General features: G+C 45.0%; 1 long non-coding RNA gene across 1 annotated transcript; it reads left to right on the top strand.

Moving 5' to 3' along the window:
- Positions 1-7,814: 7,814 nt before the first annotated feature.
- Positions 7,815-31,628, top strand: LOC137432127 (uncharacterized). Its single transcript, XR_010985425.2, has 3 exons — positions 7,815-7,845; positions 8,061-8,270; positions 31,589-31,628. It is a non-coding gene; the product is annotated as an uncharacterized LOC137432127 (long non-coding RNA).
- The last annotated feature ends 40,461 nt before the right edge of the window (positions 31,629-72,089 follow it).

Genomic DNA, 72,089 nt, shown 5'->3' on the forward strand with positions numbered 1-72,089 from the left:
TGTTCTCCTACCTCCCTCCTCCACCACGTTGGGACCAGATCAGATAAGAGGTCGAACACAGCACTCACCCTCGTGGGCTTTTCTAAAAGCTGGTTTTAAAAACAAACCTGGAATAGATTCAGAAAGTCCTCCCACGTTCAACTCGTTTCCCATTCCTGGACCCAATCTAACCTTGGCAACATTTATTGGTGATTATTTTGCCACTAGAAACATACATCACAACTATGGGGGGAAACTAGTTAAATTTTAGATTAAGAATTCATCTATCCATCACATCTGGTCCTTACATAACTGGCTTAACATCGCATTTGAAACCAGGGGCTATGGTCTGAGAGTAAATAAGAGAGTTATGGCAGCAGTAAGGCAAGGGTCTGACGGTTCACTAAGACAGCGGTAAACACATGGAATAGTCTCCCTATAAAGGTAGTTATAGCAGAGTGCCAGGAGAAACAGTAGATAGGTATAAATTTGAATTAGATAGGTGCCTCGAAGCTTTAGGGATAAAAAGGTTCATGGACATTGACAGAATTGGTATCAGGTAGCCTGGGTAGTGGGTAGGGATGGGTGATTGTATATACAATATGCCTCAATAAAAAGTATAGATTTTATCTGTCGAAAACTATGTTATTTTCATGTCGGTTACTTTATGCTCTAAGGAGTTCAACACTAGACAATGTCAAAGCAAAAGTGCTGCTTCTGAGCTGTATTCTTAACTTCGGATTTGCAAAAGAGTTTATTTTGACAAACATGTTATTACGTGCAGGCCTAAGATGATGTCCATCAATTTCTAGAGTGTCTTGACTCATAATTGAGCTTCACAATGAGTATGCCACACTACTGGCCTTCCACTTGTTTAGTGTCTCCACCAGACGGCCCAGAACCTTTCAGTGCTTTAACTAATCCGAGGCAGAGCCAAGTTCCACATAGCATAGTCAGGATTAAGGTGAAGGTTGATATCATTATCTTATTTACTCATGATGCATTTTGATAAGCTGACGTCATCACAAGGTACATTTGCTCTTGTGAAAAAGAAAAAGATATTGAGCTTTACAGGAGGTCTTGGTGATGATGGTGGAGATACATACTCTTGACATGTCCGTGGCAAAGAACCAGCACTCTGTTGTAGGGTGTGGAAACAACCTTAACCCCAACCCTAACAGCAGCCATTGGAACACACACCAGAGAGGGCAATACAACAAGGCCTTACACAATCTTGAGGAGTCCTCGATATTAATAACAGATCTGCAGAAACAAAATAACAGCTGCATTTATGCTGAAATCTACCCTCATGAACATGAAAAAGCTTATTGAAGACAAGTCAGCAGAAGATGTATTTGCTGGAGAGGAAGAGATGCAAACCTCATATTGCCAAGATTGTTAATTCCTGGCAGCTGAACGGCAATGCGTGACGCCTCCAAAATATCCTTAGTTGAAAAGGATTGTGGTTTTTTGAAATAAACCATGAGGTTTCACTGGTGGTGCCGATGTAGGCATAGCTGTGGCCTCAGTCGGAAAAATATATTTTGGGTGCCATGCATTTTTTGGGAAAATCATGGGAAAATAACAAAGTGACTGGCATGTGGTCGTCATGAGAACATAATAGATGCTTGCAGAGTGCTTTTTCTGATGCCAATGCAGCCAACAAAGCCGCAATCATGACGAAACTCAGTGAGACTTCCACGTAAGATGACATTTAAATGTAAGTATAACGACGATTCAGAAATGATGTCACATCACACATCTTTCCAACATGGACTCAACTGCACTCGACTGCCAGATTTGCAGAGATCATCGTTTTCATGGCCCTAACCTGGTGTGCTCACTATCCGGGAGGGTAGAGATGTCGACGGTCATTTTCTTCTTCTTCTTCTTCTTCTTCTTCTTCTATGATCATATAGACTATGACTGTAGATTGAGCGATGAGTCACTTGATTGCAAAGTCAGTGGCCTCATGTAGTCTTCCAAAAGTCCTTAATTAATATCCTATCTGTACAGTCTTGTATTATGTGTGCGACCGCCTGATCTTGTTGACCAAAAGAACAGATGGTGCCATGTGCATGTGATTGGTACAAACAAGTCATTGGAGATAATGCCATATATCCTTCTTCTTCTTCTTTTTCAAAAAGAAACTGTGATTGAAGGCTCACGGAGGAGCTCGTACATGAATCACAGGCTGAACCATGAATCACAGGCTGAACAAAGACGTTAGTAGACATAGACGTACATATATACAATCATTTAGCACAAATTACACAAAACATGCAGCGCATTATATTTGAACCTAAGGTCACTGCATTGTGAGTCAGGGGTTGATAACGATGTCTGAGATATCATTTTTCTTGAAAAACACATATTTCAACCAGTTATCTTCTCCAACAGTGCGAGTCTATCACCCATTTCTTACTCTGCTCTTTATCAGATGGCCCTGTTTCTGCATGCTATCACAAACACTTGCTGCACCGTATCAAATGACCTTTGCCTTTTCATAGCTGATAAGTTCAGAATGAAGGCGAAAAAACAACTGCTCTTGGATTGTAAGTCACATGATTCAATAAAGCTTCAGATGCCCTCTCACAGTTGTATGATGGCTGATATTGGTGTATGACAAAGTTGATATTGGTTGTATGATGGTTGTATGACACCCGTACAGTAGTAGCAGTTGCTGATATTTGTGGTTTTAATCATGTCTGTGTCGCCTTTTTTAAATCTTGGGAATATGTATTTGCAAGTTGTGGAAAACAATTGTTTGCATGATATAAGCAGTGTAAACCTTGACACTTTTTTCAGGATAAGACATCCCAGGTAATCATTTCACACTGTGGTCCGCACAGTTGTTAAATATCTGTTGTTGCATCATAACAGAAGATCTGCTCCATTTTATTACCTCCGCCAGGTGGATGGACGTTATGTTTTCAACACTTTGTCTTTTTGTCTGTCTGTGACCAACATATCTCAAAAGGTTATAGATGGATTGGGGCGAAACCTGGTGGACGGGTGTGTGAAAAGGATGAATTGATTACTTTTTGGTGAAGATTACATTTTGGATCTGGATACTAGATATTTTAAGTGATTCTTCAACATTAAAAGATAATGCTGAAAACGATATATAACATATCTCAAAAGTTTATGGACCGATTCAGCCGAAACTTAGTGGACAGGTTGCGTGTGTGACAAAGATGAATTGATTCAGTTTTGGTGAAGATCTGGATCCAGCCACAATAATAATAATAAATGTTCATGATTTTTTTTTTTTTGTGATTCTTCTCCATTGAGATAAGCCTGGTGTTCGCTTAACGGTTAAGGTGGCTGGCTTCAAATCTTAGGGTCCTGAGTTTAAGCCTCTGTCGTGCCGTTGAATCGACACCAGGTGGGAGTACCAGCTTACTGGTAATAGGGGCACTACATCAGCGGCACAGCTGCGTCCCCAGAAAATGATGCAGCCAAGCAGCCACAGGCTGCATACAAAACGAACCACCCATTGAGATAAGGGGCCAAAATGATATACAGCACGATTTTTCTAAAAGTTGTGGAGGATTCATGACTAAATTTGGTGGACGAGTTGGTTCGGTGACAAGAACAAGCTGATTCGATTTTGGTTCAGGTCTTAATCCAGATCCGGCCTATCGGTGGATACAAAACATAAACTGTTCAGCCTGGCGGAGGTATGCACTCTACCGAGTGCTGTTCTAGTTATGCAATTGTTTAGACAATAAAGTACCGTACTTACAAATTGATATGCCTGGTTTTTATTTTCTTTGTTAATTTTTTTGATACCATTTTGAGATATCCTACGTTAAGGATATAACAAATACTCGGCATCCAAAGCTCTCTTCCCTCACCATATGAACCATTAATTTTGGATTATTTCTGAGAATACGATTTGAAGATAAATAACGACATGTTGGCTGCTGTACAAACAAAATAAGTTTTCTTCATAAGAATGTGTTCTTCATTTATCAAACTTTATTTTGCCTGTTATTGGCCAGGAAAGGGTTACATTCCTCCACCTTAATTACTTTTGCCACCAAAGGTGGATGGAGGTTATGTTTTCACCCCTCGTCTGTCCATTTGTGAACAAAATATCTCAAAAAGTTGCGAACAAATTCGGACGAAATTTGGCAGAGATGTAGCGTATGTGATAAGGACGAAATATTTAGATTTTGGTGAAGATCCGGATTCGGATCCGGCTACTAGAATTTTAAAAGTAATTCTTCACCTTTGGGAGATAGGGCCAAACACGATACATAGCAGGATATCTCAAAAAGTTGTGGACGGATTTGGATGAAAATTGGGGGGAGATGTTGGGTGTGTGACAAGGACAAATAGATTCGATTTTGGTGAAGATCTGAATATGCATTCGGATATAAGAATTATTTAATTTTAAGTGATTCACCATAGTTAGATAGGGCCAAAAACGATACATAGCAGAATATCTCAAAAAGTTGTGGACGGATTTGGATGAAACTTGGGGGGAGATGTTGGGTGTGACAAGGACAAATAGATTCGATTTTGGTGAAGATCTGAATATGGATTCGGATAAAAGAGTTGTTTAATTTTTTTTAATGATTCTTCACCATTGGGAGATAGGGCCAAAAACGATACATAGCAGGATATCTCAAAAAGTTGTGGATAGATTTGGACGAAACTTGTTGGACAGGTTGTGTGTGACAAGGAGGAATCGATTCAATTTTGGTGAATATCTGGATCCGGATACAGGTAGTAGAATTTTTTTAATGATTCTTCACCATTGAGTGATATGGCCAAAAAGGATGGGTACATCAGGGTATGAAAGACTGGACCTATGGTGACTCCTGTGATTGATTTTGACTAAATGTGATTCTGTATTGTGATTTTCTTGTCTACTCTGAGATACAAATCGTAAACTGTTCACCAGGCGGAGGTATGCTCTTTACTGAGTGCCGTTCTATATTACATTTGTAATGTTACAAAGAATCATTATTTGTGATTAATGTTGTTAATCAAATGGTGTTCACCTGATCATAGGAAAAGAGATTTCGCCAGATAGGGTCGATTCAGATTTTCCCCTTGATATACTACAATGTTAACATATTGTTATGTCGGTAGGGTAGTGATATGTAGAGCCAGATATATCTGTGTAGGTAACGTGCTTCGTCTGTCGTGGTAAGGAATCTACCTTGTAATAAGTTTCATGTGTAGGCGTTTTGTCGGTTAAGAGTATACCTGAGAGCATACCAGGATGTTCGAGTGATAAGTAGCGTAGGGATTAAAGAGTAGCGCCCCTGTGTGTCACACCTGGTAGCTAAACCTTTGTCCCTTATGGCAATGCACACCTGTAGACACCATAGATAGGTCCCTAGTGCAACACTAAATGATTCCCTTCCCTGACATGACTTTGAAAGAGGAACAGGCAAGGAAACCAGGCCGGGGCACCGCCGATGATGGCCGCCACCACCTACACCTCCGGCAGGCCTATCCACCTCGAGTGCCACGCGCTATGACCACAGAACAGGGAAGGAGTGAAGGGGCAGCGCGGTAGGCGCGGACCTCCAGCCGGCGAGTCAGTGGAGGGCACTGATTGGGTGGCGCGCCAGGGCTGATGTCACCACCGCGGGAAGGTTATTTAAGGGACGCCGAACGCCATTTTCTCTCTTGCGTCTGGCAGTGCTCTCTTGCGGCTCTTGCGGTTCGTGCTCTTGTTTGCGCAGCTAGCCATTTTTGGACATCCGGCGCTTTGTCTTGCACAGCCCGAGTTGAGTTGAGTCATAGCCCGAGTGGAGTTCGCTTGCTTCTTGCACGTTTGCTTCGGGAGAGCTGACTGGGAAGTGGCAGGCCGATCGTGTGTGAAGATCGACCTCGCTTGGAGCCGCTAGCCTGCGTTGGACGCGCGGTGCTTTTCCTGTTGTGGGACCACGTGGGTGCTTTGGAATTTGGAGCAAGGCCTGGTGGCGCGCGAGCACGAGCGGAGCTTGGAGCCGCATGGTGGACGATACCCTGAAAGACGACAAGACAGATAAGCTCGCACACCACAGACGCACATAACGAACGTGTTGTTTTCATTAATTCGCATTCCCTCGTCTGTATCTGAAGTGTGTGTGGGGACGTCCCGATTAGGACATTTTATTATCGGCGCGTGCTTTTCCTGTCCTTGCCTTTTACTCTAATAAACCCTTGTATTATTTTCCAATTCCCTGTTAAACCTGTGCCTGGTTGAATTAATTTCCCTGCAGGATCGAAGCTGCAGTCGGCGCTCCAGGTAAGCTTTTGCCGCAGCCTTCCATTTTCCTTCCTCCTCCCGCGTTTTATAGCCGAATCCGTGTTTGGTTATCGCCTCCATTAAAAGCGTTTAGGCCTATCCGCGGTCTCTGGTGTTAACCGGAGTCACACGACAATATCACAAATTATGACCAATACTGAGATGGTGATCGATTGGTGTGGCATTATTTAAAAATAATTTAGTAGGATGCGAGTGGTCTTAAGAAGTAGCACTTTGATGTCCCAATTTGAAGTTGCTCTCACCACATTGGGGTCTCAAGCAAGGTATGTGCACTGCCATTGAGTTTGGGCGAGATCAGATATTCTTGAAAGTCATGATTGAATTATCTGGGTTTTTTTTTTTTTTTCTTTTTTGTATGTAGAGTCGATCGGCTCGCGAAAGAGCTACAACACAGAATGGATTATGATTCAACAGAAGAAAAAGAACAGCAGAAAGAAAGGGCCAGGGGAAGATATAAACAGCAGGGTTGAGGTACAAAACAAAGGGAAACTTGGAGGGATAAGGGACGTGAGAAAGCAAGGGGAGGAAAAAAGGGGTTAACAAGATGGATACATCAGCAAAATCTCAATCGCAGAAGTGGAAATAATAACGGCAAACTCAGAAAGGGTGGGCTAGGGGAGTGTTAATGTGAGGAGGAAAGATCATGGATGTTGATGAGGGTGTTACCTGAGATGTTGGTGAACAGCCATCATGAAGCCCTGGAGGGAAGAGCAAGATTGAAGAGATTGAGGAAGTTGGTTCTACAGGTGGGAAAAGAGGAACAAATAGATTTTATGACACTCTTCGATGAACATGGTACATCTCATGACATTAGTTCCCAATAACATCTCCACGACGACTCCGCCCCCACTTCCTCCAAAGCTTACAATTCAAACCCCTAACACTGCTGACTTTAAATGCATTTTTACTCACAACCTTTGTGATGTTATCCAATGTTCTTCCTACTTGGACATCGAAAATACGTCAAAATAGCATACAACACAACTGTTGGGATGCCTCTTCGCGGTGGTTGTACCCTACCCCCCCCCCCCCCACCCTGTAGATGGCCTGCAGTCCTGCCGAATACCCCTCCCCTTCACCCTATGTTGGGGTGGTACTATAAACAGCCTGTGCCGAAACGTGTTGGGGATCTTCAATGGAGAATTGCTCATTGGCTCCTACCCACAAATTCCCTAATTCACCGCTTCTCGCAAGCGATAAGTGAGCAATGTCCATTTTGTGGACAAACTGAAACCTTGCCCCAACATATGTACGGTGTGACCAGTTAACTCCTTTATTTGTTTTCTTTAAAATTTTACTTGCACGGCTTTCCTTTGTTTTCGATTTTCCTGCCTTTATTTTTGGCCCGAGTGGGCGGTTCAATTCCCCAACAACAATTTTAATTCATTTCTTCCATGCGCAAGCCAAGTTGGTGATATATAAGACCAGGAAATCAAAGATACGTAATCATTCATATCGTACAGATGTGTTGGAAATGTTTAAAGCTCTCTGTGTTTCAAGAGTTAAGCTGGAAGTTTGTTGTTGTTCTGAGCTACAACTCTTTCAGAAGCAGTGGTGTGTGAGAGATGCATTTTGCAAAATAGCTGAGGGTCAGTTAGTATTTACTATGTAGTTGATTTCCTTAATACTTGCTTGTTTATTTGCTTATATTTTGTTTATTTATCATGTATAGGTTTGTGCAACTATTGTGATTGTTTTCTTTGAATCATCATTTATTGTTTTTTAAAATACTTTTGTAATAAAAGTCAAGTGTGTCTCTGTGTCTCTCTGTCTCTAACTTTGTCGTGGACCTGACTTTGTGAAGGCAGGGATACACCATCCTGGATGTGGGGAATCTCTGGGTCGCACCTGGGAGATCGATCAGCTGTCTCCATGCCATGGGCTTGTTCGAGAGAACCGTCTTGGGCTATACAACAACAACAACAACAACAACAAATAACTCTCTCTGGTTCTTGCCCATAACATCTTGGAAGTACTTGAAAGCCACTTATCATTTGTGAGATAAAACTACGAGGTAACTCTGCTCTATTAATTAACACAAGGCTGGTTTAAATAAGTGCAGGATATACTTGCTTTGTCCACATTTTGACCCAAAATATCCCACCAACTCCGAGGCTTGTCATAATATTCCAACTGAGTAATGTGGAAAGCACATGGAATTCATCTCAATTTAGTAACTCGACTTTCCAGAAACCCCATACATGTTTATCCTCTCAACTGTTTAAAAGCCCAAATGAAATGCCTTTGTTTTCACTTACTCACCCAAAATCTCATTTCCATCTTTTAATTTGCCCAAATCACAAATGCAAACAAATGTTCTGCTTTTTGTGAATTGTTTTATATGCTTTAATCATTTCATATGATGCCATGCTTGCTCTTACAATGCAGAGGCCCTTTTACAAGATGTGCTCCTTGTATTAGGGTGGAACTTATAAAAAAAGTAGTACGCACTCATGAGAGCGCATACCTCCACCAGGCTGAACAGTTTATGTTTTGTGTCCACTGATAGGTCGGATCTGGATCCGGCCCTTAGCTACTTAAAGTGATTCCTTAGAAATCGAGATTTCAAAAACAAAGGAAAAAACTAAGTTTGGCACAATTGACAGTTTTTCATGCTCTTTCCAATGGTGAAAATCTCATCACCCACTAATTTCAATCCAATTAGGCACCCAAAGTTTGGTTCATGAAAAAAAAAAAAAAAAAAATTGGTCAAACTTCAAAAAGAGAAATCTTTGAATTCTCTTCTCTCTTCTCTTCATTCTCTCTTCTCTCTTCTCTCTGAATTGTAAATTCTCTCTTCAAAGAGAGAATCCCTCCTTCTCTCTGTCTTTTATTTATATATATTGTTACGGATCTCTACGTCGGCCTTTTTCGCCTTAAGAAGGGGGGATTAATCCCCCTTTTGTTTTTGACTGACCGACGTGAGTCCTGAAGTTGCACAAGCTCCCTCAGGAGAGGCAGGTGCGCAACCTCGTTCGCGACCGTGGACAGATGTTAATTGCCGAGCGGTTTAGCAACCGCAGCACGAACCATTAACAAGAACTAGACCCGATTCTCATTCGTTGGCCAAATCGTGCCACAGGTATTCAATTGGGAAATCACAAAGACGACCGGACGAGCATGAAGAAGAAGAACGAAGGTAGGAAATACAAATGTAATTTATTACTAATATTATGTCCACAATTAAAAGAAACCAAGGAGAAGGAAGGATAAGAAAATAAAGACAGAAAGGATGGAAGGACCAGAAGACACAGTGCAAATACTAACTTATCTAAACAGGCTTAACTTATACCCAGGGACAAGACACACAAAACAAACTCACGTACACAAAAGGATGGAATGGCAGGAAGGAGAGGAAGGTTCAGCTGGAGGTGGATGGCTGGACTGACGAGGAGGTGGTATCACAAGGCGGGAAGGATGCGGGTGGTTGGGATGATCGCGGCTCGAGTTGAGCAGCCGCCGACTCTCCTCAACCGTCTCTCGTATGGCGACGTTGCTTCGGGGCTGCAACTGCCGTCACCGCTCAAAGCTGCCATGGTCAAAACTGCGGTGGTCTCAAAGCTGCGGTGGTTTCAAAGCTGCAGTGGTTTCAAAGCTGCAGTGGTCCAAAGTTCATCTCCCGTCTCTGCCGCATCTGACGCATCTCTCTGGTGGGGGCGTCCCACCGCGGGTTATATCCCACGCCCTACCAAGCCATACCCACCGAGCCTGTGGTTGCTCGTTCGGGGCACCACCCTTGATGACGAGGTGCAGGCTACGCCCGTAAGGTGGCTCCTCCCCCCTTTTCTCCGAGATTACCTCGTGGCTAATGGAGTCTTGCGGCGAAGAACACAACCCCAAAGCAGCAGCGGCGAAGGCCACCTTGCTGGCAGGTTTCGGAGTCCATGGGGATATTTCAGGGGAGTCTATCTTATTTGAATTCGGTGCAATGGAGTGTCAACTAATGGGCAACAGCGCCTTAAATTCACATAGAATAAAGAAATAACTATTTAAAAGGGTATATGGTGGCCTGCATGTATGTATATGGTGAGGACGACCTTTGACCTTTACACACAAAACGGAGATATTTACAAGAATTCATTACACTTACAGAGGGTGATATTTACAACAATTCTCAAATCCACAACACTGCACTCTCTTCCTCCAGGCATGTCCCCGGGCCTATAAAACTTTACTTAGTGTGACACATAGGTGTAATTCCCTCTACAATTAACCTGACCCTGAGTGCGACAGTTTTAAAACACAAATAAGTATGTCCCCCTGCTGCATCGCACCATATAGTCTAGTAGGAAGACTAGGTCCCCCTGCACCCCCCGGAGATATACTTCTAATCAGTGTTTCTAGATTGGAAAAAATGTGTAGAAAATGACTAGCTATGGCCCCAAGCTGAAAAAATGTCCCACATACCATTTTTATGCAAATTACTGCTGCAAATTTTATGCAAAATTATGCAAATTTTATGCAAATTTTTGATGAGGAGTAGAGTTGAGGGGTCTTTGAGGGCTTCATCGAGGTGCTCTCGGTTGCAAGACTGGGTCATTCTGAGAAGCACAGCAGGGTCAGAGATCATGATGTTCTCCTCCTCAGTGAATCTCTCCATCAACAGCCTCTCCATTGCCTCACACACTGTTTTGAGGCAAAAGAGGGACTTTGCGTAGGCCTTTCCACTGAGAACACCTTTGAGAGATCCACTTGTTACTAGTTGTGCCTCAAAGAGAATCTCTGCATATCCAGAACCACGCATCTTGTGTCCAGTGAGCATCCCGATGTAGTTCATGGATGTGTGGAAGGGTCCAATCGTTACTACATGACTAGCAAATTCATTTGGCCAGCGCCAGATGATGGGAAGGGCTTTCATGCAGACACCCAGATCAAATGTATTCAGGACCCATCTCTGACCCACCTCAGCAGTTGCTGCCTCGGAACGCTTCAGTAGCTCACGAACAACTGCGTTGTCTGTGATCGGTTGGTGGATAGGCGTGCAGTAGTCGACTGTTGATTTGCTGGGTGGGGGAGAACCAGTTGCAGAGGTGAAACCCCCTAGCCCAGGCACAGGCTGCAGGCCATTGCCATGCCATGCAGGCACCAGGCACAGACCGATCACAGACAACGCAGTTGTTCGTGAGCTACTGAAGCGTTCCGAGGCAGCAACTGCTGAGGTGGGTCAGAGATGGGTCCTGAATACATTTGATCTGGGTGTCTGCATGAAAGCCCTTCCCATCATCTGGCGCTGGCCAAATGAATTTGCTAGTCATGTAGTAACGATTGGACCCTTCCACACATCCATGAACTACATCGGGATGCTCACTGGACACAAGATGCGTGGTTCTGGATATGCAGAGATTCTCTTTGAGGCACAACTAGTAACAAGTGGATCTCTCAAAGGTGTTCTCAGTGGAAAGGCCTACGCAAAGTCCCTCTTTTGCCTCAAAACAGTGTGTGAGGCAATGGAGAGGCTGTTGATGGAGAGATTCACTGAGGAGGAGAACATCATGATCTCTGACCCTGCTGTGCTTCTCAGAATGACCCAGTCTTGCAACCGAGAGCACCTCGATGAAGCCCTCAAAGACCCCTCAACTCTACTCCTCATCAAAAATTTGCATAAAATTTGCATAATTTTGCATAAAATTTGCAGCAGTAATTTGCATAAAAATGGTATGTGGGACATTTTTTCAGCTTGGGGCCATAGCTAGTCATTTTCTACACATTTTTTCCAATCTAGAAACTGATTAGAAGTATATCTCCGGGGGGTGCAGGGGGACCTAGTCTTCCTACTAGACTAATACCTAACAGATTTACGCCCACAGCTAACCGAATTGCGGAATTGTTCTCAAACTAAACATCAACGGTGGGGAGCATTATTTACAATTAACGCTAATGGTATTTACAAAGCTAACCCAGGACCTGTGATTGTTCTTTTTGGGGGGGGGGGGGGGAAAAGCCTGCACTGCATCGATGCACCAGCACCAAAAATCAGCACCATAAAGCACCAAAAAAAACGCACCGGAGTGCACAGTCACCAGTTCATAATAAAAATAAACAAACCCCTGGTGCTCTTTCTCTTCGGCTCCCTCTGCTAGCCATTGTTCTTCCTGATGTTGTCTTTCTTTTCTTGGTGATCTTCTTGCTGGCGGCCTATTTAGACATAATAAAAAGCACAAAGTGTGTCCACTTTTTATTTATGGCCCACAGGGGCCGACTCGGGGTGGTTCACCTGTGTGCTACGTTACTGGTGTCTGCCAGCAAGATCTCGGGCCATCATGGCCGGTTCCAGCAGAGGGGCCATGCCCCAACCCGTGGGGTCCATAAGTGGTGCTCAGCCACAGATATGTGGTCCATAAGTGGTGCATCGATGCAGGCAGCTGTGGTTGCGAGAGTTCGGGCACACAATGGCGGACTCCCGCACGCTCCCCTCAGTGCCCAGAGAGCACGATCCATGGGTCGGGGAAGGAAGACAGGGAGGGCAGGTTAGCGAGGGGTAAGGTCACAAGGGTACACATCAATAAAGGCAATGCAAGGTGAGGTGCGTCTGGAGACTGAGCGGAGAAAAGCTCGTCCCTACCGTACGTCACCCCCCATGTTACCCACTATACCCTTGCCCTTACCCCGTATTTACAACAATTTATAATTCGTCTCTACCGTCACGTCTTCCCCATATTTCCCCTATACCAAATTCATCCAACAATCCCTCTAATCCAAAATTTGCCATCACCAATTCATCATCAATCCTCATAAGGAGGGAGAGATGGAACATCAAAGCACAATGTCTCACCCACGTCATGATGCGTCTCACATTCCAAACACTTGCACAAAAAAAAAAAACAACAACAAACCATGGCATGGTGTGGAGCACCGTCGTTGCCTCAGGTGAGTGGATGGAGATGGTGCAAGGAGATTTCAATCCTAACTATCCTCTAAATGACTTTAATACACTTTACACTACCAGGGGTCTTTCCCTGCCAATCCATTGGCAATCTTACTCTATGCGGTTTTAAGAACCAAATTCCCATTGCCCAAACTGTGGTGCTTCATCAATTTGGGGTCTCACTCCCCCGATTCAACTCCCTGTGCGTTTGCACAATTTCAGGACTGGGTCATGTGGCTCTCCCAGCAGGTCTACCCACCTGCACACCTCCACCACTGCAGTTGCCTCCGAGCTTACCTGCTCCTTACCCTAACCTATCTAACTGGGGAAGGCCCTCTGGCGCTCTCCCCACTCAGTGCCCTCTCTGGCACTGGGCTACCCGGGTCCGTCCTCCGGATCCTCGGGCCCCATCCACAACTCTAACGGCTCCCAGAGCCCACCTGCGGCCTCACCTGGCCGACATCCTCACAGTGGTGGTGTGCACATTTAACTACACACACTAACAGGCCACACGCCCAGCCATTTCCACGTCACTAATGCACCCATCCAAACACCATTCTTCCACCACGCACCACAGATGCCAATATCCAACCACAATTTACCTACTCCCTCGACCTAACTCTTAAACTACCCTCCCCGGGTATTCGTGATGGGGTCCAACCTCCCCATACACACCTTCGCACCATCCACTCCACTCCACAGTTTTCACCATACTCACTCCACACCATCCATTCCATACTCCATATATTCCATACTCCATGTATTCCACACACCTGTATTTGCACACCTGTGCCATCACTCCTGGTGCTTCCTGCACCCTCCTTCCTCCAGGACCATTTGCTCAACACAACACACAATCACCATTACTCACTCATACACTGCTCCATACACCTGTTCACTTGCACACCTGTGCAATCACACCTGGTGCCACCTACACCCTCCTTCCTCCCAGGTTTCTTCAATCATTCCATACAATGCACAACCACAATTATTCCTCATGCACTGCCCCATGCACTTCCACGCTCAATACAACTCACAATCACCTCACTCTTTTCACAATACACTTCTGAATACACTTTTACACACACACACGGCATCATCTGATCTACCTGGTTTCCTGCTAACTTGGTGCTCCCCGTCTTCCCTTTAAACTAAGCACATCCCACATCATTAACAACCATTCTAACCTCTCTATGTCCCCAACTACCTGTCCAATGTTGCTACTTACCTCTACCCTTACCTATGGTCATCTCTAGGTCCCGATACATTATCCAAACCCTCCCTCGGCGAGCTTACACTGCCATAAACCCCATAGCTATTGCTCATGTGCCCCGTTGTGAGGGATGGCAGAGTTGCCATCCCATCACATCGGGTACCTCCCACTATCAATTTGGCTCCTCCAATTCCGACCAATCAAAAATTTTCCAATCACAAATTCCCTATCCCGACCAAATGTCCTTTAACTCGAGCCTCAGTGCGTCGTTACCTTCGCAAAACTCTGCTTCGCAAAGCCGAGCAATGCATGCGGGTGGTTCGTTGCCGGCGGTTGGGTCCGTCCGGCATTCGGTGCAGGGAAGGAGGTTTACTCGGGCCGAGATTCCACGCACCATCTCGGCACGGAGCCATCCGATGGCCCGATCTCGCCCTGCCGGAACGCCTCAACCACAAGGGGTCGCCGTGACGACCCTTCCGACCGGGCCGCCCGCTCCGCCTAGCGGAGCACGGACGCGACAGTTCGGAGCGAGGCCCGGCGTAGATCCCGCACGGCGGTTCTTTCGAAACCGCCGTGGTTACGATCCCCGCTGGTTCCCGCTGCACACAAAGCCCGGCACGAACCGAGGGCTCGCTTCGGCTACAAGTCGATCTAACCGCTGCTCCGTTTAACGTCGATGCTCCACTTGCATGCTCACACCCCGCGTTCCGTTCCCTGCTCACACATCCAGCTGTCTCCATACTCTCCATCATTGCACCTTCTCTTACACACCCCCCAGGTACACTCATAGACTTCGTCACACACCTGACCACCGCACACCTTGGCACACCCTCGTCGGTCGTACACCTCACCAACACACCTCTTCGCGCCCCCTCCTCGGTCACATCCTCTGTGACAACCACAGGTGTGCTCTCCTCCGCACACCCAATCAGGTGCCTCACTACTAACTCCAGTGTGCATTCCCACACGCGCTCGACCATTCCAGGTGTGCATCCTTCCATTCCAGGTGTGCATCCTCTCTCACCTGCTACAACCGACTCGTGCTTCGTGTCACTCTCACTACTCTCACCACCACACTCGGTCGCGCATTCACCCTTACTCTTGACAGCGCACTCTGTAATCATGCACTCCTCTGTTACACACCTTTTTCGCGCATCCTCTGGCGCACACTCTCCCGTTACGCCCTCCGTAACACTCACCACAGGTGTGCATTCTTCCGTTACATCCCCTGTAACACTCCCCATCACGCGCTTCCATGTGCACCCCCGCACACGCGCCACGACCAACTCACTCTCGCCAGCACACTCACTCCTTGGCACGCACTTTTTCCTCACACACCCCATAGTCGGACATCCTCGCACACCTCCTCCTTCACACTCCGGACCAGTCGCACACCTTACCAGCGGCCTCTCACGAACACCCGGGTCTAAACCAACACCCAAGCCGACTGAATCTCCCCTCACACCATATACATTTCCGAGTATATCGCCACTCACCTTGGCACCTCGTCTCCGCTCCTCCTTCGCCACCTGCAAACTCTTTATTTGGTTAGTAAGTACATTATCATGATTTGAGCACAGACCTTGTACATATTCCATCACCTCCTCCTTTATCTCCCTCTGAGTTTCCCTCCGTCTCTTCTTAATTTCACTCACCCCTCCTTCCACATCCTCTAATTTTTGCTTCACCTCTTTTATTTCCCGGTGCGCCTCCTCAATTTCTTCCTCTAATGCCACCTTAGTCATCTCTATGTGCGTCCTTTCTTCCCGTTCTTTCGTCTCCATTGCTTCTGTCACCTCGTCCAACCTCTTTGTCAACCCCTCATGTACCATCTGACATTCCCTCTTCGTCGCTATAAGTCCCTCTTTTATCTCCTTCTGAGTCGCCTTTAACCCCCCGATTACCGCAGTGTTCTTTTCCACCTGCTCCACTAATTCCTTTTGTCCCACTGTCAGCTGCTCTACTCCCCTCGTTAGATCCTCTATGCCCCCCTGTAACCTAACCGTCCTATTTCTCACCTCTTTCTCCATATGCTCCTCACCTCGCTTTACCTCCTCGCGTACCCCCGCGAACTCCTCGCCCACACCCCGTCTGATCTCCTCTCCCATTTCTCCCATCTCCTTGGTAAAGGCTGCCCTCATCTGCTCCAAATCATTCCTCTGGGCATCCAATTTGGTTTCCAACCCGATTTTCACCTCCTCTATCTGCTCTCCCATTTGTTTAATTTCCCGGGCGGATTGCTCCCCTATTTCCCTCAATTTGCCTTCCATGGTGTTTTCTAACCCCCCTAACCCATTCTTCACCCCTTCCATCTGGTTCTCCTGGGCAGCCATTCTGTTTTCCAACCCCGTTAACCCCTCCTTCATTTCCCCAATTTGATTACCCATGTCCTCCAGTTGTCCCCCTAATTTACCTTCTAGCCCTTCCAACCTGTTGTCCAACCCCTCAAATTTGGCTTCTAGCCCCCCGATTTTGCCGCCGAGCCCCCCGATTTGGTTTTCGAATCCCCCAAATTTATTGTCTAAACCCTCAAATTTATTGTCTAGCCGTTCACTGGTACCCCTTGCTTCGTCCCTCATTGCCCCCATTTGATTGCCCATATCATTCCTCAAATTGTTTAACCCATCTTCCATCTGGCCACCCATTTCTCTTCGCTCTCGGGTGGATTTATCACTTTGGGCATCCATTTTTGCCATCATTTGAATCATAAAGACTCGCATGTACGCTGGCATCTCGGGCTCGGCTGCCGCAACCACGTGCGAAGCGCCGCCATTTTGTGCACCTGATACCCCCAAAACCACATCTTCATTGCTCTCCTCCTCTATTTCCCCCCTGTGGTCCTGGGTTACCCCTAACCCCTCTTCTAATTCCCTCACTGGCATCCGATCGCCTTGACCATCCATGGCACGATTTTAAATTTAGGATGTTAAAGAAAATTGTGGGCCACTAGTAATTTGAGCGCGCGAAGCGCGCTTCAGGTCCAAATCTCGCTCCTGACACCAATTTGTTACGGATCTCTACGTCGGCCTTTTCCCCTTAAGAAGGGGGGATTAATCCCCCTTTTGTTTTTGACTGACCGACGTGAGTCCTGAAGTTGCACAAGCTCCCTCCGGAGAGGCAGGTGCGCAACCCCGTTCGCGACCGTGGACAGATGTTAATTGCCGAGCGGTTTAGCAATCGCGGCACGAACCATTAACAAGAACTAGCCCCGATTCTCATTCGTTGGCCAAATCGTGCCACAGGTATTCAATTGGGAAATCACAAAGATGACCGGACGAGCATGAAGAAGAAGAACGAAGGTAGGAAATACAAATGTAATTTATTACTAATATTATGTACACAATCAAAAGAAACCAAGGAGAAGGAAGGATAAGAAAATAAAGACAGAAAGGATGGAAGGACCAGAAGACAGTGCAAATACTAACTTATCTAAACAGGCTTAACTTATACCCAGGGACAAGACACACAAAACAAACTCATGTACACAAAAGGATGGAATGGCAGGAAGGAGAGGAAGGTTCAGCTGGTGGTGGATGGCTGGACTGATGAGGAGGTGGTATCACAAGGCGGGAAGGATGCGGGTGGTTGGGATGATCGCGGCTCGAGTTGAGCAGCCGCCGACTCTCCTCAACCGTCTCTCGTACGGTGACATTGCTTCGGGGCTGCAACTGCCGTCACCGCTCAAAGCTGCCGTGGTCAAAACTGCGGTGGTCTCAAAGCTGCGGTGGTTTCAAAGCTGCGGTGGTTTCAAAGCTGCGGTGGTCCAAAGTTCATCTCCCGTCTCTGCCGCATCTGACGCATCTCTCTGGTGGGGGCGTCCCACCACGGGTTATATCCCACGCCCTACCAAGCCACACCCACTGATCCTGTGGTTGGTCGTTCGGGGCTCCACCCTTGATGACGAGGTGCAGGCTATGCCCGTAAGGTGGCTCCTCCCCCCTTTTCTCCGAGATTACCTCGTGGCTAATGGAGTCTTGCAGCGAAGAACACAACCCCAAAGCAGCAGCAGCGGCGAACGCCACCTTGCTGGCAGGTTTCAGAGGCCATGGGGATATTTCAGGGGAGTCTATCTTTTTGAATTCGGTGCAATGGAGTGTCAACTAATGGGCAACAGAGCCTTAAACTCACATAGAATAAAGAAATAAATATTTAAAAGGGTATATGGTGGCCTGCGTGTATGTATATGGAGTAACTAAGAGGACGATCTTTGACCTTTACACACAAAACGGAGATATTTACAAGAATTCATTACACTTACAGAGGGTGATATTTACAACAATTCTCAAATCCACAACAATATATATATATATATATACATATATATATATATATATTTATATATATTGTTACGTGGTCCTCCTGGTAACTACCTGGTCTTGGTGACCCCCGGACCGTGGGAGGACCCCGCCAGAAAGATCTCTGATTTATACGCTTTCGTAGCGCAATCAATATGAAAGACACAATAATTCAAGTCAATAAGAAACCCCACACCAAGGATCCGGATTACTCAATAATATATTCCCCAATCAATCAACAACCATCAACAATCAATCACCAATATTACTAAGATGGCCATCTCGTATATTTCCCCCCTTTCCCCACTCACGACCCCTCAATGGTCACTGTCCCTCACAATGCCTCTGGGCCCCTCCAGACCAAGGTGAAGGTCGACTTCTCTGCACACGGGCGGTTGAACGAACCCCTGGCTGACGTGCTCCAAACGTGCACGTCGCGTACCGGGAACAGCTGCTGCAGCGCACACCTCCTTGCAAAGCAAAGCGGGCAAAGCAAAGCGCGGCTCGCAAAGCGCGCGAGGCCCAAGGTGCGACCCGTACGCGTCCTTGTAGACGTGGAGGCGAACTGTGCCGGACGCTTGGTTCCGTGCACGAACCCACGGCAACTTGACGTGTAACCGGTAATTACCCCGCACAGGTAACTCCTCTCGCCAGACGGGCTTTCAAACGCAGCGTTCCCCACGCTGCTCAATATCGACACCGCTCGCGTCGGAGCTCGGCGATGAGAAGAAGATGGCCGCTTCTCCCGGACCTTGTCTTCTCCTTTTCTTCCGGTTCACCATCCCGTTTCCGGTCTCCTGTTATCCAGAGCGCCTCTAACCATTTAACCACAACAACCTTTAATAGAATAAACATTAATAAGTAATGACCTGAATAGTAATTCACATAAATTCCCATCAATCCATAACACTCCCCCCCTTCAAGAAAGAAAGTTTGAACCCAGCGAAACTTTGATAAACAAACCCCATAACTCACACCCCCAAATCCTCAGTTCCCCCCGGGCACAATTATCACTTAAAAATAAAGCAACAAAATTTCACAACAACCCCCAGATTAATTCACTCTGGACAAAGCGTCAACAACTTCTAGTTGCTCTTGGATGGAGGCCCAGCTGAGTACTCACTACATGGACGCCTTAAGGAATGTGGGGTTCACGGTTAGTCCGGGGAGGAAAGTTCATTACATGGACGCCTTTAAGAACGTGGAGTTCACGGTTAGTCCGTGTAGGACCGTTCCCTACCGGGACGCCTTTTAAGAACGTGGCGTTCACGGTTAGCCCGTGTAGGAGCCCAGGCTCGGCGGCTCCGCCGTATATAGAGTGCTTCAACTTCTCCGGACTCCTAACAGTTACGGTGGGACCCCTTGTCCCAGCAGTCACCAGACTGGCGGTCTCCTTCTCGGCCAGTCCTCTGCCAATCATTCTTTCGGGAGATGCCGTAACTCTGGGAGCCTCCATAGTAATATCGGCTGCTGCCAACACCAAAACTACCGCCAAGTGGTCCTCTTCTGTAGACCTCTCGACGCCTACAAAATGCCTTCCCTACTGTTATGGTCTGACCCTCCAAATCCTTACCATTCCAATTCTTCTCTGCCTCCCTGGCGTCTCTTGTGCTTGCAAACGTGACAAAGCCGAACCCTCTTGACCGTTGCGTTTCCCTGTCTTTTACCACCCGCACTTCCACCAGCGGCCCATATCTCTGGAAGACAGAGGTCAGAACTTCTTCCTCTGTGTTGAAGTTCAGTCCCCCTACAAATAACTTGGAACTTTTGTCGCCATCCCGAGCTGGTGTGGTGTTATTCTCTTTACCCACCCTCGGGTTACCATAAATTTGCCCCCCGGCCAAATCATTCCCGATAATCACAGATACTCCCTCTACAGGAAGCGTGGCTTGTAAACCGACGGTGACAGGTCCTGACACCAAATCTGATTCCAAATGGATGACATGAAGTGGGGCACTAACACAGCCACCGATCCCTTGTAACCGAACACTATCACCAGTTGCGGTACTCTTTGACAATGGCAAAATGCCTTCAAGCATTAAGGATTGATGGGCTCCTGTGTCCCTCAATACCCTAACAGGTCTTGGGTTAGTCAAGTCTCCCTCGAGTGAGACAAACCCCTCATAAATAAATGGTTGGTAACTCTTCTGTGGGTGATTTCTTACGCTAGCCATCGCATTCGGAGTTGTAATAGTCGGACTCCGCTCTGGGTTGTCCCTTTTCATGAGGTAACAACTGGACATCAAGTGTCCAGGTTTTTTGCAAAAGGCGCAAGTAGGCCCGGAGGAAAAACTCGTGGTCTGCCTCGGGCCCTCCGGGAAATAAGTTTGTCTTGGGCCCGTAGCCCTCTGATTTCGAACAGTTGGAGTATCCGCGTTGTCCCCATAATCCTCTCGAGGCCGCCGCCATGTATTGTCGTTCTCCGCACCGGGTGTTCCATAACTCCCCTGCTGAAGTCTAGGCGAGGAGCTAGGTGTGTGGACCCCTATCCGGTGTGTTAAGGCATAATCATCTGCCATGGTGGCTGCGTCCCACAACTTTGGTACTTTCTTTTCCTGCAGGTACACTTTGATGTCCTCGTGGACACACTGTTGAAATTCCTCCACCAGCATCAGGTCACGCAATGCTTCGAAGTCATTCCCGACTCCTTTCGACTCACACCACCGATCAAACATGTTTTCTTTCACTCTGGCAAAATCCACATGGGTCTCACTCTCCCTCTTCCTGGCGTTCCTGAATTTTTGCCGGTAAGCTTCAGGAACCAACTCATAGGCTTTGAGGATGTGCTTCTTCAATACCTCATAATCTGCACATTGGTCCATTGGTCGCGCCGAATAAATCTCTTGAGCTTTACCCACCAGCACACTTTGCACTAGTATGGTCCAGGCCTCCTCTGGCCAGTTTAACTGTCGAGCCACTTTCTCAAAGTGTGGAAAAAATTGAGTGACCTCCTTTTCACTGAAGGGTGGAACCAGCCTCACATGTCTGCCCACATCCCAGGTTTTCTGGCTAGGTGTCGACCCCGTCAGCAAGGGTGGTACCTCTCCCCGTTCTCTCATTAAATCCAGCTCCTTGAATTTAATTTCTTGCTGAAGCGCCATGTCACGTTCCTTTAATTCCCTTTCGGCTTTTCTCTCCTCTGCTTCGAGTTCCCTTGCAGCTCTCCTCTCCTCTGCTTTTCTCCCTTCTAACCTTTCCTGGAGTTCTCGTTCCACTCTCCTTTCCTCTGCTTGTTTCTCTTCTCTCCTCTCTTCTGCTTTCCTTTCTTCTTCTGCTCTTTCCTTTTCTGCTTTCCTTTCTTCTTCTGCTAACCTTTCCTGGAGTTCTCGTTCCACTCTCCTTTCCTCTGCTTGTTTCTCTTCTCTCCTCTCTTCTGCTTTCCTTTCCTCTTCTGCTCTTTCCTTTTCTGCTTTCCTTTCTTCTTCTGCTCTTTCCTTTTCTGCTTTCCTTTCTTCTTCTTTGATCCGTTCCTGGCTCCGTAATTGCAACTCCAGTTTCCGGATCTCAACGTCTTCTGGTTCTTCGGGTAGCCACTGCCAGGCTAACTCGTCCCATGTTCCTAATCCCACCATAGATTGTATCACCGTGGTCTGCAACTCTGCCTTCCTCAAATTAGTTCGGACCTCCAAGTTAAAATGTTTGGCCAATTTCAAGAGGTCCGCTTTTAGTAACGCTCGGAACTGTGCCTCACTAGGTGTTACCGCAAAGTTCTGTGCAACAAACGCCATGGTGACTATCGTTAACACCTGTTAACCTTCACCCAAGACTTTACCACAATTTCTCAAAAATTTACCAATTAATAATTAATTAATTAATTTTCATTACTAAAAATTATTATTTTATTATGTTATACAATTTTAGATCCCGGAATTCAATTGGACGAGCCCCCAATTTCTGTTACGTGGTCCTCCCGGTAACTACCTGGTCTTGGTGACCCCCGGACCGTGGGAGGACCCCGCCAGAAAGATCTCTGATTTATACGCTTTCGTAGTGCAATCAATATGAAAGACACAATAATTCAAGTCAATAAGAAACCCCACACCAAGGATCCGGATTACTCAATAATATATTCCCCAATCAATCAACAACCATCAACAATCAATCACCAATATTACTAAGATGGCCATCTCGTATATTTCCCCCCTTTCCCCACTCACGACCCCTCAATGGTCACTGTCCCTCACAATGTCTCTGGGCCCCTCCAGACCAAGGTGAAGGTCGACTTCTCCGCACACGGGCGGTTGAACGAACCCCTGGCTGACGTGCTCCAAACGTGCACGTCGCGTACCGGGAACAGCTGCTGCAGCCCACACCTCCTTGCAAAGCAAAGCGGGCAAAGTAAAGCGCGGCTCGCAAAGCGCGCGAGGCCCAAGGTGCGACCCGTACGCGTCCTTGTAGACGTGGAGGCGAACTGTGCCAGACGCTTGGTTCCGTGCACGAACCCACGGCAACTTGACGTGTAACCAGTAATTACCCCGCACAGGTAAGTCCTCTCGCCAGACGGGCTTTCAAACGCAGCGTTCCCCACGCTGCTCAATATCGACACCGCTCGCGTCGGAGCTGGGCGATGAGAAGAAGATGGCCGCTTCTCCCGGACCTTGTCTTCTCCTTTTCTTCCGGTTCACCATCCCGTTTCCGGTCTCCTGTTATCCAGAGCGCCTCTAACCATTTAACCACAACAACCTTTAATAGAATAAACATTAATAAGCAATGACCTGAATAGTAATTCACATAAATTCCCATAAATCCGTAACAATATATATAAATAAATAAAAACAGATTCGAAGGATTTAGATGTATCTCTAGCGGCCATCTCTAGGGCTTTTGTCATATCTGCCCATCCGTGTAGCTCAAAGTTTTGATCAATGGATTTCAAAAACCTTCAAATCGATTTATCCTTTCCGAAGGTTGTAAAAACATCTAAAAACACCGGAAATAGAAAGATCTTGCAGGGCTGCTCATTTTTACATACACGAATAAATCATAGTAAATCATTTAACATACCCCACTCGATGCAAATCCTGTCAATGAGAGGGCGCCCCAGGGGGGCACGATACACTTGAAGTCGTTAACCAAAATCCAATTGCTTGTTTTTTTTTCACCTAACCAACTCGTCCACCTAGTTTTTTCACAAATCGACCACAACCTTTTGAAATGTCGTGCCATATATTGTTTTTGGTGCTACTTCCCAATTTTTTATATCTTTTTTTTTGCATACAACATCGAGGCTCGTGTAAGAGCTAACATCAATAACAAAAAAAACAATCGGACAAATAAAACATACAATAAAGGGAGCGGGAGACAAGATGGGGAGAGAGAGGGAAGCACACAATTACAACAGCAGAGACCAGGGACATCGGAAGATCTGTGGGAGGGAAAGGGCTTGGGCATAGAAGGCATAGGAAGGGGGAGGGGGAGGTAGGAGAGGTATAAAACAAATGGACACTGCTAGGACTTCCAGGAAAGAAGTCGGTGTTTCAGAAAAGTGGATCTGGGGTGAATTAACGGGGTAGAAAAGATCAAGGTTTTGGATGGGGTAAGATAAGAGATTGTGATGAACAGCTGTTTTAAAGACCTGGAGGGAGGAATGGGATTGAATAGAGTGAGGGAGTTTTTCCAGAGGCGGGAATAAAGAGGAATGAAGGAGTGAAGTGAAATAGTGAAAAATAGTGAAAAGTCACTTAAAAATTCTCGTATCGGATTCGGATCTGCACCAAAATTGAATCAATTCTTCATGTCATACACCCCAGACCCAGACCAGAAGACCAGATCCCTTTGTACTCACAGGCAGGAATTTGTAGTTTGTTCAGGGTGCCTGCGATAACTTGCCTACTCTGCATGAAGGACACCATGCGACCTTTAATGTCCACCAACTAATGTCAGTAGATGTGACGCCCAGTTTCATGTCCATCCGAGGGACGGCACATTGATGTGAAACACGAGGATGACTCGGTCCTCAAGATTCGACCCCAGACTAGACAGCTTTGAGGCGATTGTGCTACCTCGACGCCATCCGGTCGGCCCAGGTCATATCTTAACACACAGTTAATAAACAAACTGCGATTACATGTTGTATTTTAAGTTTAAAGTACATCTTCTTTGGTATCATGTACTTCTGGTTGAATGTTGAGCTTTGCCTGTGCGCGGAGCTTTTCAAATGCAACGTGGAAGAGGCCGCTGGAAATGGGAGACAGCCGAACACACACCACAGTTCACATTATAAAATAAATATGTTGACCGCAATCCCAACTTCTGTTTGCACGAAATTGACTGTTTGATCATAAATTTTGCTTGGATGTTGGAGAACATGACGAATACATGTGTTTTTGGCATTCAAGAAGGGTGCAGGTGCTATTTCGTTTTTGCGTCATCTCAGGAAAATGTGATCACACTATATTTACCCTTGCTTGAGGAGAGGGTATTGCATTTGAGTCTGTTTGTCTGTCTGTTTGTCTGTGTTTGTCTGTCTGTGTTTGTCTGTCTGTGTTTGTCTGTCTGTGTTTGTCTGTATGTCTGTCTGTTTGTCTGTGTTTGTCTGTCTGTTTGACCGCACAGAATAAATATGATTTTCTCTGCAACCGTTGGTCCGATTGACATGAAATTTTCACCATATGTGCACCTCCACCGGTATAATTTTTTCATGATAATTATGACGTCATCTTGGAAAAACAGAAAACTTTGCACCTCTATATATCCAAAAGCGCTGAATAGAAAAAAAATTGAGACATGGCTCATTGTAAAGAACTCTCTAAGGGGAATAAAATATGTTAATGATGATGTAATAGGTGCCTCCATTATGACGTCATAATTCGACAAGTACAAAACTTCATCCGATGAAGATGAAATTTCTTGAGCATAATCTAGGGATAAATTAGTGGAGAAAAAAAAAATGATGACGTCATCGGTCACGTGGTTCGGCCGCCATATTTGTTTTAACACAAAAACCTTAAAAACTACTGAAAACACATCCTGGTTAAGGGTCTGCAATCTCTGATTGCTCTTTCTTGTGTTTATTGTGCAATTGACAATAATTGCATTGCACTTTACCTCTGCGCACGAATTCCGCGGTCGACGCGCTACCCCAGGGACATAATAATGATATATGTATATATATATATATATATATATATATATATATATATATATATATATATATATATATATACGTATATATATATATATATACACACACATATACTGTAATAAATAATTAATATACAGTCTCTTAAAATTTATGAAAATATGTTTTATTAATGTTAGTTTGTAATTTAGCCTCGTTTGAGTGAATTGTCAAAATATTGTTACAGTATGCAAATCGCGATCTAGAGCCAGGTGATCTCAGTGATTGCATGTCAATGTACACAGAATGTTGAAATCAAATCTTTATCATTATGTGCTAAACCCTGTTAGATACAAGTTTTAAGACATATCAGTGGCTGACTAACGTCACAAAGGTCTGTATGTGTTGCTTACAGTGTGTATTGCCTCATAGGAAAGTGTTATGCCCCTGTTATTCATATAACCAAGGCTGGCCGTGCTGATACTTATTTATAGTCCTGGACACAGTGAGTTTCTGTGTCACACATAGGAAGTTTCAGAAATTCCTCAATACAATTATGATTTTGAAATGCGATCGACAGGGACCTTGCTCCTGATTCCGGAAGTGAACAGATGATGACGGTTCGCTGGTTTGATAATATCTCATTACAATCGTGTTTTAACATTATATTTTGATATATTAATACTATGGTATTAGTTTGTGATTGGAATGATGAATGATGCCATTTGGAATGAAAATATAGAGATATCGAGTTTAAAGCAAAACGAGGAAATGACGTAAAGGTTTCCATCTATGACATTGACTCTGATATAGCAACAAACAGACTGAGTACGATTTTTGTCCAAGTCCTTCACGAACCTGCTGTCAATGCCTGACGTTCAACTGAAGGTAGCACAGGAATGTGGAATTTATTGGTTCATCGTTTGCCATTCGCCGTTTTTTTAACCAAGTCAATCACGAACCGGCTGTCCATGCCTGAAGTAAAAAAAAAATTCAATACTTAAATTATTTGCTAACTGGTATCCCCACACAGGTCACACTATCCTCTTCAACTAAAGTATCAAACAAGCCCGGCTACGCTGCTGTTGGACTATCGGTCTCGTTATTTTAAGGATTGTCGTCAAATTGAAGACCTGAAACATATTGCATGCAAGACTCGATGATATTTTAAGAGCTCATGGATACCTGATCAACACCACAAACTGTATTTCAACCTGGGGTCACAGCATCATAAAACAAGTACTCAGATAGGATTGGCAAATAACCTGATTCAAACGCTTTCACTTATACATTTTAAGTATTCAGTTTGGCGAGGATTTTTTCCCCCTTCCACTGTGCATGACACTCAGCAAAGAGAAGGTTCGGCCTAAACAGGGGATCCAATTGGAAATCTTTTGAAGCACCGGGCTCCGCAAGCCTCAGTCGGGCATCTCGGGCGACGGTCTTTGAGGAGCGCAAATGAGCGCGGAGCAGCGGCAAGGAGCGTCGCGGGTGCATTGTGTGCGGGATCCTTTGATACGCAGCCGTCGCACATTGTCGCCAAGAATGCGCGCAAATTACGAGGCGGCGCTGGCGGCTCTTTTTGTCGTCTCACTCTTTAGAACGACGCAAGTCGGCGTGAACAATTTCTATAGCGGGTATCCTTCCCTTCTCCAGAGCCGCACAGCCATGCCCCTTCTTTCTGTCTCTTTTTCTCTCTTTTTGTTGCGTGCAATTAAAATTCCTCGCGCGCATCGCTAATTGATGGAGTCGCCTTTTGGAAGCGCATACTTTGTCTGAAGTCTCTTTTATTCCAATCTCATTATACGGCGGTTGGGGTTTTTTTTCCCCTCTTTTTCCTGCTGCTTTTCTTGCGCTTCAGAAACACGCTTGTCAGAACCAGACGGAAATCGCAATTGTGACGCTTCATTCTGTCGGCTCACAATTACCATGGGACGGAGGCATTGCGGAAAAAGAAGAAAAAGAAAAAAAAGAAGTGGAAGAAAACAATCAAGTCATGATCAAGCCTCGGATTTGCGAACAAATATGTGTTTGTGCCATATGACCATTTTTTAAACATTCTCTGCTGGATCCTGTTTTAAAATTTATTTCCAAGACGAAAAACAACTGCTCATGTCGATCGGTGAAAAATTTGCTTCGAAAACCATCAGAAAGAATGAAAAAGAAAAGAAAAAAAAGAATGACAATCTTAAACATATTCCACAAGATGAGAGAATTATACCATAATGTATCTTTCAAAGCTTTCAGAATTTCCGTTTTTGCCTTGGCAACTAATAAATAAATAATGGCTTCTTGTTTGGATGTCGTGTGAGCCCATTAATTTTTATGGAGAAAATGCTTGTTGTTGAATTTTTTGTTAGTTGTTAATACTTTTTGCAATTTGAATTTCTCTCTGGTATGAATGCTTTTACTGAATCATTTTCCAATTGCAGAAGAAATTGTAATTTTGTCACGTGTAAATCATGCAGCTCTTATTTTCTCATTTTACAGTCTATTTATTTTCTTTTTTGGTTTGAATGAAATTCCGAGTGTGTCACGTGTTTTAGATAGAGATAGAGATGGAGATGGAGGTGGATTGGAAAATGACTCACCTTAAGATTCAACAGAAAGTTGTGCGCTCTCTGATTTGCGCACACTCTAGCTATGCAACAACCCGCATAGCTAGGGGGGGACTGGGGGCATGTCCCCCTAGAATTTTTTTGATTTCTAGGTGCTCTGTGGTGCATTCTGAAGGGTGTTTTTACTTTAATTGCCTATTTTTTGGATGAAAATTGGTAACTTATTACCCAGAAAATGGGCCAAGTTCGGGGATCGGCGCCTGATTACCAGTCCCATTAGGTTCCAGTGTGACTTTAAAATATCTCAATGGCTTAGTTTTACATTATGGATAATTAGGAACAGAACAGGAAATAAAATCATTAGGATTTTATCCCTATTTATTTCTTTGCTTGTTAACAAAGAAACAAAACAAACTAAACGAAACCAAAACATGCAAGTTTTATGCAAGCCGTTTTACTAGTCAAATGTGTGAAAATGCCTTTGGTGTCCATTAGTGTGTGGCTGTTCTTGTTTGCGTATCAATTGTACGTTTAGATAACGTCGGGTTGTCATCTCTAATTTCATTAAACCATTGTGTCTGCTTTTATTCAACCGTTTCCATTTCTCCCTTATTTATTTCAATGTTTATTGAGTGTTTTATTGAAGGAGTAAATGTGGACGGCAGCTGTGTTTTCACCGATGTCTGTTCGTCTGTGAGCAAGATATTTCAAAAAGTTGTGGACGACTTTTGACAAAACTTGGTGGATGAGCTGGTTCGGCGACAAGAACAAGCCAATTCGATTTTGGTTCAGGTCAGAATTCAGATCTGATCTATCAGTGGGATGCAAAACGTAATGTGTTCAGCCTAGCGGAGGTATGCGCTCTACCGTGTGCCCATTCTACATAGTTAAGACATGCAATGTTGTTGTATCCATAATGGTGAAAAGCATCAATACCCCACAATGTAAAACAAAAACAGACTATATTCCACTACATATACATATATATACATACACTGGAATAATTAATTATTCTGAGATAAATATGTGGATTACAATTGGGGTTGACACTACTCTGGGTTGTAAGCAGCCAAAGACACGTTTTGGCGAGCAACGCTTTGTATCACCACTTTTGTATTAGCTCTTTACGAGCCTCGATTCAGTATACAAAAAAAAACCCAAAAAAAAAAAAAACACACACACACACACACACACACACACACACACACACACACACACACACACACACACACACACACACACACGCTACAATTATAACATTTTGAGAAATGCTAATATTTGACTGGTGCACGTGTATATCAAGTGTTCCAATTAACCTCGACCATTAGGTTAGTTGGAACATGCTGTGGGGTAAGTTGAAACATTAATTATTCAATGGGTTTTGGAGCATTAACCCAAACTTCAGTCATACCACAAATAATCATTAGTGTGGCTGAGGATTGGGTTAAGCCTTAAAACCATGGAATAATTAATTATTCTGAGATAAATATGTGGATTACAATTGGGGTTGACACTACTCTGGGTTGTAAGCAGCCAAAGACACGTTTTGGTGAGCAACGCTTTGTATCACCACTTTTGTATGGGGCTGGTAGTTCCTTTACAATGTCTGTGTTCATGACGACAATCTTCAACTTCATCAGGGACAGGGAATGAAAATGTCGGATGCTCAGCCTTTGCCTTTGTATGGCTGCAGCATCTGAGAAACTTCGATAGGGCAACATAAATGATGGGGTTAGTTGGAACATGTTTAAACTAACCCCACACTTTTTATTCCAACTAACCCCAATGACCATGACTACCTTACATACAATACACAATGCATTGCTTCAGTTACAAGGCCTACTTTGCCTCATACTGTAGCTTCGTACATGCACATATAACACATAAAAGGTATTGACCTTTATCTAACTACATCATCAAGATAAAATAACTTTTCCTTAAAGAGAAATATTTACTCAGAATTGCAAAAATCGTACATACGTTTCTCTTCAGAACAACAACTTTACTTTTGTATTGAAAACAATATGGAGGAAAGAGTGACGTCATTATCTACAACTACATGGCAGCAACATCTAGCCAGCATCCTCTGTTTCTTTGAAAATGGCAACGTTCCATCTAACCCCACATTCGAACTTAACCCCACGTTCCAACTTAACCCAACTTTCCAACTTAACCCCATGTTCCAACTAACGCTACGTTCCAACTAACCCCACATTCCAACTAACCCCACATTCCAACTAACCCCACATTCCAACTAACACCACATTCCAACTAACCCCACATTCCAACTAACCGCACATTCCAACTAACCGCACATTCCAACTAACCCCACATTCCAACTAACCCCACATTCCAACTAACCCCACATTCCAACTAACCCCACATTCCAACTAACCCCACATTCCAACTAACCCCACATTCCAACTAACCCCACATTCCAACTAACCCCACATTCCAACTAACACCACATTCCAACTAACCCCACATCCCAACTAACCCCACATTCCAACTAACCCCACATTCCAACTAACCCCACATTCCAACTAACCCCACATTCCAACTAACCTCACATTCCAACTAACCCCACATTCCAACTAACCCCACATTCCAACTAACCCCACATTCCAACTAACCCCACATTCCAACTAACACCACATTCCAACTAAACCAACGTTCCAAATAACCCCATATTCCAAATAACCCCATATTCTAACTAACCCCACATTCCAACTAACCCCACGTTCCCCTACATAATAATGTAATTTTATATCATTATTATTAGCCCCCGTTGGACTTTGTACGAAACGGGGGTTTATGGATTAGGTCTCGTATGTCCGTCTGTTCATGTGTGCGTGTGTCCGCAACCATAATCTCGGAGATGCATGGACCGATTTTATTCATACTTGGCACAAATACAATACATGATGGTATACATATGCACGTCATTTTCTATCGAAAGCAGATCCAAAATGGCCGACTGGCAGTCATTTTGTCAATCGGCCATCTTGGATCACTTAAACGTGTCCCCAACCATTTCTTGAACATGCATGGTCCGATTTTGTTAAATCTTAGCATGAGCATAGTACATGACGGCATACACTTGCCCATCACTTTATTTTGCGATCTGATCAAAGATGGCCGACTGGTAGACTGGCGGCCATTTTAGTTGTTAAGAAAACCGAGGTCGAGCACGTCCTCAACCATTTCTCAGACATGCATTTACTGATCTTGTTCAAACTATGCACATAGATAATGAATGATGTCTTACATATGCAAGCACACAAAAGCAAACAAACAAACAAGAGATCTTGAATGCACGTAATTTTCTTTTTTTCGATCAGATCCAAGATGGCTGATGGACGGCCATTTTGTTACTTAAACGTGTCCCCAACCATTTCTCGGACCTGCATGGACCAATTTTGTTCAAACTTGGCACAAGGACAATACATGAGAGCATATATATGCAGAAGATTTTGTTTTTCCATCTTACCAAAGATAGCCAACTGACAGCCTTCAACTCCGAACAGCAAAATTGCTAAAGCCACAGCGGGGTCTTTATGTCAAAGACATATGGCATGTGTTTTTCTTCTTGTTTCTATATATATATATATTTATAAGTTTTATGAAACACCGTTTTATTATTGTAAAATTGACAAATATATCAGTCTTGTGTTTTGTCTCAAATATCAGTAGTCAGACTGCTTTGTCCAGTGTTTGATGTTCCCAATAAACTGAAATGATGATGATGATGATGATGATGATGATGATGGTACATCATTTCTTCTTGTGTTAAGTGGTCAGAAGTTTGTACATTGTTAGTAGACATGTTATTAGTTTTATACTTATGAGGTAGTTGTGTTTCTTCAGATTTGAGGAAGGTGTTACCCTCTGTGAGCCACTCATTCATTACCTCCTCTCCTTGGATAAGTTCATTGAATACTCGAGCATTGTAATTGTGTAGAGCAGGGGTTCTTAACCTTTTTCCCTGTCAAGACCCCCAACGGATTGCCCACGATGTCCCTATACCCCCTTCGCCAGACTGATGACTGAACAAGTCGCACCGAAGGTGCGCATAGCTAGGGGGGGACTGGGGGCATGTCCCCCTAGAATTTTTTTGATTTATAGGTGCTCTGTGGTGCATTCTGAGGGGTGTTTTTACTTTAATTGCCTATTTTATTGGATGAAAATTGGTAACTTATTACCCAGAAAATGGGCCAAGTTCGGGGATCGGCGCCTGATTACCAGTCCCATTAGGTTCCAATGTGACTTTAAAATATCTCAATGGCTTAGTTTTACATATGGATAATTAGGAACAGAACAGGAAATAAAATCATTAGGATTTTATCCCTATTTATTTCTTTGTTTGTTAACAAAGAAACAAAACAAACTAAACGAAACCAAAACATGCACGTTTTATGCAAGCTGTTTTACTAATCTAGTGAGATTGTTGCTGCTGTTTTCGTACAATCAGAATATGGAATCGGGGCACAGTTCGTGACAACGCCACTCGCATATCATCGGACACGTCAAGTCGATTTCTCCACTTTGATTTCAGGTTCAATAATGCAGAGAAACCTGTTTCACAGAGATACGTAGTTGTGAAGGGAACCAACACGTTCATTGCTCTCTTCGCCAAGCTAGGGTAAGCCGCTATCTGCTCACACCAAAACTGCTTAAAATCCAGCCCAGCCTTTCCGAAATCAGCTTTCTTTCTTTGATCTTCTTGGAACTCGATCAAATCATCCTTCACTAAAGCGTTGTCACTCATCGTATAAATATCAAACAGAAAGGGTTCTGGATCCAAACGGATTCCATGCTAAGATCATCAATATCTGAGAAGTAACCCTCAAAATTGGTACTTAGGACCTTCAAATGGTCCTTGACTTCTTGAAGTATTTCCCCAGGCAATGCCTTTTCATCTTCTCCATCAAGAAGGATATCGCCAAGGATTGGAAAGTTCGCCATGTTTCCGCTTTCAACACGGCGACTCCAAATAGGTAATTTCTTCGTGAATGCCACTAACTTTCGCCTAGCTTGAATAATGTCCACATCCCTTCCCTGCATCAACATGTTCAAGTCATTGAGGTGACCGGAAATATCGGCCAAATATCCCAGGCTAACAATAAAATGCTCATCTTCAAAAGTGTTCGCAAGAGGGGATTGTTGATGCCTGAGGAATTCGAGAATTTCTTCCCGAAGTTCCACTACTCGTGTGAAAACACGACCACGAGATAGCCAACGTACCTCTGTGTGGTACAGTAAAACACAATGTTCCGCCCCAATCTCATCACTGAATTTTTGAAATAGCCGATGATTTAATGCGCGTCCACGAATAAAGTTGACTGTCTGCACGACCATTACCATCACTTCTTTCAGTTTCTTTGACAACGTTTTGGATGCCAAGGCTTTGCGATGTAGAACACAGTGTGTGGTCAACACATGTGGAGCTTTCTCCTTGACCAGAGCGACGAACCCAGATTTCTTGCCAATCATTCATTTAAAGTTGATATTTCATTGAATTTATTACATTTTATTATTATAATTTATTACGAGTCCCATACCCCCAGATTTTGGACCCCATACCACAGGTTAAGAACCCCAGGTGTAGAGCATATAGTTGCATTAGCCATAAATTTGTTATTCCATTCGGGCCTGGGCTTTCAAAGTTGGGCATTTTTGCCTGGCATTTATTCTTCATTAACTATCACTGGAGTCATTTCCTATGTGTTGCTTTTTTTCCCCCAAGTTTTGGATCCAATCCACCCCCCTTGTTATGTTATCTTGGGTCTTCATATATACCTTTCCAAAAGTTTCCAAGTCCATTCCTCTCTTGAAAACTTTTCAAGACTTGTTCCATCTTGCATTTGTTTCCTTAGTTCTGGTAGAACCTTTTCGGGTTGTTTTCAAACCACTGGTTTTGTTTTCCACCATTGTAAACTTCGTCGGTTTTTTTTTATTTAAATAAATCTTCCTTGGTACCATTTCAATTTTGAGTTTATTTTCAGCAACCATTACCTCTAGGTCTTTGTTCTCGGTTTAATTATTATTTTTGCTTATTTTTTTGTGACCTTTGTTCCATCAGGCCGCTGTATGTGAGCGAATGGGTGCCTGTTATTAGTCCCCGACCGGTGTACACCGTAGGGGACTATAGGTTTGCACTCCGTCCCTCCGTCTGTCAGTCTGTCAGTCCGTCACGCAAAGAACAGCTTTCCGGACTTTTTTTCCTAAACTCTTAATGCTAATGTTTTCAAACTTGGTATTTGGATTGGTATTTGGATTTCAAACGCAAAGAACAGCTTGGAATTAGCATTCTTAATGCTAATTTCGAACTTCACGACGTTTCGATCATTTTTGACAAAGTTATGGCACTTTGAACTTTGGGAATTTCCCCAACAGTTTTCCGGACTATAATTTGGAGTGCGGTAAGTCATAATACTGTCTTCTATGACAGTGCTACCCAATGCCGGTAGGGGACATGTATTGCAGCGCAATACTCAGAATGCTTGTTTTAATGGGCTTTTCTGCTGGTCTTATAAATATTTTCAAGTGTCTGTGTGTTTGTCTGTGTGTTTGCCTGTGTATTTGTTTGTGTGTTTCTTTGTGTATTTGTACGTTATTCCTTCATGGCCGAACCGTAGTACCGAGAAGCCCCAAATTTTGGGTGTATGTACTTCAGAACCTGGGCAAGGTTTGAAGCTACACGGTCCCACAAAGCCCCCCTCCCACAATTAAATTATCTGTATACAGTGAACCCTCGTTTATCGCGGGGGTTACGTTCCAGAACCCCCCGCGATAAACGAAAATCCGCGAAGTAGCGACCATATTTTTTTATATTTTTTATATATTTTTTAAAGCATTATGAACTCCCCACACTCTTATTAACCTTTCCCATACTCTTATAAACACTTCCTATACTCTTAAACACTTTTTACACTCTTAAACATACGTAATTTTAACAACATATAAAATTCTAATGGGTACTCACCATTGAAGATACTGTAGCTACCCATGGGTTCCCCAAGCAAGACCAGCATCAGAATCTCCTTGCTCCAGCCGGTGACGTCACCGGCGGGGATTCCCGGCGCGAGAGTGGCTGGTCACGTGACCGCTAACGCGTGCCGCGCTTTGCGGGTATAATCAGCTACACCTGTTGATCACGTGACCACCGATTCACCGAAGCACGCCACGCTTGAGAGGCGTGGCTTTCGGTTTCTGGTTGTGCTTTATAATGCAGCCCGATAAATGGGCTTTTCAGTGTTCCCGAGTTGGTTTTGAGAATAAATATCTTCTCGGACGAGTTTGTGTCTTGCCCGTCATTTCGTCCGTATCAAGCAAGAGCCCCGGCTCTTCAATACTACAACTTGCGTGATGAAGATGATGATGAATTAGCTGTGCAGTACTGATGACGATGAAGGTGATGACGATGATGAATGTACTGGCGTTTTCCATACGCACGACTCTTTGTCTACCCTTCTACTGTACACTATGTACAGTATTTTATTTCTTGTAATATGTTTTAAATACTGTATTTTTCTTATTTCTTTACGTTTTTTAATTTTTTAGGCTAGAAAATGCTTATTTTACCACAAAAATATTTAAAATAATAGTATATAAAAATACATTTATACCGCAAAATCCCGCGATATAGCGAAAAATCCGCGATATAATTTTACATATACTAGCGAGAAAAAACCGCGATGTACCGAATCCGCGAAAAGTGAACCGCGATATAGCGAGGGATGACTGTATATATGTTTGTGTAGGTCTGAAAATCAGAGGGGGGGAAAGGGCTAGGCCAATCTCCACCAGATTTTGAATTTGTGCCAGGAGTACACAGGGTCAGGTCAGAGGTTAGGGGCAACCCCTCGCCCTCCCCCCCCCCCCCATAAGCCCACCGTCACTCATGCAAGGTAATTCTTTGTATCTATGTGTGTGCACGTTTGAAAATCATTTAAAAAAATAAACAGCTGGATCAATTTACATCAACTTTTGTATACGTGCTGGGGATAACCAGGGTCAGCTCATGGGAGCAACTTACTCCTCCCCATCACAAAGCAATTCTCTGTATGTCCGGTATGTGTGTTAGTACATCTGTAAATCATGAAACTGACCTAAAATAAGGAAATGAGGCCATTTGGCCCATTACTGCCATGATGCACTCATTTGAACTTTTGATACAGTTTTAAATATCTTCTTGAACACAATTTAAATTTAAACATAAATCTTCTTGATGGTTTACAAAAGTTTAGATAACCTGATCTTGATCAGGTGACCCAGCTTTGGTGGGGTACCCAGCACTGTGCAGGAAAATCATGTCAGGGTTCTGGCACATGTTTGTGCATTGAAAACGTTGAAATCGTTGAAAGCAATCTCTTATGGTCTGCTCAGTCAGGGTCGCCCAGATAGCTCAGACGGCAGAGCAATGGTACTGTTTTCCAGGGGACCAGGGTTTGATTCCTGGTCTGGGCATGTAATTTCCCCAACATATATCAATTTAATTATTCAATCCTGTTCATCAATCTAATTGCTTCACGACGCCCCCGGTGGTGTTTATAATAGAGAACATGGATTTGTCCCCACCAATGGAGGAAGACCCTCTCATGTTCAGGCCGTTCGTGCCCCTATGGTTGGCAGCAAGTGCCCCAGAAGCATTGGCGAAAATAGTGGTAATCATATGTGTGGGAAAATTGCATGCTCAGTCAGAGTCGCCCAGATATCTCAGATGGCAGAGCACTAGTCCGGTTTTGCAGAGGACCTGCGTTAAATTCCTGGTCTGGGCTTGTAATTTTCCCACATATATCAGTTGAAATATTTAATCCTGTTCATTAATCTAATATATATATATATATATATATATATATGAAGAGCTCTATTCCAAAACGCGATAAACGCCAAAAAAAAAAAAAGCGATTACCGGCTCCAACATTCGTGAACAGATAGTCGGTCAATATCACACATTCGTTTTTTCTCAAAACGTGATATCTCCCGTTAGTTTACGCAGCCCAGTTTAGATCTTTTTTGCAAAGTGCGACAAACGCCATGCCACTTTTATTCCAAACCGCGATATTGCCTGTCGGCCAATCCGCGTGGGGAATTTTCCACAACATGGCGACTTCCGTTGTTTGACTGTGGCGTAATTTTCTTGGAGGTAATTTTCTGTAAAATGGACAGTTTTGATGGGATGGATGAAGCAGTGGTGCTTTCACCGGGAGGAAGAAAGCGTAAGTTGAATAAGGACAACCATGAACGGGAAAAAGCTAAACAAATTCGCCATTCTGGCGCTGGTAAAGTTCCAACCGTGGCATGTAAACACACCGCTGAAAAAAATCAAAATCGTTGTCACGCTGATAAGCTCACAGAAGACGACCTCAGACTGAACTTTGACAAATTATACAGAAACTCAAAGAAAGCAGATCAGGACAGGGAATTTCTGCAGCTGATGACAATCACGTCTGTTAAGCGGCATCGCAAGAAGGTGGATACAGTTGGCAGAAGGAAAAACAGGAATGTTTCCGTGCAGTTCAGTCTGCTGATGGTGAACCACCCAGACAAGCTTCCTGTTTGTAAAGACACATTCGTCTCAGTACTGGGTGAGTTTTTGTATTGTTTTCATTGCAGATATCTTTCATCTGGAAGCTCATTGAATGTTATTCGCGTTTACTATTTGCACACCATTATGCATGCACCCAGATTCTCCACCACAGATAACATTTAAAATATTTACATAATCCACGTATGTCAGCGATGATCATGCATAAAAAAATTATTAGCACCGATTCACAGCATCTCCAGGCAGATTCTACGTCGGAATCGAGGTGGTTGCAACCTTGCTGGGCTGATTAAAACAGCCACAGTCAAAATTATTTCTGTCTATCGGTTCCACAAGATTGATCCCCTGCACCCCATACGATATTAGCCATTTTATACCAGGTATTGCATTATTCTTTTGATTTTTTCAGGGATCAGCAAGGACAGAGTGTCCCGGGTGGCCCGATATTACGCGGAGACTGCTGAGGCTCGCCCAGAAAGAAGGGGAGGCGCCCGAAAAGTAGACATCAACAACAGCAAGAGGGATCTGATCTCCAATCACATTGGAACATTCACCTGCAGGGCCAGTCATTACGGCCGTAGGGGGTTCCAGGGCGAAAATATCTCCCCACTGACTTGAGTGTGCACAAAATGCACCAGCTGTTTGAGGCACAAAACCACGCCCAAACCAGCTACTCTCTGTACTATTATGTTTTCTCATCCCAATTCAACCTTGGCTTTGGCCATCCTGCCACAGATGCCTGTTCCAATTGTGCCAAATACAGGATGAGAATAAAGGATCCAAACATGTCAGAAGCTGAAAAGCAAAATGAAACAGCCTTGTTCATTTTGCATCGGCGAAGAGCACGAGCATTCTATGACCAGCTGGGAAGGGACGAAGAGGACTCCGTGACTGTTTGCTTCGACATGATGCAAAATCTAATTTTGCCCAAAACACCAATAGGCCAAGCCTATTATTCCAGACAACTCTACCTTTACCTGTTTGGTGTTGTTGTGCATCATGGTAAGGAGAGCAAACAGCTCAAGGAGGATGTCCACCTTTATGTCTGGCTGGAAAATCAAAACAAAAAGGACAGCAATATGACAGCTTCCGCACTGGATCATTGCTTCCGCCACCCACTCAATGGTCCGCTTCGGGAGAAAAAAAGCCTTCGCCTGTTCAGCGATTCATGTTTTGGACAAAATAAGAATATGAATATGGCATCCATGCTCTTGGCACTTCAGCAAACAATTCCTGGTCTCAGGATTGAGTACACCTTTCCAATTAGAGGGCACAGCTTTTTACCAGCAGATAGAGTATTTGGGAGAATTGAACAGAGTTAGGAAAGTGGACACCATCCTGCTCCCAGAAGAGTACTGCTCAATTTTGAAAACATTTGGGAATGTCTACGTGTATGGAAAGGAGTGGCAGTCGTTTGATTACCGATCAGCAACCAAACATCATTTGAGGACGAAGAAAACCTTCAAAATTAGTGAGGCCCGCATGCTAGAATTCACAAATGGCCAAGTGGGTTTTAAAACCTCCTACAGTGCTGAATACTGCCACCACAGTGTTTTGAAACGGGGCAAGAAATGGGCTGAATTCAGACCTGATCCATTACCAATGCAGACCACTGTAAAAGAGGCGAAGAAGCGTGATGTGTTTTCAATCCTTGCGGAAATAGGAGCGTCAGACGAAGTCCGGGCGTTCTATGATTCTGCTTTGTCAGTGGTGAGCGAGGCTGATGCAGCCAGCAGTGATGAAGAGCCCGGACAGGGCTGACCTGCATTCCAATGCAAGTCTGACATTGAGAAACGTCCATCATTGGACTTGTGGTGTTTTTTAAGAACTGTCACACAGTGGATATATAGCGTTTTGGAAAAAAACTTCATTATTTTTGTTAATTTGTTGTGAAAAAAGATTACTAGATTTTCAGTTTGTTCTTTGATATGTTCTAATATTTGCATATTAAACATTGAAACAGAAAAAAAAGGAAGTTTGCTTTATTTTCTTTGCTGTGCAGAAATTCTCATTTTACACAAAATGCTCCAAATGGATTTATAGCATTTTGGAAAAGAGCTCTTCATATATATATATATATATATATATATATATATATATATATACATACAGTCATGTGAAAAAGTAAGTACACCCCATGTAAAGTTTTGACTTTTTCAACATATTTCAACACACAGCTATTTGATCTTCATTTCAACAATATTGATAGATAAAGGTGATATTATATAACAAATATAATGAAACATTTACATTTTGTAGTCCATTGTATAATTTAAATAAAGATAAATGCAAATTTCGCATGTGGAAAAAGTAAGTACACCCTTGGCTCTAATAGGTGGTATTGCCCCCTTTGGCAGAAACAAACTCAAGTAGGCGTTTCTTACAACTGTCTACCAGTCTCTGACATCGACTGGGAGAAATTTTTGCCGACTCCTCCATGCAGAATTATTTCAGCTGTGCGATGTTTGAGGGGTTTCTTGCATGCACAGCTCGTTTCAAATCCCCCCACATCTCGATGGGATTTAGATCCGGGCTTTGACTTGGCCATTCCAGAACCCTCCATTTCTTTCATTTCAGCCATTCCTTGGTGGATTCACTGGTATGTTTAGGGTCATTGTCATGTTGCAAGGTCCACCTTCGGTTGAGCTTCAACTCTCCGACAGATGGCCTCACATTATCCTCAAGCACCCTCTGGTACAATGAAGAATTCATAGTGGATTCTATGATGGTGAGCTGCACAGGCCCTGATGCAGCAAAGCTGCCCCAAACCATAATATTTCCACCACCATGCTTTTTTTTTTCTTTTTTTTTTGTATACAGAATAAAGGCTGGTGAAAGAGCTAACATTTATCACACAAACAAATCAAACAGACAAACAAAATATATTAAAAGAGGGAGCGGTAGACAAGATGGCGAGAGAAGGGGAAGCACACAAACACAACATTTGAGAGCAGGGACATCGGGAGATGTGTGGGAGAGGACTTGGGGGGGAGGAGGCGTAGGAAGGAGGGGGGGGGGGGGGTGGGAGAAGTATAAAACACAAGGACACCAAGGACTTCCAGGAAAGAAGTTGGTATTTCAAAAAAGTGGATTTGGGGTGAAATTAGCGGGGGTAGAAAAGATCAAGGTTTTAGATGGGGGAAGATAAGAGATGGTGGTGAACAGCTGTTTTAAAGACCTGGAGGGAGGAGTGGGATTGAAGAGAGTGAGGGAGTTTGTTCCAGAGGTGGGAGAAAAGAGGAATGAAGGAGTGAAGGTGAGCAGAGAGTCTTGATTTTGGCAGTTTAACCATAAGAGGGTTGCAGGCAGATCTTGTGCGGCCTGTAGGAATATTTGGGGGACAGAGCCGAGAGAGAGCTGAGGGGGGCAAGGCCAGAGAGGAGTCAGTAGAGGACGAAAGACCACCAACCTGCCTGCGGTGAGTGAGTGAAAGGCCCTTGGAGTTAGCTTCATCATGGGAGATTCCAATGATTCTGAACGCTTTGGTTTCAACAGCGTGAAGACGAGCTAGATGTGAGGCAGGAGCACCAGCCCAGAGGGGAGAGCAGTATTCCATTGAGCTGCGGATGAAAGCCTTGTATGTGGTGAGGAGCTCAGGTGTGCCAAGGAAGGACTTCGCATGACGGAGGATGCCCAGTCGGCGACTGGCTTTGGAGGCCAGATTTGAAATTTGCTTTTCCCAGGAAAGATCATGGCAGATAGTGAGACCCAAAAGCTTGAGTGACAGAACTTCTTGGAGAGGATTATTTAGAAAGTGGATGGGAGGGTTGTCCATTCCGTCTTTTTGGAGAGACATCGTAAGAGTGTGAGATTTGTCAGGATTGAAAGACATGTTCCACTTGTTTGCCCAGTCTGTGATTTTGTCCAGGTCTGCAGAGAGTGAGGAGGCTGCAGACTGCCGATCTGAGGGATGAGGAATGGAGCGACAGAGAGTAGAGTCATCAGCAAAGAGATAGAGAGGATTTTCAAGAGAGTCAGAGAGATCATTGATGAAGACCAGAAAAAGCACAGGGCCCAGAACACTGCCTTGGGGAACTCCAGCCTGAACAGGAAGAGGAGATGAGAGAAACCCATTCAGGGCCACACGTTGACTACGACTAGAGAGGAAGTCCACCAGCCATGCGTGGAGATTTCCATAGATACCAAAGGAGGAGCGTTTGGTGAGCAGAGCGGGGTGCCAGACCGTATCGAAGGCACGTGATATGTCAAGGGAGACAGCTCTAATTTCCTGTTTGGCATTGAGGACCTCCATCCATTGTTGAGAAAGCAGAAGCAGCATGTCCAGAGTAGAGTGACCAGGTCTGAAACCAAATTGATGATCAGAGATCAAGCCATTGGAGAAGAGGAAAGATTTCATATCCGAATCAATGATGGATTCCATGACTTTGCTGATAATTGGGAGAAGGCTGATTGGTCTGTAGTTGCTAGGATCTGTTTTTTCACCTTTTTGTGCAAAGCGGTGATGTTGGCTGATTTCAAGCAGATGGCAGATATCCTTGAGCAAAAGAGAGGGTGAAGAGAACAGAGAGAGGGAGTGAAAGAGCGGAAGAACAGGATTTTAGGACTCGTGGGCTGATGCCGTCAGGTCCAGTTGCAGAATCAGATTCGAGGGTTGACAGAAACTTTTCCACCTTGTCAGGAGGAAAGGACACAGAATCCAGGAGCAGCTGGGTACGACTGGGTACGGTGGGTACAGAGAGGGATGGGTTTGGGACACAATATTTAGAGGCAAACACAGAGTTGAGGCATTCAGCTTTTTCACGTGCGGAGTCAGCCGTGTAGCCGTTTGAGGTGAGGGAGGGGATGGAGGGGGAACAAACACCAGAAACATATTTGACCAGACGCCACCAGGATTTGGAAGAGGGAGACAGATAAGAGAGTTCGGTCTTGAGAACGGGGAGATATTGTTCCCTGCCTCTCCTGAGGGTGGACACACACTTGTTTCGGGCTTTGTGAAAGGAAATGAGATTGCCTTCCGTTGGATTTGCTTTCCAGGAGAGGAAGGCAAGTTGTTTTTGGGCAACAGCCTCACCAGAAGATTCCGTGTACCATGGACGGAAGGAAGGGTATGACAACTGAAGACGAGATGGGATAAATCTGTGCATGAGAGAGAGCAATTTACTTTGGAAGAATTCCCAGGATGAGCTGATGTCAGAGGCGGTAGAGATGGGAGACCAGTCCAGATGATTGATGGCTGCTTGAAGACAGTGCCAGTTGGCCTGAGTGAAATGCCAGACTCATTGACGCTGAGGAGGCTCTCTGAGAATGGTCAGAGAGAGAATGGCTTTGACATTGCTTTACAGTTGGTATCAGGTTCTTGTAGTCAAATGCTGTCTTTGGTTTTCGCCAAACATGTCTTTTGGTACTGTGGCCAAATAGCTCTACCTTTGACTCATCTGTCCAGAGCACATTGTTCCAGAAGTGCTGGTCTTTGCCTAGGTGTTCATTGGCAAACTTTAGTCTTGCCCTGATGTTCTTTCTGGACAGCAAAGGTTTCCTCCTGGCACACCTCCCATGTAGATCAAATTTGTGCTGCCTCTTTATAATGGTGGACTCGTGCACTTTGACATCAACAGTGGCAAGAGCTACCTGTAGGTCCCGTGATGACATTCTGGGGTTCTCAGAGACTTCTTTCAGCATCTTGCGGTCTGCTCTCGGGCTGAACTTGCTGGGGTGGCCTGGCCTGAACAAGTTGGCAGTTGTTTGGAATCTTCTCCACTTGTAGATGATCTTCCGGACAGTTGAATAATTGATTTCAAAATTGTTTGGAGATCTTTTTAAATCCCTTCCCAGACTCGTTGGCATCTATAACCTTCTTTCTGAAGGCCTCAGAGCTCTTTTGATCTAGGCATGGTGACGCCGCACACTTCAACAACAAAGAGCAAACCAAACGAAATGTCTGAGGTTTAAATAAGACAGGTTCCTCCACGATCCTCTCTAACGATGTTCTAATCATTTGCACCTGAGCTGGTGCACCTGATTCTAATTTTAGGTATTTGAAGTAGTGATAAATGTAGGGGTGTACTTACTTTTTCCACATGCAAAATTTGCATTTCTGTTTTTTTAAATTATACAATGGACTACAAAATGTAAATGTTTCATGATATTTGTTATATTATATCACCTTTATCTATCAATATTGTTGAAATGAAGATCAAATAGCTGTATGTTGAAATATGTTTAAAAAGTCAAAACTTTACATGGGGTGTACTTACTTTTTCATGTGACTGTAAATATATTGTCGCGTAACCGTGATTAACACCACAGTTACGGATGACCGATTTGCGAGACTTTAACTCCCGAGGCGAACACTCAATGGCGGACTCAAGTTCAACACCAACGCGCGGAATGGCGGGACGCAGCGAAGGCTCCGCAACCTTATCTATTAAAATCAAACACCCAGGAAAACTGCGTTCAGATATTATGTACAAAAAGTAATATAAGGGTTTATTAGGAAAAGTAAAGCCAGTGAAAAAGCCCGCCGGTAAATCTAATAACTCTAATAAACCTAAATCGGGACGTCCCCACGCGACTGACAGCAAACACAAACGAGGGAGATTAATTACGAAAATAACACGTCTTGTAAAATGTACACAAGGAGCTCGGCTTATCTGTCTTTGTCGTCTTGTATTGTTTGCCGTCCACCCCGGCACCGCTCGGCCCCGATGCACCCACGAGGCCTTGCTCCACCAGGCTCCGATCCTCTCGCCGCCCACCAGGTCCGTGCACCACGCTCCAAAGCACCCAACGCAAGCCAGCAGCTTCACACGAGGTCGATCCCCACACAAAGCACGAAGACAGGACCGGAGAGAACGCAGGTGGGACTGCACGTCTCGTCCTTCCAACTCGCTTCTCAATTGCTCACTGCCAAGCTCGAACTCGACTGCGACTGCCCGAAATGGCGTGTCCTCTCCAACTCCAACTGGCGAACTAACTCCGTGTGACTTGCGACTCAACTCTCTGGTGCCTGCCTGCGTCTGCAAGTGCCCCGAACTCCACTCAACTCCTTCGCGAACTCCTGAAATGGCGTCCGACCGTCGCCTATATTGGTGGCCGATGACGTCACATTGGCGCACTCCTCAGCCAATCAAAGCCTCCCGCGACTCCTGACATCTCCCCCGTTACGCGACCCTGCGGTCCCGGCATAACACGTGCCGGCCAGGTTTGTAGGCCTTTGGAGGTGTACACGGTGGCGGCCAATTATGGCGGTGTTTTTGACCTGGTTTCCTGTCAATTTAATACGAAGTCCTTGTCAGGGAAAGGGGATTATTTAATGTTGCGCTAAGGACCTAACTAATGTTTATGTGGTTTGCAGTGCCATAAAGGACAAAGGTTTGATTACTAGGTGATACTCACAGGGGCGTTACCTTTAATCCCTCACTATTTAACACTCGAATCTCCAGGTAGATCCACACTCATACATCTTACCCCGACAACCGCCTAAACATCAATAACTTATTACATGTAGAGTCCCTGTCACGACAGCCGAATACCTACCTATTCAGATCTACCTAGCTCTAGATGTTGCATTACCAAATTCATAACAATATATATATATAGTTACGGAACCCAACGTCGGCCTCTTTCCCCCTTATCGAGGGGGGGGATTAATCCCCTCGTCTATGACTGACTGACGTGGTCCTGGGGGTATGACGTCACGCCCGGTCAGCGCTGGGTAGGGAATTAGGCCCACCCGTCCTATGACCGAAATACCAGTGCCTCTCGGTACACAAGGAAATACTCCCGCTCACGGCCGCAGCATAATGGATTGGTTGCGTCGAGCGAAGCGAACTGCGGCGTGAGCCGTTTATCGAAGGGGCTAAACCCGATTCATATGCGTTGGCCGAATCGCGCCACGTACTCTCAATTTGGAAATCGCTAAAGCGACCGAATGAGAAAGAAGGAAGGCAAAGGTAAAGAAGAACAGATATTTATTAATTATTTACACAACCCAAAGAAAAGAGAGCAATCAAAGTAATATACAGGGAAATGGAAGGAGCAGAAGGACACAGAGCAATTCTAGCTTATACTATACAGGCGTAACTTAAAACCCCAAGACAACACAGAGGACGAACAACGAGCAGACTCACACGACTGAGGTGATAAAAGGAATGGCAGATTCGAATCCTGGCAGGGCGGGGCACGGCCCAAGGAGATCGCGGCAGGAAGGTCCGTGGCCAATGGCTCGGTCGGTTTCCCCGCTCGAGCGTCCACGCGCCGATTCCGCAGCTAAGGCTCAAGAGTAAGTTCAAGAGCAAGGCAGCACAGCGCAGCAGTGAGCGGGCTCAAGCACAGACGAAGTACAGCAACGAGCAGGGCGCACTAACCATCTCCATCTGCATCTGCATCTCATCTCTTCTCATCTCATCTGTCGGTCAAAGGCTTCCGCCCGCGCTTTTATATCGCGCTTTTAGATCAAGCCGCGGGTTAAGAGGGCACGCCTACCGGGTCGCTCTTCGCAGTGCCGATTGGTGGGCACGGGCTCTTCCTGGCTCCGCCTCCGGTGACGATGGCCGAGCCACGCCCTTCTTCCCCGGGTCGACCGCATGGAACAATGACATCTTGTGGAGGGATAATGCCAACAACCACCCGCACCCTTTCGAAGGGAGAATGGGCCTATGCTTCTTTAATTGATGCAATGCAATGAACTAGTGGAAACTAAGCCTTATGCTGACATTTACTAAGGACATAACTACTGAGGGAAACTTATGATTTGCTATGTGTGTGCGATGGCCTAACTAAGGACGACCTTTGACCTTTACACTTGGAGGTATTTACAAGGAATATTTACAGCACACAAAAGGGTATATTTTACAGCAAATTACACACAGGGTTCTCAAATCCTCAACAATATATATATATATATATATATATAATATATACACACACACACACACACACACACACACACACACACACACACACACACACACACACACACACACACACACACACACACACACACACACACACACACACACACACACACACACACACGCACACGCCTTTTCTATGCCCTGGCATTTTACCCAAAAATATAAATGGAGGGGTGCTTTGCACTTCCCTTTGATATAAGACCAGAGTAGAACCTTACCCTGGTGTAGTGTGTTAGAATGTGATACAGTGCGTTGATGAGGGTTGGAGAGGTTTTCCCCTTTTCTCCCCATTTCCTTGGGGTTAATTGTAAATTGGTAATGGACGAACTCTTCCCCCTCCAAACGTCATGAAACACAAGAACAAGCAGGCACTAATTGGCCATTAGTGTCCTGTTGACACCTCATCACTGTGTTCAGCTTGCACCAGCAATTAGGAGCTCCCAGCATTCACCCCCATGCCTGTGAGCGTCACGAGATGCTGGCCCATGTTAATCGAGGAGGATCAGTCACGTGCCACGGTTTGGAGACAGACTGAGCACAATTCATGAAGAAGGCCTCATGTGGGTGGGGCTAGCCCCCAGGAGAGCATGGATGCGCCAATTGGAAGGCGTAGTTAAACCAAGGGACGTTTTTGATCCACTTTTAAGTCTGCCCTGTATACATGATTATCAAGGCATCGTGGGCAACGACTCGGTATGTTGGTTCTGGCTCAGTGCTGCCAGTTGGTTCTGGCTCGGTGCCTGCTTATTGGTTCTTGGCTTTCTTCCTGTGCTTGTTAGTGGGGCTTTGTGGTGCTTCAAGAGAGAATGATTGGGGTGAGTGGCGGCACTCACGTTGGCGGGTCGAAGCTGTGAGCCAGAGCAATGGGGCGGCCTGAGCGGGCACAGTGCAAAGCACATGTGGGGCCAAAGGCAAGCCACACGTACACACTCCCTTAGACTTTGCAAACAGTGGCCTATTATCATGTATCATATATCATATATCATGTATTCCCTTTTTGCTTTTTGTATATAAAATAGTTCTACTGAACTCAGGAGCTCAACGAGGCCAAGTGCCACCATCTCTCCCACTGATATGCACCTTCGTTAGTTCCTCTTGCACGACTACACCAGACACACCACATGCACCCTACTTCGCCTCTACGATCACAAACCCTAGACACCTCAGTATTCCTCCTTTTTAACCACTTCCCTTAGCGTTGGGGTAAAGGAAGCATGACAGCCCCTGCCAGGTAAGCTAAGAGGCCTCGTCCTTTCTTTACGTTTCTCTTCTGATCTCCCTTCTACAGATGTATGATTGGGTACCCAGGGCTTGTGTATAGCCCGTAGGTAAGGATTAGGTTAAGTTCTGCATCTTGTCCATTTTCGTTGCTGTAAATATCGCTGCACTAGATATTGCTTGCGTTGCCCCTTGTACACTTATTTACATTTATCGGTTCGATTCATTTTGATTGCTTGTTTGAACATTAAAGTCTGAGTTCCGCTCCCTACACGACCTCGCATTTCACATTACACCAATGGTTACTTTGTAGATAATAATACATCCCCTCTTGTTGAACTTCATTTTCAATCTGTCCGTGTTCATCTTGCCCCTCATTGGTCGAGCACTGTTCACACATAGGTTAGTCTGGGAGGTTATAATGCCACAATTGATTGGCTCGCCATGTCCAGTATGCACTGGCAGTAAGATCGATCGCCCTAATTAAGATCTCATCAAGATAAGCGTAGTGCATAACAGAGGGCGCATCCCCCAGATAGAATACCAGGTGATCTCCAGTTGAATGGCAATTAGACGGAGGACACTGGAACACGTGGTTAACAAATTGGCGCTCGTGACGTGGAATGAATGAATGACGTGGCATGAAGTTATTTGTGGTGCTCGGTGGCCTCAACCAGTGAATGAATGAATGAATGACGTGGCCAGGCAGTAAGATCGACCGCCCTAATTAAGATCTCATCAAGATAAGCGTAGTGCATAACAGAGGGCGCATCCCCCAGATAGAATACCAGGTGATCTCCAGTTGAATGGCAATTAGACGGAGGACACTGGAACACGTGGTTAACAAATTGGCGCTCGTGACGTGGAATGAATGAATGACGTGGCATGAAGTTATTTGTGGTGCTCGGTGGCCTCAAGCCCGGTAAGTCAGAGGCGAACCGAGCATACCCCTCATAGTAGATCCGTGGCTGTAACAATCTATATCCACATACACATGTTGTCACATCTGAGGCTCCCGTTAAAACAGGAACCTCAGCGCCGAGTTAGACTCGGGAGATGGCTGAACGATCTTTTATTATTTATTTTACTGCATATCTTACTATAATTCACCAAATGTCTGTCTGTCTGTCTGTCTGTTCCCAGGTACCGCAAAAACGGCTGAACCGATCGCAACGATCAATTTTGGGTGGGTAATCCTGGGACCCCCTGGAATAAAATAGGCTATAGTTTTTCCATTTTTTTTCTTCCAATTTTCCAGTTTTTCCAAACACGATGGAATAATATTTACCGATATGAACAGTGATGTGGCTTCTATTGAAATTCTACAAATACTGTTTAGATTTTGATGATTTGCGTGATATGATTTAACGGATGTTTATATAAATTGTTTAAAATGAAAGAAAATCCTTCAATTTCTGATATTTTGCCTTTTCATTTGGGCCTCCCAATTTAAGCCCCGCCCGTAGGGCGGGTACCGTTGCTAGTTTAATAAATTCTAACTTTACTGTTCACCAAGGAATTTCAATTGGGCCGAATTAATGGCGGGAAACGGACACGGAAGCAGACAGCTGAAACACGTTTCTTACCTTTTTAAAGGATTTATTTATATAATAAACAGGGAAAAGGGTAACAAGTCGCCATAAACAAAAACGAAACGAACCATGCAAGTCAAATGGACAGAAAGAGGTAAATGGGATATTCAAACTGATGTACAATGAATGATAATAAAGCAATTCCTCACCCATTAGGCACCACGGAGCACATTTAAACAACAAAACAATTGTCGTAAGACTTCCCTTACCTGGTGCGGAGGGTGAGCGCAAGCTCAAAACAGATCACTTCAGGGACCAGGTGTGGGGTGATTCTGCGCCAACACGAGCACAATGAAGATGGTACTTCATTGATATAGATTGCCAGCGATAATCCACCTCCTCCACCAGGCCTTGTGACCTCTGTCTTTTAAACAAGGCCTCCTGGGGGTGCCTTTGGCCCTCTTCCTCCACCCACACAAGGTAAACCCAGCTTGGGTCAATCCAAGACAAAGCCACACTTGGTTCACTCCAACAGTTTTGCTTGTCCTTTCACACAAGGCCTTCTGCAATCAACCTCAACGATGAGGCATCTTCTTCTTTACTACTCGGTCTTTCCATATCCCACCTTCCTCAAGCAAGGTCTCTCTCGATCTCTTTCCTCCTGGGCGGAGTTCCCTGATCTGCCCTGCCCACCCAAGGGGACAGCGCCTATAAAAATAAATGTATATGGCACGTCCGTCTCCACATTGCATTACGACACCATGGCTGACACACAGTGGCCAGACGGATGTGTGATGACCAATGTAAAGTATCTCGACAAACTGCGATCAATTGTCGTACGCGTTTATTCACTCTGCCAATCAAGGCCCGATTCACAGCAGCGCCATCCGAGCTCTGGCGTAGGGATACAACCCGGTCCTGGTGTAGGGATACAACGGTGAACATTTGCACTTCATACATGACATCCTCCCCTTTAAGTCCAAAATTACCAAGAGCAATACGTGCTAGATTTCCAGAATTGACATTTCAAAAGCAACATTTCCAAAACATGTGAAAATATGTGTGCAAACGGTTATGAGAATAATGAAAATACGTGAAAATAGAACATGTGTCAACGTGAAAAAAAACATCTTCAAAGATTCAACCGGTCGGGTGCTTTTCTCTCACGCATTGAGCGTCGCGGTGTACCAGTGGATACAGAGTCCGAGGTGATTCCTTTGGGTCGCGGTGTACCAGTGGATACAGAGTCCGAGGTGATTCCTTTGGTCTCCACGAAGGGTGTAGCGTTTGCAGAGGTTTTCGGGGCATCCGAGCTGGCTGGAGCGGCCACGACGATCTCCGGCAGTGGCGGGTCGAACTGTTGTCCTGACTGTGACGATGCTACAGGCTCCATCGACTCACAGTGACGGTAGGTTATGTGGTCCTGATGTCGACGAATTTTGCGGCCGTCCTGCAGGCGAATCACACTGGACAGTGGACCTGGCTTCTCGATGATGTCTCCCGGTAGCCACGTCGCACCTGCACCAAAATTTCGGGCAAACACTGGATCTCCAATGTTGATACATCGACTGTTGGACGTCTTATCGTGCACCAACTTTTGATTAAGCTGGCTCTGATAAACATTTGATGATATGTCTGGTTTGAGATTGTCAAGTGTCGATCTCAAGTGTCGTTTCATCAATAACTCAGACGGAGCTGCACCGGTTGTTGATTGTGGCGTGATGCGGTATTTGAACAGGAGACGAGACAGCTTTGTTTCCAGGGTTCCCTCCTGAAGTTTCTGCAATCCGGATTTGATGATTCCCATGGATCGTTCGGCCAAGCCATTTGAAGCCTGGTGATGTGGGCTGACAAACTTATGTTTGATGCCCTTCCGACGTGTGAACTTGGCAAACTCGGTACTGGAAAAACACGAACCGTTATCACTCACGATCATCCTGGGCAGACCATGAGTGGCGAAACAGCGTCTGAGTCTTTCGATGACAATGGCTGACGTAGTACCACGCGTCACATAGGCATCAATCCATTTTGTGTGCGCGTCCGTAATTATTAGAATCATGCTGCCGTTAATAGGCCCGGCATAATCGAGATGTAGGCGATGCCACGGTTCGCTGGGCCATTCCCAGGGATGCAGTGGCGCTTTCGCAGGTGTATTCCGGGTGCTCTGGCAGGGGTAACAATGTCGAACATGATGTTCGATATCAGCATCAAGATTCGGCCACCACACATAGTTTCTGGCGAGTGACTTCATCTTCACAATCCCGGGGTGACAGTCATGGATTTCATCCATGACCCTGGAACGCAGATTTTTCGGGATCACGACACGACATCCCCAGAGTAGGCAACCATTTTCCACGCTGAGTTCGTTTTTACGTGCTTTAAAAGCCGCAAAATCTGGGTCACCCTCAGGTAGCAAATGCCATCCAAGCTGTACAGCCTGGACAGTTCTGGACAGAACGGGGTCTCGTCGAGTATGAGTGCGGATCTGGCCAGAATCGACAGCACAATCTTCCAGATGATCCATCAGTGCGATAATGGATCCTGGTGTAGGCGAATCATCAACGGATTCTGGAAGGGGTAACCGACTCATGGCATCTGCATTTGTGATAGACGAACCGGGCTTATAACATATGGTGTAGTCATAAGCAGCGAGAAACAGGGACCAGCGGATGATCCTGGGCGGTAGTGTGTCAGATGTCGCCTTAGTTGGACCAAACAGACTGATCAGCGGCTTGTGATCAGTGCGAATCGTGAAATGATGTCCAAGAAGGTACTGGCGAAATTTGCCAACGCCGAAAACGATTCCCAATCCTTCCTTGTCAAGTTGGGAATAGTTTTTCTCTGCCGGGGTCAACGTTCTGGATGCAAATGCAACCGGTCTTTCTGTACCATCAGGCATCACGTGCGATAATACACTCCCCACTCCATACCGACAGGCATCGCATGTCAGCACAAGATCCTTCTCTGGATCAAAATGAACGAGAACATTGGACGATTTGAGCAGATCCTTAGAGGTCTGGAATGCTGATTGTTCACTAGACCCCCAGCTCCAGGAGACTCCTTTCCTCAAAAGCCGATAAAGGGGGCCCAAAACGTCGGTCACATTCGGGATGTAACGACCATAGAACTGAAGCAAACCGAGGTATGACTTCAATTCGGTCACATCTCGTGGAGAAGGAGCATCCTTGATAGCTCGGACTTTCTCATCTGTCGGGTGTAGACCCTCGGCATCAATCGTATGACCCAGGTACGTGACTGATGGCACCATAAACTTGCACTTGTCTCGACGCAAACGTAGGCCGGAGTCCGAAATCTTCTTCAGAACTCTCTCTAGGTTCTGTAGATGTTCCGCGTCCGTACGACCAGTAACCAGAATATCATCCTGGTAACAAACGACGTTGCGTTCGGCAGCAAACAAACTGTCCATGACACGCTGATAAATTCCAGGTGCAGATTTCACTCCAAAACTAAGTCGGTGGTACCTATACAACCCACGATGCGTGTTGATGGTAAGATACTGTTTCGAATTCTCGTCCAAGCAGAGCTGTAGATAGGCGGATTTGAGATCGAGTTTCGTAAAAGTCTTGCCTCCCGTGAGACGAGCATAGAGGTCTTCGATCCTCGGGATTGGATATTTATCCAATGAAGAACACCTGTTCACGGTCATTTTATAATCTCCACATATGCGGATGGACTGGTCCGATTTTATGACTGGAACGATGGGCGCCGCCCATTCGGCATACTGGATTTGCTCGATGATCCCCAGATTTTCAAGATGATCCAGTTCCTTGTCAATCCGCTCACGCAGGGCGAAAGGGACTGGGCGAGCCCTGCAAAATATAGGATTGGCATCCCGGTCAACCCTGAGTTTAGCCGTATGTCCTTTCAAGGTTCCAAGCTCATCCTTGAAGACATCCGGGTACGTATCCAGCACATTTTTGAGTGTGTATGCTGCGGTAGGAGAAACATTGGCTGCCCGGAGTTGATGAATGCTTTCCCACTTCAGTCGAATTATGCTCAACCAGTTCCTGCCGAGTAAGGAAGGGCCCTTTCCAGGAATGACGATCAGGGGTAGGTGAAACTCACGGTTATCGTAGCCCACCGTGACATCACATGTACCGCAGGGAACAATCTTCTCACCTGTATAGGTGGAGAGTCCATAGGTAGTAGGTTTCAGATGGGGTCGGTCAGCATCACTCCACAGGTTTGTGAAAACAGCATGGCTGATGAGCGAGACGGCCGCACCAGTGTCAACCTCCATTTGCAATGGTCGATTGTTGACGACAACATTGGCAAGAAGAGGGTCCCGCCTATGGTGAGAATCAATATGAAGCAGGTCATACGATTCTGAGTTGTCGGAAACAGAGCTCACCTGGTCAAGCTCGGGTTCCTCCGAACCGATAAACTGATGAATCTTGTCAGCAGCTTTTCCTTTTCCCGATTTGCGAGTGATGCAAGCTGGAGCAATATGGCCAGTTTTCGAACAGAAATGGCAGGTGGCATCTTTGAACCGACACGTCTCCGGAGGGTGCTTTCCGTTGCACCGAAAACAGTTGTTGTGGGTTTGAGACTGCACTGGCTTCTGACGAGGAGCCTTGTTCCAACGTTGTGGCTGAACATGATCCAACCGATTCACAGCAGGGCTGGTACCAGATGAGCGAGTGGCACCGATGCTTGTAGCGTTGCGTTCAGCACTTTCCATGGAAATTGCGGTGTCTCTGGCATTTTGGAACGTCAGTCTTCTCTCAGCAAGCAGGCGTCTACGAGTGCGGTCATCGGACATGCCAACCACCAGCAAATCACGAAGCATGTCATCAATCGTGTCCCCAAACTCACACAGATGTGACAGTTTTTTGAGGTGTGCAATGAAGTCTGCGATCGACTGACCTTGCTGCTGTCTGCACATGTAAAAATTAAACCGACACAGGATGACTGAAGGAGATGGGTTGCAATGTTCCTTCAAAGCGGCCTTGAGCTCTGCATACGTGAGCTCCTGGATTGTCCGAGGCCGAATCAGGTTTTTAACGAGTGTGAACGTCTCACCTCCGCAAACGGACAGGAAGACGGCCTTCATCAGGCCTTCGGTCGCAATGCCGTTCGCCTCGAAGTAGAAAGACAAACGCTCAGAATACGTGTCAAAATCCCCCTCATGAGGGTCGAATTCATCGATATGGCCGAAAGATGTCATGGTCTAGATGTTTACCTTCGTCGCCATGTAAAGTATCTCGACAAACTGCGATCAATTGTCGTACCCGTTTATTCACTCTGCCAATCAAGGCCCGATTCACAGCAGCGCCATCCGAGCTCTGGCGTAGGGATACAACCCGGTCCTGGTGTAGGGATACAACGGTGAACATTTGCACTGCATACATGACAACCAAGACCAAACATATGTGGGTCTCTCTCATGAGAGGTCCTCACCTACTATCTCCGCCTACTAATACCCGACTGCAACGCCGCAATGAGCCGGCGAAGCCAAAGCCTCTTGCCACTATTTTACCCATCACGATGGCATCAGTGGGTTGGGTAGTTGGTAGTAGGTAGGTGTAGTAGGTACCGTACTTGGTAAAAGAGAAGAGCAGACAGTCCTCCCCAATACCTACATACAATAAATGTCACAAGAAGCTTAAGGAAGTAACTATACGATGTGCTAGCATAAGGCCTATTTTACGAAATTTTAACTGGGCTTAACATACGTTTTCACAGTATTAGTGTAGCAGCATAGCAAACCTGTTGTGCATTTTGTGATACAAGCACCAAATTTGGCACAAATGTACATTAATATGTTGCGAACATTTTCAGATATTGGGCCACTTGAAATTCTCTCTTTATGTCCGCCATATTGGATTTCAAAATGGCCGCCACTTGAAATCTACATTTGCTATTATCTCTGGACGTAATGCAGCTATTGACTTGATTCTGGTATCTAAATGTATGTTTTTGGGGGCAAGGAATCCAATGGTACCAATTTCAACTTAATATTATCTATCACAGTCTGTTATATAATTTATTTGGAAATTATCTAGGCAAATATTGGATTCAACACAATACTTTGAAAAGAATGTCTTAGTTCTGTAAATGTCTTAGGTATAATACTGACATGCTACATGGTCTAGTATTTGAGGCTAGGTGTACTGGTATCTGAGGCTAGGTATATACCGGTACTGAAGATACGTGTACATAAACAGTGTCATGTTAACAAGTTCAGCATTGCCACAAGTACATGTATGTTGTTGACTCATCGTCATGTGCAGTCCCCTTCACACACACAGAGGGCTGTGCACTGAAGGGCAGCCTTTTTGCACTTGCAGCGCCTCACACACCCTTTCTTGCACTTGCAAGAAACCAGCTCAATGCAGCTGTGAGCTGCCTCAGTTAGCCTGGTCCAGTAAGGTGTGTACTGTCCTTCTCCAGTCCTTGACCAACCCCAGTTGGTTGGTGGAGGGAGCTCTGGTGCTGGCAGCAGTATCTGACCCCACACATGTCCACCTTGATACACTGCCCTCTTGACATGTTCCTCCAGAGCTGCCTTCGTTGGAGGGATGAGCTGCACATTGTTCTTCCTTGCGAAGAGTTTCCTCCTGGCCTTGTCAATGTCTGTGCATTTGCTGGTTCGATCATACAACAGGATCACGAACCTCTCGATGAAGCGCATTGCATCGTCTGGTATGTCACGAGGTGCAGAGGACAGCAGCAGCAGCGCCTCAGTGAGTTCTGGCAGTACCGTCCATCAAGCACAATACAGGTTGTGACAGGAGTCTCTGTCTTTGCGTCGGAGACTTCTTCCAAGCATGTGAGGAGATCACTCTTGGTACCAGTGCAGAGGCTTCCACCATCAGACAATGCAGGAGGACATGCCTGATTCTCGTGACAAAAGAACTCCTCAAGGTTTCCATCCCTCGTCTGGCAGCCAATGTACAGGCGTGCGAAGAGTTCACGGTCATTCTTGATGGAGGCGAGCTGTTGCTGACCTTTGCTCTGGCTTCTTGGAGTGGAAGTGCTGAACACCTTCAGCTTGTTACGAGGAATGGGTGCGTCCACTGCCTTTGTTCTGTCCAACAGACACTCTCTGGTGAAAGCCTCGAACTGCTCTTGGCCAATCCTCTTGGCATTCATCACGGTCTCCACAGCAGCAGGATCTGCGATCTCCTTTGTGTCCAGTTTGACTACATCCTGACTCTCCTCCTCGAATGGGTTGCCCATCTCCTCTATGACACCGACGAGAGAGCGAACATCTTTCACAAATGAGGCCTGTACACTTGGCGTCTGATCATGATGATGTGTGTCTGCTGTTTGCCGTCTCCAGTGTTGGTTCCCATCCTGGAATTCTTCGATCACCCTGGCAACTTCTGGTCCCGCAACCATCCAGCGACGTAGGGCACTAGGGTTGTCAGTGAGCCCAACTGCTCCACCGTCTCCTTTGATGCAGGCATTATTCTGCTCATGTGCCTGGTCAATCGGGATTGAAGAGAACACCCTCTGTGTTTTCTGAATGGTGAAGTGGCTTTCCCTGAATTTCCTGGCTACATCTGGGTGTTTGATGGTGAGTTCGGCCATGTCCTTCAGGTGCACTGGTATCCACCTAGCATAGTGGGTGTGATCCAGTGCATGGAACCAGGGGACCAGCTCTGTCAGAGCATCGAGGTACATCATTAACGATCCCTGCCTGAGAGAACGCACATACACTAGAACCAACAGTTCTAGTTCCAGCACGGTTGCCCAGTAGTAAAACTGGGGGATGTCTTCTCCTCTCTGGCAACACCAGTCTTCAAACTCCGGAAGGTCCTCTGCATCCCTGGTTTCTCCCAGACAGTAGTGGTTGTAGGCACGGTGTTGCAGGATGTACAGTGCTGCTGCAGTCACTTGATGTGCTCTTCTTGTGCGCAAGACATGGGATGCTCGCAGGAATGAGTCTGCTGTCCCTGCTGTCGCAATCTCGGCTTGCACAAGTGCTTGCACCCAACCACTCCCTTTCAGCCAGTCCCCCAGTGTCCTCAGTGCCGCCATCTCTATGTGGAGGCCACCAAACATCACCACTATCTGGTCTTCACCATAGCTCTCTGGCCTCTTCCACTGTATCTGCTTGGCCAAAGCAAACAGTGGCTGATCAACGGTGACCACTGGTGTCTGTCCAGGATTCAGGTGTTCCACAGCATTCTTCACGACGTCCATTGAGTGCCGGATCATGGCCACTGTGTGGGCACTCTCCAGGAAGAGTGGAAGCAGCGACGTGGGGCAGATGACTCGAGCATCTGGTGGCTGTCGGCTGGCATGAAATGCAGCCCAAGATGTGTTGTCATTGTCCACTGTACCAGTGTTGTCTTCCAGGACTCGCTTTGCATTGCCTAGCCATTGGTATTCTTCATCAGTCTGCTGTTTGAAGTCTCCTCTGGTCAATGACGCCACTTTAGCAGCTGGGACGGGCGACTTCTTGATGCTGCTAGTGACAGGGGGTACATCAGTGTAGTAGTGCGGCAAGGGGGCGACTGTCTTGGACCGTGCATCCCCAGATCCTCCAACAATGACGATACTCCGATCCACTCCTTCACCAGTGTAAGAAGGATGTTGTATGAGGGAGATAGCGGTACCATGGAAGGAGTCCTTTGATGTTGTTGCACTGGGGTTGTGATCTATGTTGTCTACAGCGGCAGTTGTAAACACTTTGCCACGCATCTTCGGAGGGCAGACCACTCGTTCTCTGTGAAACTGTTGGCAGACACTGTTGCCCATCTGTGCTGAGAGCTGGAGCACTCTATCATAGGAGATGCTCAGGCCAAGGTGTGACAGTCTGTCGACCAATTCCTTCTTGCGTGTATGAGCATGCAGCATCATCCCTATGTATATTGGAAGTGGGGTCTCCTGTCAACCAGAATCAAGTCAATAGCTGCATTACGTCCAGAGATAATAGCAAATGTAGATTTCAAGTGGCGGCCATTTTGAAATCCAATATGGCGGACATAAAGAGAGAATTTCAAGTGGCCCAATATCTGAAAATGTTCGCAACATATTAATGTACATTTGTGCCAAATTTGGTGCTTGTATCACAAAATGCACAATTCTTTTGAATATTTGGGCTAAGCCGCCCCACTATATGTGTGTAGTCTTCTAACTTCAGTCGCTGTCAGGACTGGTTCTCTCCGGGCACTGCGGCTTCCTCCACCAGAAGAAGTTAGCTTGCAGCAAGATCAGTGCCGACAGATCAGACGATAGCGCCGTTTCAACGGCAATGTGTGACTGTCGTTAATCAAACCGTGTTAATGGCGCTGATTGGCTGACCTAAGCTGATCGCTGATTAGTCAGCTCACAAAATTTCGCAAATTCAGACCTAAAATGACACCATTTACATTCTGGATGAGATTCAAATTGATAAAATTTACTTCTTGATTAATTCGGTGAATTCCGTCTCAACCTCGGATATTTCCGGCTGTGAAAAACTATACCCTACGGCCGCGAGATTTGTAAAAAATAATTCTTCGTCAATTTTAGAATATTTGACGCCGTTTTCAGCCTCCGAAACGCGTAATAAGCTTTTTTGAATTATTTTTTCAAATGCTCGAATCTCATTGGTTCCGGTGTTTGGTGACGATTTTCGTTGAAGATAACGAGGTTGGTTTTAAAGTATTTTAATTACAAATTAGAGGTGCATAAGATTGTGAATCAAACAAAGACGGGTGAAACAAACTCCTATTGAACTTTTTCGCAATTTTGTTATGCATACTTCCGCATCCGGAAGATGGCGGCCTCCTAGTACATGGTGTTGTGTCATTGTAGTGCAAAATTTGCTACACTAGTGGAACCAATGTTTTTTGGAATCCTTATACCCTAGGAAAAAAGATCTGAGTTGGTTCCATTTTTTTAAATGGCGTCTTTGGCGGCCATTTTGAAAGTCTAAATGGCCGCCATTTTTTGCAATTTTGTATGTATCTTTTCACATAAAACACTTTGATTAACCATTTTTTCTGGCATTTTTGTCATTCCTTGTACAGAAAATCCACCAGAACACTTATATTCAGTTAACAGACGTTTTTTGAGAAATATCTTTGGCTAACAACTTGTTTTGAGCATAATCTAGTGGGTTGTAGCTGAAGAAGTATATGCACAAATTTTCTAGAGACGCCAAGTACATGAAGAAATCTGGCTGCTTCAGTGAACGTGTGAAGTTAATCAGCGCCAACACTTGCCACATGTACATTCGTGCCCATTGATACATTGGGAATTTACTGTGGCTCCTGTCAAAATCACTGAGCTGCTTTTCCAAGTTTAGATGTTCAATCTCCATTAAAAGTTGGTGATGGGCTTCCTGAATGCCTACCTCTTTCTTGTTTGCTTCTATCAAGTTATCCATACAGGCAGATAGAGCTTCTACAACTGCAGGCTTCTCTTTCAGAAATTCTGCAAGCCAGAGATCAAAGAATACCTCTAATGTGAGCTCATGAGCTTGAACAGCACGATTGTGGTGATTCCCATTGAGTATCTGATTTACTGTCACAGTGCTGTACAGATCCTTGCTCCAAGCTTCATCAAGCCCGCTGTGCTCAACAGTCCTCCCAAGGCACCTTAGTGCACACAAGACAGTGTGGAAACCACTAGGTCATGCCATCCATTTCCCAGCATATTGGTCATGAAGAATTTTTATTTTTATTTTTTTATTTTTTTGTATACAAGATCGAGGCTCGTGAAAGAGCGAACATTAATCACACAGAAAGACAAACCGACACATAAAACATATAACATCGGGAGCGGTAGACAAGATGGGGAGAGAGGGGGAAGGACACAAACACAACATTTGAGAGCAGGGACCGAGAGACATGGAGACATCGAGAGATCTGAGAGAGGGCGAGGGCTTTCGGGGGGGGGGGGGGGGGCATGGGAAGGGGGCGGTGGGAGAGGTATAAAACATATGGACACTGCCAGGACTTCCAGGAAAGAAGTTGGAATTTCAAACAAGGTGGATCTGGGGTGAATTAGCGGGGGTAGAAAAGATCAAGGTTTTGGATGGGGGAAGATAAGAGATGGTGGTGAACAGCTGTTTTAAAGACCTGGAGGGAGGAGTGGGATTGAAGGGAGTGAGGGAGTTTGTTCCAGAGGCGGGAGAAAAGAGGAATGAAAGAGTGAAGGTGAGCAGAGAGCCGAGATTTCGGCAGTTTAAACATCAGAGGGTTGCTGGCAGATCATGTGCGACCTGTAGGAATATTTGGGGGACAGAGCACAGAGAGAGCTGGGGGTGCAAGGCCGGAGAGGAGTCGGTAGAAGACAGAAAGACCACCTACCTGCCTGCGGTGAGTGAGTGAAAGGCCCTCAGAGATAGCTTCATCGCGGGAGATTCCAATAATTCTGAAAGCTTTGGTTTCAACAGCGTGAAGCCGAGCTAGGTGTGAGGCAGGAGCACCGGCCCATAGGGGAGAACAGTATTCCATTGAGCTGCGGATGAAAAGATATTCTAACTTTAGGGCCCTCTTGTAAAGATCCATGTCAAATGTAACTAAGATCGTTCCAGTGTTTTCTGGCCACACAACACTATTGAGGTACGAAAGCTTCTCAAGAACTGTCACCAGTGTTGTCCACTCATGAGCTGGTGCCTTAATGATAGGCATTGTGTGATCTTGATCAAGGTTGGGTGTCTTGTTCTCTTCTGGAGTGCACACACGAGAATTGTATGCTGACCAAACTGGTATACCGTCTGATGTCTCTTCATAGTGCCTCTGTGAATACCGTGAAAGTAGCCATGCAAAGTCTTGCCGTGTTGCATTAACAACTTTATCTTGATACTGACCAAGTTTAAAGTTTTCATAGCGTGGACTTCCACTTGGCTTGGGGTTACCAGTAATTGTACAGTCAGACATTTCAGTCACAGTTGGCAGGATGTTCTCAAGTTTTGTTGAGGTGTTGTCATGCAGCTTCAGTGGTTCAGCTACAGTCTCGTATTCTGATACATCTGGGGGAACTTGTTGATAGACAGCAAGAGCAGTCCCATGGAATGTGTTCCGTCCATCAGCTGTGTCTACCTTGGCATCTATGTTATCAGCTGAGCATCTGATTGGCAGATTTTCAACAGTCCTGGAGGCATGTAAACGCCATTGAATTCATTCATATTCTCTTGGACTGTGGTGGCAATCTTTGAAGTGATCTCCTTTACACGTTGATATGAAACACCAACGCCACTCTGGTACAACATGTCTATGTCTCTGCGACTGCGATGTGCATGATGGCTATGGAGTGAAAGTCCAACCCCTAAAGGCGTTTCAGTTGTGAACCTGAAGGTTGAAGTTGAGGACTTTGGCTGATATTGCACCTGCCGATCAGATTTGAACTCCTGGATGATGTGCTGTCCATTAAGTGCACATGTTCCATTTATCTTTTCATTGCGTGATTGTGTTTTGGTGGTGGCTGCTCCCTGGAAATTTGAAATTGCACATTTGAAATTGGCATGAGCAACGTCAACCAAAGGTTCAGGAGTTCTCTCTTGGCAGAATACACAAAGTTCGTAACTTGTGCATTGCTTCTTAGAAGGCGGCTCTTCAAACGATGACATTATGCGGCGGTGAAGCTGAAATACAACTTGTCTATGAATACCTGTAAGATAAAAAAGAATAAAGCAAATGTTCATATTTCTTTCATTATTGTAATTATAGTTATCTATGTGTAGTTTAAGACTGTATAAATAAGAATACATACAAAATTGCAAAAAACGGCGGCCATTTTGAAATTCAAAATGGCCGCCGAAGACGCCATTGAAAAAAATGGAACCAACTCAGGTCTTGTTGCCAAGGGTATATAGATGCAAAAAAACATTGGTTCCACTAGTGTAGCAAATTTTGCACTTACATATAATAATTCTACATAACACCATGTACTATCCATTGAGTGATTTGGATTTTGAAATATTTTTTCAAATGCTCGAATCTCATTCGTTCCGGTGTTTGGTGACGATTTTCGTTTAAGATAACCAGGCCCGTGCGGGCCGATGTTGGTCTTAAAGTATTTTAATTACAAATTAGAGGTGCATAGGATTGTGAATCAAACAAAGACGGGTGAAACAAACTCCTATGGAACTTTATCAAATTTGTTATGCATACTTCCGCATCCGCAAGATGACGGCCTCCATTGAGCGATTTGGTGCATCAAAGCTTCGAAATTCTCAAGCCAAGGGATCCAGCATAATCTGTTTTTTCAACATAATACGTATGCGTTCATTGACAACACCGGCTTCGCCGGCTACTAGTACCCGACTGCAAAGCCGCAATGAGCCGGCGAAGCCAAAGCCTCTTGCCACTATTTTACCCATCACTATGGCATCAGTAGGTTAGGTAGTTGGTAGTAGGTAGGTGTAGTAGGTACTGTACCTGGTAAGTCTTGGTAAAAGAGAAGAGCAGGCAGTCCTCCCCAATACCTACATACAATAAATGTCACAAGAAGCTTAAGGAATTAACTATATGATACGATGTGCTAGCTTAGGGCCTATTTTAAGAAATTTTAACTGGGCTTAATATACGTTTTCACAGTATGTGTGTAGTCTTCTAACTTCAGTCGCTGTCAGGACTGGTTCTCTCCGGGCACTGCGGCGTCCTCCACCAGAAGAAGTTAGCTTGCAGTAAGATCAGTGCCGACAGATCAGACGATAGCGCCGTTTCAACGGCAATGTGTGACTGTCGTTAATCAAACCGTGTCGATGGTGCTGATTGGCTGACCTACGCTGATCGCTGATTGGTCAGCTCACAAAATTTCGCAAATTCAGATCTAAAATGACACCATTTGCATTCTGGATGAGATTAAAATTGATGAAATTTGCTTCTTGATTAATACGGTGAATTTCGTCTCAACTTCGGATATATATCCCGGCCATGAAAAAGTATCCCCTACCGCTGCGAGATTTCTAAAAAATAATTCTTCATCAATTTTAGAATATTTGACGCCGTTTTCACCCTCCGAAACGCGTAATAAGCTTTTTTGAAATATTTTTTCAAATGCTCGAATCTCATTGGTTCCGGTGTTTGGTGACGATTTTCATTGAAGATAACGAGGTTGGTCTTAAAGTATTTTAATTACAAATTAGAGGTGCGTAGGATTGTGAATCAAACAAAGACGGGTGAAACAAACTCCTATTGAACTTTTTCGCAATTTTTTATGCATACTTCCGCATCCGGAAGATGGCGGCCTCCATTGAGTGATTTGGTTTTTGAAATATTTTTTCAAATGCTCGAATCTCATTGGTTCCGGTGTTTGGTGACAATTTTTGTTGAAGATAACCAGGCCCGTGCGGGCCGAGGTTGGTCTTAAAATATTTTAATTACAAATTAGAGGTGCATAAGAATGTGAATCAAACAAAGACGGGTGAAACAAACTCCTTTTGAACTTTTTTCAATTTGTTATGCGTACTTCCGCATCCGCAAGATGGCGGCCTCCATTGAGCGATTTGGTGCGTCAAAGCTTCGAAATTCTCAAGCCAAGGGATCCAGCATAATCTGGTTTTTCAACATAATACGTACGCGTCCATTCACAACACCGGCTTCGCTGGCTATTACATGAGGTGTTCACGCCCACATTTAATAGCCGGCAAAGCCGGTTTTGTCAATAAACGCGTACGTATTATGTTGAAAAGCCAGATTTTGCTGAATCCCTTGAGAATTTCGAAGCTTTGACGCACCAAATCACTCAATGGAGGCCGCCATCTTGCGGATGTGGAAGTATGCATAAAAAATTGCGAAAAGGTTCAATAGGAGTTTGTTTCACCCGTCTTTTTTTGATTCACAATCTTATGCACCTCTAATTTGTAATTAAAATACTTTAAGGCCAACATCCGTTCCCCGGGCCCGCATGGGCCCAGGTTATCTTCAACGAAAATCGTCACCAAACACCGGAACCAATGAGATTCGAGCATTTGAAAAAATATTTCAAAAACCAAATCGCTCCATGGAGGCCGCCATCTTGCGGATGCGGAAGTATGCATAAAAAAATAGAGAAAAAGTTCAATAGGAGTTTGTTTCACCCGTCTTTTTTTGATTCACAATCTTATGCACCTCTAATTTGTAATTAAAATACTTCAAGACCAACCTCGTTCCCCAGGCCTGCACGGGCTCTGGTTATCTTCAACGAAAATCGTCACCAAACACCGGAACCAATGAGATTCGAGCATTTGAAAAAATATTTCAAAAAAGCTTATTACCGCGTTTCGGAAGCTGAAAACGGTGTGAAATATTCTGGCTTTTCAACATAATACGTGCGCGTTCATTCACAACACCGGCTTCGCCGGCTAAAATTGACGAAGAATTATTTTTTAGAAATCTCGCGGCCGTAGGGGATAGTTTTTCACGGCTGGAAATATCCGAAGTTGAGACGGAAATCGTGGCAAGAGGCTTTGGCTTCGCCGGCTCATTGCGGCTTTGGATTAGGGTACTAGTAAGGTCTACCCTGTCTATAAAATACATACGCTGCCTCCTCAGCCTCAAGTGTAACCAGCGACTTAACCTGACAGGTCCCTGTTATACAGTGCATTCAGAAAGTATTCAGACCCCTTCACTTTTTCACATTTTGTTATGTTGCAGCCTTATGCTGAAATCGTTTAAATTCATTGTTTCCCTCATCAACCTACACTCAATACCCCATAATGACAAAGAGAAAATAGGATTTTCCAAAGTTTTGCAAGTTTATTAAAAAGAAAAAACTGAAATATCACATTGACATAAGTATTCAGACCCTTTGCTATGACACTTGAAATTTAGCTCAGGTGCCTCCCATTTCTCTTGATCATCTTTGAGATGTTTCTACACCTTGATGGGAGTCCACCTGTGGTAAATTCAATTGATTGGACATGATTTGGAAAGGCACACACCTGTCTATATAAGGTCTCACAGCTGACAATGCATATCAGAGCAAAAACCAAGCCATGAGGTCGAAGGAACTGCCTGCAGAGCTCAGAGACAGAATTGTGTCGAGGCACAGATCTGGGGAAGCCTACAAAAAGAATTCTGCTGCATTGAAGGTTACCAAGAGCACATTGGCCTCCATAATTCTTAAATGGAAGAAGTTTGGAACACCCAGGACTCTTCCTAGAGCTGGCCGCCCGGCCAAACTGAGCAATCGGGGGAGAAGGGCCCTGGTAAGAGAGGTGACCAAGAACCCGATGGTCACTCTGGCTGAGCTCCAGAGATCCGGTATGGAGATGGGAGAAACTTCCAGAAGGACAATCATCACTGCAACACTCCACCAATCTGGGCTTTATGGCAGAGTGGCCAGACAGAAGCCACTCCTCAGTGAACGACACATGAAGGCCCGCTTGAAGTTTGCAAAAGAGCACCGAAAGGACTCTCAGACTGTGAGAAACAAGATTCTGTGGTCTGATGAAACCAATATTGAACTGTTTGTCCTCAATTCTAAGCGTCATGTCCGGAGGAAACCAGGCACCGCTCATCACCTGTCCAATACCATCCCAATGGTGAAGCATGGTGGTGGCAGCATCATGCTGTGGGGGTGTTTTTCAGCAGCAGGGACAGGGGGACTGGTCAGGGTTGAGGGAACAATGAGCAAAGCAAAGTACAGAGATATCCTTGATGAAAACCTGAAACAGAGTGCTCAGGACCTCAGACTGGGCCGAAGGTGCACCTTCCAACAGGACAATGACCCGAAGCACACAGCCAAGGCAACACAGGAGTGGCTTAGGGACAACCCTGTGAAGGTCCTTGAGTGGCCCAGCCAGAGCCCTGACTTGAACCCAATCGAACATCTCTGGAGAGACCTGAAAATGGCAGTCCACCGACGGTCGCCATCCAATCTGACAGAGCTTGAGAGGAATTAATCTCTGGACCTGTATGTTGGTTGCATTTGCCTTCGCGTCCAGTTCACAGAACCCCAACAATATCATTCCGAAGCATGTTCCAAAAATGCCTGCTCAACTTTGGTTGTTAATATATTTAGTACCACAAATGACGAAATGATACCTTTAGTTTTATATGATACAGAAACTCATAAAGTTTTCTCGATTTTCAGGTCTGGTGGTTTAATTTGTAGGAAAATGGCGAAAACAGGAGAAAGCTCAGTGTGACAAATGGTTCACCCGAGACAAGATCCGACACGCAAGCTCAGTGTTTGTACAAAGTGTGGAAGGAATCCGCCATCGCAGACTAGTATAAGAGAGTGGTGTAAGACGTTTAAGGAGACTGGAAGTTGTCAGTAAAAGAAAAGTACCGCTCGACCAAGCACAAGTGCAGCAGACGTTGAACGAGTGCCTGAATCATTTCAACAAAGTCCCAGAAAATCAATCAGACATGCATCCAGAGAACTGGGACTACCAACCACCACTGTACACAGGATTTTTGTGTAAAACATTGAAACTTTATGACTATAATGTGCAGATTCTGCAGGAACTCAACCAAATGATGGACCCAAACACAAGGTGTTTGCCTTGGAAATGCTCAGCCTCATAGACGATGATGAAGATTACCTGAAAAAGGTCATGTTAACAGAGGAAGCTTGCTTTCATGTATCGGGGAAAGTGAACCAGCACAATTTGAGGATCTGGGGCTCTAATAACCCCCAGGTGGTCATTGAACACATACGCAACAGTCAAAATGTCAATGTGTGGTGTGGCCTTCTTCATGACCACTTCATGGTCCTTTTTTATTTGCAGAGGATACAGTGACCTCAACAATTTACATGAACATGTTGAAATGATTCGCCTTCCCACAGATTGAAGACCTGCAACCCCATATCATTTTTCAACAGGACGGCGCTCCACCTCATAAATGGGCCTTAGTCGTTTGAGCCGTCCTGAATAAAAAATTTCAAGGTTGCTGGATTGGCTGAGAAGGACCAACCACCTGGACCCCTTGATCACCAGACATAACCCCCCTTGATTTTTTTTCTGTGGGGGTTTGTCAAAGATGTTGTATTCATCACCAAGGTGGCACACCTGCAGGATCTTCGTTTTCGGATCACAGCTGCATGCACACTGGTGGACGCAAACATGCTGAGCCAAACATGGCAAGAACTCGTGTACCACCTTGATGTCCTGCGTGTGATAAACAGCCCATATTGAAGAGTATTTTTGGTGTGCACAAAACTTTATGAGTTTCTGTATCATATAAACCAAAGGGTATCATTGTATCATTTGTATTTCTAAATTTATTAACAACCAAGGTTGTCTGGGTCTTTTTGGAAGAACCTGTATTATATCATTCGAGGGTGTCATATAATATCATTTGGGTGCCTCACTAATTCAGGAATTTTACGACATTTAAGATTGTTCGGGTGAAATTAAGAGCCAGCTGAAAAGTCTGCTGTTGGGCTTGAGGAGGACCAAGATGCAGAGGCAGAGACTGATTTGTCCGATTGTCCTGGAGGCTTCAATGATTGTATACCATCCAGTTGATTGGATTTGATGTATGGCATGGAATTTCATCAGGTAAGAGCAGCATTGCTGCCTATTTTCAGAAACACGAGGACCACATTGATTTTAGAAGCCCTTTGGTTTTGATGGGAAACTGTGAACTGTGTTCCTCTCCCTGTTACCACAAATTGGCAAAACAACTTCGCAGCCATCATGCACGCGTGACGGTGTTGGCTGTTTTCAGACTGACCCTCTGGTATCCCAAACAAATTTTATGGGGTGTTTTTACCAGAAATTATGGCCCCCCAAACCCACCCTTGAAAGTTTGGAATGCCATCTGGAATTCTGGTAGGGTGCCACCATCATGGCTTGAATCATTGTTGCTGATGCTCTTGAAGGAAGGGGATTTGAAGGATATAAAAAATTGGAGACCGATATCTCTTTTTAATTCAGATTACAAGATCATGGCGGCTATGTTGTTAAAGCTGGTGCGGGAGGAAGCCAACGTTGTTTTTCATGAGCATCAGAGCTGTGGTATCAAGGGAAGGTGAGCCTCGGATATCTTGCTTTGTGTTAGAGATGCCTTGTATTTGACAAATAGCAGAAAAGCAGATCTTGTACTTCTGAGCTTGGATTTGGTGGAGGCTTTCGACAGCGTCTCGCAGGAGTATTTATTGGAAGTGTTGTGGGCGCTGTTGTTTGGTCCGGTTATAATTGGAGCTCTTCAGAAGCTTTACGAACATGCTTTGTTCAGGATTGTATTGAATAATAGGTTTGGAGCTAGAGTTAATGTCAAATGATCGTTAGACAAGGTTGTCCCTTGTCACCCTTGTTCTTTGTTCTAGGAGCTACTTCTCTGATCTATGCACTTGAAGATATTGGGGGAGGTTTTAGGATTCCAGGGATGGTGGGTCATATTATGTCATCCTTGGCATATATGGACAATCATGTTATTTTCACTAGGGAAGACCAGTCATTTGGAGTGCAGTTCTGTGCTGTAATATGTTCTCCAAAGCGCCTGGCCTTCATATTAATTTTGAAAAAAGTAGAACCGGTATTCTGCTTCTGGCAAAGGGCTTTAATGTGTCCAAGGTAATCTGACATTTAGAGGTTGTGACAACCAGGTAAGGGTTTTAGGAGAATTCTTAAGTGAGACCACAAATTATGTAAATAATTGGTGTAAAAAGTTGTCCTATGTTAAAAGTTGTTTTCGTGAATGGAAGGAGCGGAAACTTGAATTAAAAAATAATGCCCTTGTTGCGAACGGGCAGATTTCCCCTTTATTGAGGACCCTTGCGAAGGTGCTACCTCCACCACTGTTCCCAGATTGAAGGGCTTGAATTGTAGTTGCTTCTTTTGTGCAAAATTGATCTTTAAACCCAAGTGGGAATGGCTGTGTGAAAGTAAAATGATGGGATGTAGGGTTGCCCGGATCTTCCGTTGTTGCTTCAAGTAGCCTCGGTCGCATGCCATCTGGTGTTGATGGGGGTCACTGGAGTTGGGTTTGGTGCTTTAGTTTAACTTAGGCTCAATTTTGTGGGGTTGAGATTTGTTTGAGTTCAAGCAGTCATGGCCCTATAATTGGTTTCCACCTTATCCTTGTTCCTTGTGGTCTGTTGAAGCTTCTTGTTATGCGAATCGACTTGAATAATTTGAGTGATGCTCGTTATTTATCACTTAAACCTCAAGCTCTGCGTAATCATTAGGTTTGCATACTTAGAAATATGAAAAGGAAGAGATGTGCAGTAATTTGTTCATCCATTTTACTGCCCTCCATGCTGGGATGTAACAGCGACTTGGCATGGCTGCATGTTAATGGATTGCTTTCTTCACGATTCACATGTGTAAGGCATGAGCTGGGCACATACAGTGATTTGTCCAAAGAGGATTATAGGAGGCGCAAGGTCCCAGAATCTGCTTCTCACTATACAGGTATGTAGTCATTCATATTTCCTCCGAGGGTATGGGGTACATACATGCAAGATGGCTTGTTCACCTGAAACCCAGTATTACTCTGACATGTGATAATATCACACTTGGGGAGTGTGAGCGAGTTCCTTTTTTTTCAGAAGTGTTTTTTGGAAGACCCTGAGTGCACCAAAAATGGCCCTATGGAAGTGCAAATGTCTAGTGGTGTTTGGGAAGGGCAAGTGGGACTCCCACTCTCTTCATTTCCATCTTCCAGGGTTAAATTGCTATATGCCTTAGATTCCTGGCAAGAACTTCATCCAGGGAGAAGATTTTGTGGAGCTTATTGTTTTCAAAGCAGACATAGTTAATGCCTTTGTGTTTCATATATTCTCTGGTCGGATGGATAATGATGCTCATATTTTGATTCTTCTTCATTGTTCACATTCTTATTTATAGTGTCCCCTTGGGTTGTTCATCGTGGACCTGGACTATCTGCGGCGATCACCAGAAGTAATTCTGGCTTTCTCGTATCTAGCCCAGTCCAGCAGTCTATTGCTTCAGTAATAAAGCGGATCACTTCCTGTCTCGTATTGTGACTGGGGATGAGACATAAGTTTTCCAATACAAACCAGAATCAAATATACAAAGCATGGAGTGGAAGGCAAGGCCAGGTGAGGACTTAGGCACAAAGTCCAGACTCCGCTTTGAAAGGACATACACACGGGCCATTGGGCCGGGGAACCCACAAACCTGACCGTTATTCTTTTATCCAATCAAGTACTCAAGTACAGGTCGCACAAGATCTGCTAGCAACCCTCTTCTGTTGAAATTGCCAAAATCAAGACTCTGTGCTCACCTTCACTCCTTCATTCCTCTTTACTCCCGCCTCTGGAACAAACTCTCACACTCTCTTCAATCCCACTCCTCCCTCCAGATCTTTAAAACAGCTGTTCATCACTATCTCTTATCTCCCCCCATCCAAAATCTTGATCTTTTCTACCCCCACTAATTCACCCCTGATCCACTTTCCTGAAATACCGACTTCTTTCCTGGAAGTTCTGGCAGTGACCATGTGTTTTACACCTCTCCAACCCCCCCCCCCCCCCCCCACCCTCCGCATTCCCATGCCTCCTCCCCCCAAGCCCTCCCCCTCCTACAGCTCTCCCGATGTCCCTGTTCTCTGTTGTTGCACTTGTGTGCTTCCTTCTCTCTCCCCATCTTGTCTCCCGCTCCCTTTATTGTATGTTTTATGTGTCCGTTTTTTTTTTGTGATTGATTTTAGCTCTTACACGAGCCTCGATCTTGTATTTAAAAAAAAAAATTGAGCTCAGGTGCCTCCACTTTCCTTTGAGCATCCGTGAGATGTCTCTACAACTTGAGTAGAGTCCACCGTGGCGAATTCAATTGATTGGACATGATTCAGAAAGAAACACACCTTTCTCCACAAGGTCCCACAGCTGACAGTGCATGTCAGAGCAGCAACTCTATCAGGAAGTCTATAGAACTGGCTGTTTGACTCTGAAATAGAATTGTGAGGAGGCATAGATCCGGGGATGGGTATAAAACAATTTCTAGAGTGTTGAAAGCTCCCAAAATCACAGTGCGCCCCATCCTGAGGAAACGGAAAGAATAAGAAACTACCCTGACTCTTACTTGAGCTGGCCATCTGACAAAACTGGGACCAAACTGAGCAACCAGGTAAGAAGGACCTTGATTAGGGAGATATAAACCAAGAACCCAATGACCACTCTGACAGAACCTTAGCTGAGATGGTAATCCACAAAGGTTTTATAAATACCGTATGTGAAGCTAACGACTCATGGAATTTTTGTTTGCTATCCTGAAAAAACGCGAATTCGTGGAACATGGCCGCGAATAGGAAAACATAACCCGCGAATTCGTGTAACATGGCCGCGAATAGGAAAATATAACCTGCGAATTCGGGGAACACGGCCGCGAATAGGAAAAGAAAACACCGCAATTTCGCGGAACACGGCTGTGAAGAGAAAAAACCCAACAAATTTGCGAGACACTTTTCTGTGAATAGAGAAACAGGTCGCATTTTATCACCCGTGAATACGCGGACCCGGCGAATAGCAGAACCACGGAACATAGCGGGGTCCGACAGTATCCACTTCATGTGTACACAATGATGCGATTATATATTACTTTATATTCAGAATCGGTAGTTTAATCGTCAGATTTTTTTTTTCTAACCGTTAATCGGTTATAGTCAAATTTTCGAATCGACCCAACACTGATATACCTATAATGTAATATACACATATATATATATATATATATATATATATATATATATACATATATATATATATATATATATATTGTAACGAATGTGGAAACGTTACAATGTGAACGTTACAAAAGTATGGTAACATCCTCGTAATGTAAATAATGGTCGCAGTCGTCCTA

The sequence above is a fragment of the Myxine glutinosa genome, chromosome 8 (genome assembly GCF_964187855.1).
Source record: "Myxine glutinosa chromosome 8, kmMyxGlut1.1, whole genome shotgun sequence".
Taxonomy (NCBI): Eukaryota; Metazoa; Chordata; class Myxini; order Myxiniformes; family Myxinidae; genus Myxine; species Myxine glutinosa.